Below are 72,089 nucleotides of genomic sequence, written 5' to 3'. Positions count from 1 at the left end.
GGAACATGAGTCAACATGTTACTTGCCAGAAGTCCTGGTAAAAGGCGTAAGAGGCGTTTAAAGGGAAAAGAATGCATAGAAAACAAGAGTTTCAGAAGATTGTGGGGATTTCTAGTCTCCTGTTCCTCTAAACCAGAGATAAATCACAAGTCAAGTCTCAGAGCGGGACCTCTCCTGATGGAAATTTCTAGACGGCGATTAAATTCCCTTTCCTGGAGTGATGGAAAATGCCTACCCTTCATGACTTCTACTCTGAGGTTAAACAACTTGTAGAGTTTTAGTGAAGGAAATACAGTGATTTTAAAAGCTGGCTGCAGAATCCAAATGGGCTAAGAGGAAGGCAGAATTCTTCATTGCTGGAACTGCTTTTGTTCAGAAAAACAATACAAATGGGTATGCTCTGTTATTAAACAGTAGTACTTCCAGTGAAGGCTGATGTGAAGTCTCAACAAAAAGGAATTAAATTGTTTATTTTGCATAGAACAGGACTTTGAAAACGTTTTAGCATTCCTCTCAGGCGAGGAAGATGGGTTTCAGTGGATCCCAGGAAGGGAGAGCGGTGAGGAAATGGGTGGCAGAGGGGAAGAAAGATCCAGCACTATCATGAGCAGGACAGGATGGTCAGAGAAAAACTGCCCACGCCAAGCATGGCGAGGGGATTGTGTGACATCTAGCATCCATTTTCAAAAAAATGATTTATTGGCCTTGGCCAGTTGGCTCAGTGGTAGAACATTGACACCATGTGTGGAAATCCTGGGTTCGATCCCTGGTCAGGGAACATAAGAGAAGTGACCATCTCCTTCTCCACCCCACCTCCTTCTCTCTCTCTCTCTCTCCCTTTTTCCCCTCCCACAGCCATGGCTTGATTGGTTTGAGTGCATAGCTCTGGAAGCTAAGGGTGGCTCTAGGTAACCTCTGCCTAAGGCACTAAAAATAGCTTGGTTGCAAGCATGGCCCCACATGGGCAGAGCATTGGCCCCAGACGGTGGTCCCCAGTGGATTCTGGTGGGGTTGCATGCAGGAGTCTGTCTCTCTATCTCCCCTCCTCTCACTTAGAAAAGAAGAAAAAATATTTTTTAAGGATTTATTATGAAGAATTTCAATTGTATACAAAAGTAAACAGCTAGTATAATGAACCTCCATGTACCGTGTCCAACTTCAATAATTAACTCACAGCCAATCTTGTTTCCTTTAAAATGCAACACCTCTTCCCCCTAAATTATTTTGAAGGAAAATTCCAGACATTGTATTTCATTGGTAAACATTTTAGTATAGCATTCAATTTTAAGTAGTAGCCTATTCTGGGCTGTGCTATTGTTGGACATTAAGTGAAAAGTCACACCAGAAGGCTTTCCGAGACGTGTAGGGCACATCCACTCGAATGGCGACTGCTTGAGTTACAGTCACTGGAACTTCAGCAAGTTCCTCTTTTTAGCTAGCTAATTCTGTATGCATTTCAAATACAAGGAACAGCCAATATTTTGCATTATTCAAACTAGCTTAAAAAAAAAAAAAACAGGAACATTTTACAACTTTTTTTTTTCTCTGTAGAACAAGGCATTGTTAAGAGAAAACAAAAATAGTTTATAGCTGAACTCAATTTAGTGTTTCCAAAATAAAAGGGTCATGGGAACTCAAACCTCCAATTCAATGTTTTAGACTAAGGGGTTAGCCTTGCCCTTTCATGTTTCCTACGTGCTCTCTGCACTGAATTGTCCCACCCTTGTACCGGAGACCTTCTGTCAGAGGTTTTCAAAATAAAAAAAAAGTTTTTAATGTCGTTTCTTTTTCAAATTAAAAGTCTGTAATAAATCCTTTACTCCCCTCCCCACGAGCTTTTCTGACACCCATGAAGAATTTTTCTTTCAAAGCCCTGTCTTCACCTCCTCCCCGTAAAGCTTCACTTGACATCTGCCTTCCAGGTGAGACAACACCCTTTAGAGCTCATAATCTTGCCAGCTTAGACTTTTAAATGTTTTTTTTTAATCACTGATAAAAATCTTTGCTTACTCAGCATTATAAGCCATCCTGTCCTCTGAGAATTGAGTTTGTGTACTTGCTAATGATTCGATAATGCGCCTGTAGCCTCTGAAGTACGACGGCCCCACAAAAAAAAAAAAAAAAAAAAAAAAAAAAAGAAAGAGAAAAGATAATCCTCTTGTCCAGTACTGGTTCTCAGACTTGCGCACGTATCAGAATACCTGGGGCGCTTGTCAGACAGAGTGCTGGAGTCACTGATTCAGCTGGTCTGGGGTGGGCCTGAGAACGTGCATTTATTGCAACAATGCGAATGACCTAGTCCCTGCCTTCCGCAAGAGGGCAGTCTGATGGATAAATCCGTCCTTTCATCTAGGTAGCCCTTTAGAATGTGAAAATGGCTGCCCTCCTTAATAGATTTTTTTTAAAAAACTAAACCTTACCACAATCCTTGGAGGGAGGTAGGCTCCAGATTTAGGGTTAGAGGGCCTGCATTTGTATTCCTACTCACCAAATATTAGCTCTGTGATACCGGACCGGTTACTTAAACTCTCAAAGCCTGAGCTATCTGCCAGAAAAATAAAAACCTCCCAGGGAGATAGTGCCCGTTTGTGAAAACGCTTTCCAAGGGCAAAGTGTTATGTGAATACGTAATATTAGAGAAAAGGCAGCCTGTGGTCAGTGTCAGAAAGGCCACCAGAGTATTACAGGAGCACAGAAGAAAGCGGTGCCCTCAGCGGGCGCGAGGGAGGGCTGGATGGGGAAGGCTTGTGAAAGGGTTTCAAAAGACAGGGAACTGCGTGGAGAAGGAAGGTACTAGGTGGTGAAGGGCACAAGGCACGGAAGTACATGACATATTAGGAGTGGGAGGGTAGAGGAAGATGACTAATTAATGACACAGCTGGCCAAGAAGTTTCAAGTCACATGACAGAAAGCTCTGGATACCGAGGAAAGGAGTGTGACATGATTCAGTAGGCAGTGCGTAGCCAGCTGAAGGTTCAAATCAGCGCTCAGTATGCTCAGGAGATAACTCATACTGTACTGGTCTGTGGACCAGAGAGTTCGGGTTAGAGATGAACCCACTTTCTCTCTTCTTCCTAACATCCCTGGCCGCGCTCCGGTCCTCACTGAGGCTTCTGTTCTTATTGCTAATCATGCCTGAGCGTTTCAGCCGTTTCTCATTTAACCGGTTCCTCTGCTGTTCCGGCCTCCCTTCTCTGGATACAGTTTCCTTTCTCCCCGAGAAAGAAAGGCGCACGCCATTACTAAAGGCACTTGGATCGTTTAAACAAACTCTTGATGGATGAATAAATTTAATTCCCCACAGAAAAAGATGCACATGGCATTACCAAAGGCACTTGGATCATTTAAACAAACACTTGATGGATGGATAAATTTAATTCCACATCCCAGCCTCTTTTCCTTACTGGGTAACTCTATTGGGAGTGTTTGAGAGAAAGCCAAGTGGAAGGTCCAAGTGGGTTCTCACTTGTCTATGGTCACATTTAAATCTTTCATCTCATTCTGACTTGGCTTGCTCTGATTTATAGTTGAACCCAATATGTTGTGTATTTTTCCCCTTAGGGAATTTTACAGACGCCAGCCTAAAATTTACACCCTCTCTGCTGCACTTTAAAATGCGTCACATGATTGCTTGCATTTTATTAAAAGTTTGGGGTTTTTTCTTTTCACAGTAATGATAGTTACCCTCTTGACGATCATTACATTGTTGTTCCCTCATTTCCATTTTCCCGAGCTTGAATGGTTAACCCGTTCGTGTGGCTGATGTGTGCACACCTTGGGGGTCATTTGTGGATTCACTAGGCCTATCTGGTAAGTCTCTTTAGTAGCAACACAACAGAAAAGCACAAATAAAGTCTCGCTTCTCTATATACAGCATCGGTGTGCTTCCAAGTTAAAACCATATTCAACCACATTGAAGGCGCAGATCCTATCACCTAATGTTTAAATGAAAGCTATCAGGAGTTCAAAATAGCTTTAGACGTTGCAATATTATTGGACACAAAACTCAGCAGCTTCTCAGTCCCGAGACCCTGGAAACACTCTCTAATGTGGACCTGCCTCACTTCCTCACACTACAGTACACGCGGCTCTAAGGGGAAATGGGAGCAGACTGGATTTTTCCCTTTGTGTGGAAACACATTTCATTTTGCTTACGAAAGTGAAAGGTCTGTCTGAGCTCAGCTGATGAGGCGAGATGTTTTGATTTGATAAAGTTTCTGTCATGTAGTTCGGCATGGAGGAAGAATCAGATTCATTTGAGAACAATTTTTATTGACTGTGACTCATTATAAAGGACGTCTCATGTTGGTGTCTCATCACCAAGCAGGGAATCTTTCCCTTATAGGGCCGTGGGCTCGGAAATGACTCAGGAAAGAAAAACTGGACTTCTGTGGGAAATCTATTAACTCAACCAGGACCAGATGAATGCAAGTGAGCGTATGACACTCCCTGCCACTGCTTCGTGTCACCTCCTGAGGTGTTCAGGAGATAGCTGAGCGTTCGGCTCTGAAGAGTAGGAACATAAGGAAATGTTGACTTTTCCCTTAGAAGGACTAACATAAACCGAAAGGACTATAGCGTTTATCAATTAAAGCATCAGTAGTTAAAAAAAATAAAAAGTGTTGGGGAATGTATAGAAAGGACCCATCTCTATGTAGGCACTATAAAAATAAAGTATGAAGCTTAGTGAATCATGGTATTTTATAGACAACTATAAATTTTGACATTTTTCACAAAATAAATTATTAAGTGTAAGACCTTAAAACAAAAGTTTTACATGATTGAGATAGTTTTGTCCTGGTCTTTACAATCCAGAGGGCCCACAGCTGAAGTGTGTTTATGCTTATTTAAGAAAAAGGAGGCTTGCCTGACCAGGCAGTGGCGCAGTGGATAAAGCGTCGGACTGAGATGCGGAGGACCCAGGTTTGAGACCCCGAGGTCGCCAGCTTGATGTGGGTTCATCTGGTTTGAGCAAAAGCTCACCAGCTTGGACCCAAGGTCGCTGGCTTGAGCAAGGGGTTACTCGGTCTGCTGAAGGCCCACGGTCAAGACACATATGAGAAAGCAATCAATGAACAACTAAGGTGTCGCAATGAAAAACTAATGATTGCTGCTTCTCATCTCTCTCTGTTCCTGTCTGTCTGTCCCTATCTATTCCTCTCTCTCTGATTCTCGGTCTCTGTAAAAAAAAATAAATAAATAAGAGGCTTTATTTAATACCACAAAATTTTCCAACCAGAAGATAATTATTCAGTGATATTTTATTTTTCAGTGAGAGGAGGGGAGGCAGAGACAGACTCCCACATGTGCCTCAACTAGGATCCACCTGGCAAGTCCCCTAGTGGGCAATGCTCTGCCAATCTGCAACGTTGCTCCATTGCTCAGCAACTGAGCTCTTCTTAGTGCCTGAGGCAGAGGCCATGCAGCCATCCTCAGCACCTTGAGCCAACTTGCTCCAACCAAGCCGTGACTGCAGGAGGAGAAGAGAGAAAGAGAGAGAAGCGAGAGGGGGAGTGATGGAGAAGTCGATGGTCACTTCTCCTGTGTACCCTGATTGGGAATTGAACCCAGGACATCCACAAGCCGGGATGATGTCCTACACTGAGCCAACTGGCAAGGGCTATTCAGTGACATTTTAAGTCTGACAGATCACAACTTAAAAATTAAATATGGAATGGTTAAAAACTTTGTGATTTTTTACATAAAAAATGAACTTGAAAACCAAAAGAATAACCTGACCAGGTGGTACGCAGTGGATAGCGCATCAGACTGAGATGTGGAGAACCCAGGTTTGAGACCCCGAGGTTGCCAGCTTGAGCACGGGCTCATCTGGTTTGAGCAAAGCTCACCAGCTTGGACTCAAGGTTGCTGGCTCGAGCAAGGGGTTACTCGGTCTGCTGAAGGCCCACGGTCAAGGCACATATGAGAAAGCAATCAATGAACAACTAAGGTGTCCCAACGAAAAACTGATGATTGATGCTTCTCATCTCTCTCTGTTCCTGTCTGTCTGTCCCTATCTATTCCTCTCTCTGACTCTGTCTCTGTAAAAACAAAAAACAAACAAACAAAAAGCCCAAAAGAATACCATAAAACTTTTCTAGTTATTGACTATCTTCACTGGTCTCTCCCATACTACTCTGTTTTCTCTCTTCCCCCTCCCTTCTTTTCCAAGTGAGAGGAGGGGAGATAGACAGACTCCTGCATGCGCTCCGACTGGGACCCACCTGGCAACCCCCATCTGGGGCCAATGCTCTGACCATCTGGGGCTGCTTGCAACCGAGCTATATTCAGTGCCTGTGTTGGAGGCTCCATGGAGCCACCCTCAGGATGGGGGTGGGGGGCGATGTGTTTGAACCAGTCAAGTCATGGCTGTGGGAGGAGAAGAGAGTGAGAGAGAAGGGGAAGTAGGAGGGGTGGAGAAGCAGATGGTTGCTTTTCCTGTGTGCCCTGACCGGGAACTGAACCCAAGACATCCACACTCCAGGCTGACGTTCTACCACTGAGACTACTGGCCAAGCCCAATCATCCTCTGTTTTCTAATGTGTCCACCAGAGATGAAAGGGGCCCTCCTCCCTCCTACACATCCCCACATATACCAGCTCTCATGCTGACCCTCCATGGAAGTATTCAGGACCGTAAGTGGAGACACTTTAATAAGAAGAGGAACAATACCATTCAATAGACAAGAAGTCTCTGTTTAGATAATACATAATGCCTTGCATTTTGGGAGGATGATTTGACAGATTAATGGTACTATAAGGTGGTGAAGGTACAGTGTTCAGTGAAGATAAATAATGTTGAGTCACTGTTCTTCCGAAACCAAGGACAAAGCTGTGCTATAGTTTATGGCTGAGAAGATAACCAATATTCAAATAGACTGACAGCCAGAAGAAGGATTCTGTGCTTGTTTTCTGATGAATGTGGCAGGTGAATACAGATGAAAAATCCTAAAGGTGAGCAGCGTAGAAGGCGGTGTGAATGAAAGAATACCACAGACTGAAGGTACAGTAGAAAACTGAACAACAAAGTGTTTCTGCACTCCAGAGGGGGCGAAAAGGTGAACCCTCTAGTTTGACCTCCATAAAAAGCCTTCAGGCCGAGGAGGTTCTCTACATGCTGCAGCAAGATTTTCAGTTTGGCCCTGGCTGGTTGGCTCAGTGGTAGAGCGTCAGCCTGGCGTGTGGAAGTCCTGGGTTTGATTACTGGTCAGGGCACACAGAAGAAGGACCCGTCTGCTTTTCCACCCCTCCTCCTCTCCTTTCTCTCTTTCTCTTCCCCTCCTGTAGCCAAGGCTCCACTGGAGCAAAGTTGACCCAGGCACTGAGGATGGCTGCATAGCCTCCGTCTCAGGCTTTAGAACAGCTCTGGTTGCAATGAAGTTGATGCTTCCAATCTCTCTCCTTTCCTGTTTGTCTGTCCCCTCACCCTCGTCTCTCTCTCTCACCAAAAATAACAACAACAACAAAAAAAAACTACTGTGGATGTGGCTGCACATATCTGTGATTATTGACTTTAAATAAGTGACATATCAACACCTGTAAGAAATTAGAGAGAAGGGTTGATGTGATGTGACAATAAGCTTTAATACAGCATCCTCTCAGGACTAGGGGGTAAAGACTGGCTTTTGCTGACTTTGAAAAAGAAACGTATTATCTCATGCTAAGCACAGAACCACAGGGAACTCAGAATTGGTACATTCCATGTTTCACGCCTCCTTGAGGAATTGTGCCTCTCTCTCATTCTGTAGATAGAACTATTTCCGAAGTTGAATCATCTTGCCCCGTTGGAGCTCACAAACTATGGGTGTGATGAATGTGAAACCATTTGAACACTTGAAAGGAAAGTATAAACCATAGAATGAATCACACGGGAATATTTCCCATGTTTCCCGATTAGTGGAGACAATTATCCTGCTCTATCTCGAGAAAACAGTTCTCAGATGAATGAATATGGAACTGCAAGCTGGAAAAGGTTTTTATTCCTTTACATAATTAGGACATCCCTTACAGGACTTGTACTTCTTGGGTATCCCCCAAAACTTCTCACATAGGGTTGGCATTACCAGAAATTTAACCAATACATTCTGCTTTTAATTAAATTGAATTCTAAAAAGGGAGCTTAAAGGTTAGGCATTTTATGATGGGTGTGCATTGGACTTTCAAATGTAATAGCTAGACCATAAACTGTAGGAAAGGAAAAGTATTTGTTAAACTCCAAAGCTCCTTGGAGAAATGAATGAGTCAAGTTTACTGGTTATCGTTAATTTTATTAAAATGGTTGGGGGAAAACTGACCTAGCAGATGTCTATAACCATGCAATCTTCGGTGTAGAACGATGCCCTGAGTTTTACTGAGCAAACACAAGAACTTACCCTTGTGAGCCCAATAACCTTAGCAACAGCTCCCTCTCCAAACATGCCGAGAAGTATGTTGCTTTGGGTTACCGACACTGGAAGATCAACAGACCAACCAAAACATCCGGAGGAACTGAGGAGGGAGGACGTAGTCCGGTCACCCTGCCGTCACTGAAGAGTTGCGGTGACAGAGCTGACTGCAACACCCTTGCAGGGTGGCCTGCGCACTCCCTGACGGCCACCACAGTGTGCCTGCCAGGCCCTCCGCACACGACCTGCAGAAACGCTGAGGAGGAGAGATTCAAAATGAAGTCAGACCCAAGTTGAAAACATGATTCACAGAACCACAGTTTAAAAGGAAAAATGTAACTTTGCCCTACTTGACCTATACCCGTGAGACTGGAACCAGGTCCTCCCAGCGACCAAGCGCGCTTTTTCTGTGCACATCCGCAAGGGCGAAATGCATTGCTTAAGTGGGTTAATTGGTCCTTATGAGCAGTGAGTTCTCATGGGTGTTCATTATGAATGCTCTGGGGGTGAATAAGTGGTTGGGAAAAAAGCCAATCAATTTCTTCCTTTCTGTCCATACTGGTAGTTCTGAATACCACCGATGCCGCCCCACACATAACTAGGTCAATTTACCCTACTTTACATATGCTATTCGAGCTAAACCATCATTGTCCTCTGCGCTCCGTCTTGAAGACAGCAGGGCATTATGATAACGCCACTCGTCCATACCTCTTCAAATGCTTTCGTACGTGTTTGATCTTCATAACTGAGAGAGGCATTCTCAGGGCAGATTAATCAAAATTTCTTGATGACGAAATGTATCTCTTTATGTTCCCACGACCACCACAACAAAATTTAACTAGTCTTAATAAAAGTCTTTCTAAAACACATCGCAACAGGAAAACAAATTAAAATAAGAATAATTAGAATTAAAAAAAATTGCCTGTCCTATGAACAAGGACTTTTCTTTAAGGTATTATGTGCGGGTTCAGAGAGGTCACAAGGGACAGGGTCCTCAGAGGCACCACTGAGGAGATGAAGAATTTTGACATTTTGGGGAGGTAACTTGATAATATGGACCCAAAGCCTTATAAATGTATAACCCCTGAGCCCTACAATTCCTTTATTCTTTTAATAATATTTGAATATCTACTAAGTGCTGAACCCTCAAGATACAATATGGTAAACAGCACTGGCTAATTCCCTGCTCACAGGAAGCTTACATTTTTATGAAGAGAGAGAAAGAGAATGAAACATTACACAGGGAAATAGAGAAAATAAAGTCAGACAGTGACAAATCCTAGGAAGAAAGTAAAACATAGATACAATGAAGGTAAGGTTGCTTCTCTTGGCATCAAGACAGATCCCTGTGGCCAAGAGGACAATGCCCTCAAAATACCCAGCCTCCACTCACCCTTAATAAGAGATCCCCGACTGCCGCGGACCAGCGCAGCTTCCAAATAACGGTGCGGAATTAAGGAAACACACTTTGTCAGAACAAAACCGATGGGACCGGGAGGACTCCTCAAACTGCCTGGCAGCATCTGAGTGCCTCACAGCCCCAGTTCGCTTTATTATATGGACCTATGCAAATCAAGGACCCTGATACAAAGTTGCACATCAAAGGCTAAGACAGGAACTCTCCCAAGGCAAAAACAGGATACATTAGTGAAATTTACAAACATCTGAAACAAACAGAGTCAGAGGAAGGGTATGTATATTGCTTCCTGCAACCCAAGGAAGGAAGTGGAGTGGGTGTAAACACTCAGCATCAAAGCCAAATATGGAGATGGAGGGGGGAGAACTTAGCCTTTTGCTAAGCCTTGAATCTATAATGGCTTCCTGCCATTAATGGTCCACAACACCTGACAATAAAAGAAAACACGAGACCAAGCGCACTTTTCCTGGCCTTCCCGAAGAGCCGGGCAACGTGTGAGACGAAAAGCAAGTTGTTAGGAGGAGCTTCCAGGAACAGTCCTCAAAAGGTCAGGCAGTGTCAGGTCAACAGCACATAATCAGATTTCAGAGATGACTAGAAGAAACTTGAATTTCAAAAAAGAAATTAATGATAAGGAACGGAGGAATTCTGGTTTAGCTATGGCTCTAAAAGTACACATCCTCTGCTTCCTCTACTTTTTTAGTTCTAAAAGTTTAACTGAATGTGTTCAAGGTTTGGTAGCAGCTTCTTGCTTGGGAGAGGGACGGTTGGGAGAGAATGTTATAGAATATATAGGTGGTACAACACTGTGATGATATGTATAAAAAAATTGTGTGATACATGACAGAAGCCAAATGGGGTGGAAAGAATATTGGACCGGGAGTCCATCGACCTGGTTTCCTGTCCTAGTTCTGCTCGAGCAAGCTTTGTAATCTTGGCAGTCCATCACAGAACACCAAGGGTCACAACCTCCTCACCTTAAAGTGAGGAAATTGGACCAGTTCACCTGGAAGGCCTCACTCACCTCCTGTATGCCCATTTCTTCTTTTTTCCCCCCTCCCTCTCTATTAACACACACACCACACAAATATGTAGGTTGAAGATTAAATCCCACCGACTTTCAATAAATGGGTCCATAGAGAAGAAATATTACAATCATAAAATAATGGACTATTGATGCCCAGAAAAGTTAATAAAGATTTTAAGATGGTCAAAGAATGTGTCTCTAATCTTTGCGTGTAACATGTTTTATATGTATGAATAATATACCTTGAAGCTAAATGAGTAATAAAGGCTTATATTTGTATAATTCTTCAGTGTTTCCAAAGCAATTTTATGTCATATCCTTTTCACTTTTGAAGCCTCCAACAACTTTAAGAAATAAGTAGGGCCATAACAATTATTTCCTTTTTGCAAATAAACTTACAAATGTTAAATGACTTGCCCAAGTTTGCAAAAGCAACTGAGACCTTGTCCAGTTCACCAGCATTCATTCCCACCTGCCACATCGCCCGGCCGCTGGAGCCACTGTGGCCAGGCTGCTCCCCTCACCCACTCACTTCAGCCATCTGTCCCGCCCGTTCTCCTCACTCAGCCCACGTCACTGAGAACACCGGAACAGCGAAGCAATGGGACACCCAAACTCTCATAAAATAGAAGCGATCACAGAGATATATTCTACCAGCTGCTTCCTCATCAACTTGTATAGTGCTCACAGCATAGTGAGTCTTATTTTCCTTTAATTTTAGGTAAAAAAAATAGAATGCATAAAATATGTTAAAACTTGCCTGACTAGGCAGTGGTGCGGTGGATAGAGTGTCGGACTGGGATGCGGAAGGACCCAGGTTCGAGACCCTGAGGTCGCCAGCTTGAGCGCGGGCTCATCTGGCTTGAGCAAAAAGCTCACCAGCTTGGAACCAAGGTCGCTGGCTTGAGCAAGGGGTTACTCAGTCTGCTGAAGGCCTGCGGTTAAGGCACATATGAGAAAGCAATCAATGAACAACTAATGTGTTGCCACGAAAAACTGATGATTGATGCTTCTCATCTCTCTCCGTTCCTGTCTGTCTGTCCCTATCTATCCCTCTCTCTGACTCTCCCTGTCCCTGTAAAAAAAAAAAAATGTTAAAACTCCTCCACTTGAAAATAGTGACTAGCATTCTATATCTACTATTCATAACCAAATTCATCCTGAATAACAAAATGGCCTACATCTACACAAAATAAATTCATTTGATTTCTTTCTGCCCTCTGCGTGTCATTCTCTTTCAACATGCCTAACAACCCAAACACAACGTGAACGTAAGTCAAATCGCTGCAAGCATTGGTGAGTTCAAAAGACATTAAGCATGAATCCTATTTCTGGACCACAATTGGTTGCCTAGATTATATTTATTTTAATCCAATGAATTAAATTTAAGCGGGAATATATGAAGATCGTAAAAGATGAACCAAATGCCACAAGCTTGTTTTCATTTTGTCATCTCATTAAAGTGGATAAAACAACTGCCCCTTCTGAGCTCTTGTGGCTTTAATACCTGGAGCTCTCCCCATGAGCAGATCTGTTTCTAATTTTAACAGAAACATGAATTAAGGGCCCATTGTGCCCAGAGACACCTAAGAGGTCTTAAAAAAGGAGTCCTTCACTCCACCCTTCTTCACACTTCACACTCACTTCATCAGGAAATGCCCTGGGCCCTACCAGACCCCTAGGTCTTCTCAGCACCAAGCACGACCTCCGCGTATCTGCAGCGGCCTCCTGACTGCTCTCCTTGCTTTGCCCTTGACCCCCTGCACTGTGTTTGCAACGCAGCACCCGACAGATGCTGTCATTCCTCTAGTTCAAAACTTCCAGGGTCTCGCATCCAACTCTGAGAAAGGCCCAAATCCTTACCATGGTCCCCCAAATGCTGCAAGGTCTGCCTTTCCTGACCTCAGCTTCTGTTCCTCTACCTGCCCGCACCCCATTTCAGACTCCTGGCTTCCTTGCTGTTCTTAAAACGCAGCAGCCATGTTCCGGCCTCAGAACCGTCACCTGGGCTGACACCTCAGCCTGGAGCAAAGTACTCCCAGGCTGTCCTTGGCACACTCACTGTCTCACATCTTGCAAGCCTTTGCTCCAGTGTCACCTCCTCTAAAAGGTCTACTCTGATCACCCTACTTAAAATTGCTGCACGCCCCCCCCGTCCCGTCCCCAGTGTTTTCACCCCCCTCACCCAGCAAGCCCCTCCGCTCACACTGAGACCTGCTGATCCTCCAAATAGTATCAGATTTACTGTGTTTACTCACTTCCTCTCCTTACTAGAAAGCACTCTCTACAAGGGGATAGATTTTTGTCTGTTATTTTCCAATATATTTGTTGAATATGTGAATAAAAATAAATGTCTAACCCTGTTGTTGTTGTTTTTTAACCACAAAGTAGTTAACAAGTATGATTTCTAAGCATGGATCCCCAAAGTATTGGACTTGTGAGCTGCATACGGGGTCTTCCACACGACAATTGAAGTCTTAGCCAATCCCTGATACAACGCTCAATGGCCTCATTCTGCGATCAGAAGTTATGAGGGGAAGAACGGTCCAGGGCTGGGCAGAGCATGCGGAAAAGAAGAAGTAAGTGGCTCACAAACGCATGAGGAGAGAGTATTCAACTCTGAGAATAATCGAAGAAATATATTCAACATTTTTCAACTCTTATGTTAGCAAAGGTTTTTTGTTTGTTTGTTTGATTTTAAATTACATTCAATGCTGGCAAAGAATATTTGCCAGCGAAGAAAAATGCACTTTTAGACACTGCCCTTTAGAAAATGGAGCCCTTTTGGAAAATTATTTGGTAAATGTGTCAAAAGCCTTAAAATAATCGGAAATTAAGTTGTGCAATTTTACTCTAAATGTGGAAAGAGCTTTATGGCCAAAGATTTTATTATAGTTGTATTTATAAAAGCAAAATCTGAAAGCAACCTAAATGACCCACTATAAGATGATTAAGCAAAACTATACATGGCTCATCGACTTGATTTCATTTTTAATGACTCATTAGTAACTTAACAATGTGGAAAAGTCCTAATGTGATGTTATGTAACCCCCGTCTCGGCAGACAGAGTAGGGAGAAACGATGAGAAAGAGGTTGGTTGAATATAAAGGGAGTTGGCCCAGGGCAGAGCTGTGCTCCCAGATTCTAGGCTGTGTGACCCCATCCGCCTTATCCTAGATCCTCAGACTGACAGTGTCTTCTGCTCTCCTGTGTCTGAGAATAGTAGTTCCAATGCCCAGAAACTTGACCGTTTCCCAGCCCTCAGTCACTATCTCTCCTCGGAGCTTGAGGAGCCCCAAACATGTCGGCACCACTGCCCTGCTCTGAGAGCCCGCTGTCAGCACCAGGGACCTGCCCGACACCCTGCTGTTGCTGAGGGACATGTCTGAATTAGGCCTCAGAGTGACCTCACTCCAAACACCTAAACGATAAATACAAACTAAAATGTAAGACTAGAGGTATGACACAGACAAAATGTATGAAAGTAAAGCCGAATCCTACAAAACTGTGAACCTTGGCCCTGGCCGGTTGGCTCAGCGGTAGAGCGTCGGCCTGGCATGCAGAAGTCCGGGGTTCGATTCCCAGCCAGGGCACACAGGAGAAGCGCCCATCTGCTTCTCCACCCCTCCCCCTCTCCTTCCTCTCTGTCTCTCTCTTCCCCTCCCGCAGCCGAGGCTCCATTGGAGCAAAGATGGCCCAGGCGCTGGGGATGGCTCCTTGGCCTCTGCCCCAGGCGCTAGAGTAGCTCTGGTCGCGACAGAGCGATGCCCCGGAGGGGCAGAGCATTGCCCCCTGGTGGGTAGAGCGTCGCCCCCTGGTGGGCGTGCTGGGTGGATCCCGGTCGGGCGCATGCGGGAGTCTGTCTGACTGTCTCTCCCTGTTTCCAGCTTCGGAAAAATACAACAACAAAAAAAATGTGAACCAGCCCTGGCCGGTTGGCTCAGCGGTAGAGCGTCGGCCTAGCGTGCGGAGGACCCGGGTTCGATTCCCGGCCAGGGCACACAGGAGAAGCGCACATTTGCTTCTCCACCCCTCCGCCGCGCTTTCCTCTCTTTCTCTCTCTTCCCCTCCCGCAGCCAAGGCTCCATTGGAGCAAAGATGGCCCGGGCGCTGGGGATGGCTCTGTGGCCTCCGCCTCAGGCACTAGAGTGGCTCTGGTCGCAACATGGCGACGCCCAGGATGGGCAGAGCATCGCCCCCTGGTGGGCAGAGCATCGCCCCCTGGTGGGCGTGCCGGGTGGATCCCGGTCGGGCGCATGCGGGAGTCTGTCTGACTGTCTCTCCCTGTTTCCAGCTTCAGAAAATAAATAAATAAATTAATTAAAAAAAAAAAAAAATGTGAACCAAAATCAGGACTAAGTCGTGAGCTCATAATGGTATTTTAATGGTTATAATTTGGCTCTCAGCACTGTTTTTTGTTTTGTTTTTTTTTCCATTTTTCTGAAGCTGGAAACAGGGAGAGACAGTCAGACAGACTCCCGCATGCGCCCGACCGGGATCCACCCGGCACGCCCACCAGGGGCGACGCTCTGCCCACCAGCGGGCGATGCTCTGCCCATCCTGGGCGTCACCATGTTGCGACCAGAGCCACTCTAGCGCCTGAGGCGGAGGCCACAGAGCCATCCCCAGCGCCCGGGCCATCTTTGCTCCAATGGAGCCTTGGCTGCGGGAGGGGAGGAGAGAGACACAGAGGAAAGCGCGGCGGAGGGGTGGAGAAGCAAATGGGCACTTCTCCTGTGTGCCCTGGCCGGGAATCGAACCCGGGTCCTCCGCACGCTAGGCCGACGCTCTACCGCTGAGCCAACCGGCCAGGGCAGCACTGTTTTATAATAAGAATCTACCCTAAAGATGAGATCAGTCACAGGTTATTTTAAATACTCTCCAAAATACCATTACTACTACAAATTTACATTACCTTTGCTACATCCGATTCCATGGTGATGCTTTACTCAGCAAAATAATTGGAGCCACTCTGAGGAGCTCTGGCAGAATTAATGACTCATCAGATTAGCTGCAGACAGGATGTGGGGATGGAAGCTCATTACCACCCCAGGTAGCCTGTTGGGCCTTGGAACTTCGCACATTGTTGATTACTCACTGTATGGCCAGTGGCTGCTATGATTGAGGCCATGCAGGTTCTCACTGGATTTGGGAAGAGTAAAGAAACAGTGGAGTCTAAAAAATGGTGGGCCATTACATTTCTTAAAGTCTTGTACTGGCAGACAAGCAAACACACAGGAAAGACAGCTTCCCTCTCATTCAGGGCTCCCAAAGCCCTGACACATTCTCTGGTTCCACAGCCCGGAAAATCTCCGGTTCCTCCTGGAATCAAAGGCCTCCACATTTGCACTTCTTCTCTTCCTACAAAACCCAGGCTGGGGAAAAATCCCTTCTCCGGCAAACATGAGCAATGCAATGGCCCCTCCCAGCAATTTGCCATCTGCCGCCCAGAGGGCAAGCACCACAGCTTTTCACAGACTACACACACATGGTGCTGCCCAGGCCAGTGCAAAATATGAGAGAGCAAACCTAAGGTACACATTTTATAAACTGATTTGCCCAACAATCACCCCAAGTCAAGTTTCTGGTCTTCACCATTTTTCCCCTTGTACCCCTTCTACCTCCTCCCATCCCCTACAGTTTTATTTTAAAGGACACAACTCAAGAACAACCAGATGAAAGAGATGCACAGGGCCGGGTACGGGGGCAGCGGATGGGGTGCAGGGTCAGAGCCCAGGCCCGCTCAGACGCTCCCCCCTTTCAGAGCCTCTGTGAGTTCGCCAACCCGACAGCTCCTCAGGACTTCCTTATCCACATTTCTGTCGAGGTTTCATTAGTTAGACACAGACAATTAAATCACTGGCCCTTAGTGACTGAACTCCATCTCCAGCTCCTCTGCTCTCCCTGGAGGTTGGCCGTGAGGCAGAAAGCTCTACCCCTCAAACCTCCTCTTGGACTTGCTTTCCGTTGTGAGCAGTCTCTCCACTGAAATGATCTAAGGGCTCACCATGTGTTGGGCAGATAAAATGTATTATGCTCACCTTGTTAAAAATGGCGCTGCCCACGTGAGGCCATCGCCCAGGTGATATTAATGTGTGTTGAGAATCCTTGTAGCCTGGGGCTTGGTTTTAGGATTAAGCCTTTCCCACCCTGTTTGATGTGGGGTGGTACAATCCAATCATGCCTCAGAGAAGTGACTTTGTATTAGAGACTTCCCTATTTTGTATATTGGATTAAAAGGTTGTGAAGCTACACTATAAAATGGGGGCAGAACGAGAGCTTGCTCTCTTGGTTCCTGAGATTATCATTAGAGGAGAGAGCAGAGCAGAGCAGCAGAAAGAGGCCATGTGGAGGAGGCCAGGAGAAGCAGCCAAGATGGCCGAGTGTTGAGTGAGAGGCCAGTTTGTGCAGAGTTTGTATCTGGGATAAGGAAGGAGATGGGGAACTGAGGAGAATAAGGCTGGTGAGCTAGAAACCTTTTATTCTAGGAAACTCGGATAAGTCAGTGGCTTTGTGAGCTCTGAATGTGAGTGGGTTTTGGAGCCCAGTGTGTGTTTTTACTTGCCCGCTGGGTGCAAGCTAGAATTAAAGATGACGGCCCATCAGTTCTTGGCTCCGTTGTTTCTTTACTGACTGTCTGAATCCAATGCGAACCTGCATAGGCCAGGCTGCTATGATAGTGGCTGTGGCTGCTGGCATTACACCATGAGTCACCTCTCTTATAAACTCAGATCAAGCCCAAAAGGAGCTCGTCCTGAAGAACAAAAGATACTCCTATCACTCAGACAATTCCAAGGGTTTTTGAAGCTCTGTGCCAGAAACCTGGGACAAAGACCAAAAGTATTTTTTATTATATCACAGTTCTGAAATGTGTTTCCTACATAAATCTCTTTGCTTTAGTTGTCTGAAATGTAACCTGGAGTTAACAGGCTTAACTCCCTTGACAACCATGATCCAGGATTCTACAGATCAGAAAATACCATATGCCAACCCAGTTCTTTGTGCAAAGCATGCACCTCAATATGTGTGCACTTAGTGTGCTTCTCAATTAATCGACCATAGTGCTGTATGCTATGTAGACCAGAATGTGGCTGGAATTAGTGGGAGAGCATTGCCAGGATCCCAGGAGACTGAGGGTGAGACTGAGTTACCAATTAGATTAAGCATAGGGGTTGACAATCCTCAAACTAGAGGTTTTCTTCCACATTCTTTTGATATCAAGAGACAGAAACCTGACTCAAATTTGCTTAAAGAAGATTTATTGAACTATAAGTGACCCAGGCTGGTTGACTCAGTGGTACAGCATTGGTCCGGCATGTGATGTCCCGGGTTTGATTCTCAGTCTGGGCACATAGGAGAAGACAAGAGAAGCAATCATCTTCTTCTCCATCCACCCCCCTCCCCTTCTTTCTCCATCTTCTGCTCCTGCAGCCACAGCTTGATTGGTTTGAGTACATTGGCCCCAGGCGCTGAGGATGGCTCCTTGGAGCCTCCATCTCAGGTGCTAAAAATAGCTCAGTTGTAAGCACAGGCCCCTATTGGGCAGAGCACTGCCCGATAAGGGGCTTGCCAGGTATATTCTGGTTGAGGCACATGCAGGAGTTAGTCTATTTCTCCTCCTCTCACTTGAAAAATATAAATATAAAAGAAATATAAGTATATATATGTATATATAAGTATATATATGTATTATGTATATAAGTGTGTGTGTGTATATATATATGGAGCTCACAGAATATAAAGAAGAGTGCTTTGTTCATCCATAGAAAGACAGGGACTACAGATATGGAAACTGAAAGGCAGAAACCACTGGCTGAACCAAAATCATGAGGCTAGTGTGTTCCAAAAAGAATGTTTATTTTAAAAAACGCCTAGGCACAGGCAGCCCTGAGGGAGGGATGGGCAGGGGTTATGTGGATTCGTCAAAGAGCCTTGGGCAACGGTGGCTGCAAGATAAACTTCTTCTGTTTGTGGTCGGGAGTGGTGGCGCAGTTCCTCAAAGTTGTCTGCACCCTGATCCAATCGTACCTTATCAGCATCCAGCTGCAAGGGAGGTCTGAGATGGATTACTGAGTAAGCAAGTCCTTCGTCCTTCAGGCTGAAAGATGGTGGCTGAGTAGCCATTTTATCAGAAACTATGTTAGCTTTCTTTTCTCTTATTGCCAATTAGTGTATTTCCTGACACAGCAGCACCACCTTTGGGACTACCGGGGAAAAGAATCTTCCCATCTAAGGCTTCAGCTAGAACAGCCAGGGCTTGGGCTAAGCTTCTTACTCTTTGATCAGTGTAAGGCCAAGAGCCACCATCGTGGCCATTCACATGCAGGTTTGCATTGGATTTGGACAGTCAGTAATGAAACAACGGAGCCAAGAACTGGTGGGCCATCATCTTTAATCTTAGCTTGCACCCAGCGGCAAGTAAAAACACACACTGGGCTCCAAAACCCACACATTCAGTGCTCACAAAGCCACTGACTTATCCGAGTTTCCTAGAATCAAAGGTTTCTACCTCAGCACCCTATTCACCTAATGTTGGTCAAATAAGTTTGTAGATATGATATATATGTTTGCTCGCTTGTGACTTATATTGGGTGTGGGGGACAGGCTATAAGCAGGCCAGGTCGTTGTGGCCTGGGGTTTGGTTTTGAGACTGGGCTTTTCCCCACACCCTTGACTGATTGTATGATCTGGGTGGTGCACTCTCATGAGGAATCCAATTATGCCTTGGATAAGTGACTTTGTATCAGCGACTTCCTTGTTTGTATATTGGATTAAGGGATTTTGGTTTTCTACACTATAAAGTGGGACAGACCAGGAGCTTACACACACAGTTCCTGCTATCACAATTGCAGGGGCTTCCCTGATCCCTTGCCCTTCATGGGAAAAGCTGTTTTTCTGCTTTTCCCTTGTCTTCTTTTGTGGTTTGCCTGTCTTGGTGAGACACCAATAAATAGGATGGCCCACCATCCTCCGACTCCGCCATTTCTTTATCATCTGCCCGAATCCAATGGGAACCTGCATGTGAATGGCCACGATGGCGGTTCCTGGCCTTACACCTCTGTTCCCCATCTCCTTCTTTCTGTACAAACTTTGCACAAACTGGCTTCTCCTTCAGCACTCCGCCATCTTGGTTGCTTCTCCTGGCTTCCTCCATGTGGCCTTTCCTGCCCTCATCTCTAATGCAAATCTCAGGATCTGAGAGAGCAAGCTCCCGGTCTACCCCACTTTATAGTGCAGAAATCAAAACCTTTAATCCAATATACAAAATAGGGAAGTCTCTAATACAAAGTCACTTATCTGAAGCATGATGGGATTACACCACCCCACATCCCGCCCCAACACACATTAATATAGTCATGCCCATTCCAAGCAAGAAGGGCAACTAATATCACCTGGGTGATGGGCTTCCACGTGGGCAGCACCATCCCCAACAAAGTGAGCAAAGTGAGATAATATATTTTATCTGCCCAACAAGTGCTCACAAAGCTATTGACTTATCTGTGTTTCTTAGAATCAAAGGTTTCTAGCTCACCAGACTTATTCACCTCTGTTCCCCATCTCCTTCCTTCTCCCTGCACAAACTCTGCACAAACTGGCTTCTCACTCAGCACTCCGCCATCTTGGCTGCTTCTCCTGGCCTCCTCCATGTGGCCTTTCTCTGCTCTCCTCTCTAATATTAATATCAGGAACTGAGAGAGAGCAAGCTCCCAGTCTGCACCACTTTATAGTGTAGAAATCAAAACCTTTAATACTGTAAAGCCAGAAGCCAGGGCTGCCATCGTGGCCATTCACATGCAGGTTCCCATTGGATTCGGACAGTCGGTAAAGAAACAACGGAGCCACAAACTGGTGGGCCTTCATCTTTAATCCTAGCTTGCACCTGGCGGGCAAGTAAAAACACACACTGGGCTCCAGAACCCAATCACATTCAGTGCTCACAAAGCCACTGACTTATCCGAGTGTCCTAGAATCAAAGGTTTCTAGCTCACCAGCCTTATTCTCCTCAGTTCCCCATCTCCTTCCTTATCCCAGATACAAACTCTGCACAAACTGGCATCTCACTCAGCACTCCGCCATCTTGGCTGCTTTTCCTGGCCTCCTCCACGTGGCCTCCTTCCACTGCTGGCTCTACCCTCTCTGATCTCTCATGCTAACCTCAGGAACCAAGAGCCCAAACTCTCGTTCCGCCCCCATTTTATATTGTAGCTTCACAACCTCTAATCCAATATACAAAATAGGGAAGTCTCCAATACAAAGTCACTTCTCCAAGGCATGATTGGATTGTACCACCCCACATCAAAAAGGGTGGGAAAGGCTTAATCCCAAAACCAAGCCCCAGACTACAAGGATTCTCAACACACATTAATATCACCTGGGCGGCGGCCTCCTCGTGTTATCTTTAACAAAGTGAGCATAATACACTTTATCCGCCCAACAAATACAAAATACAAAATAGGGAAGTCTCTAACATAAAGTCACTTATCTGGGGTATGATGGGATTGTACCACCCCACATCAAAAAGAGTGGGAAAGGCTTAGTCCTAAAACCAAGCCCCAGGCTACAAGGATCCTGCCTGCCCACAGCCCGCCCCCAACAAACATTAATATCACCTGGGCGACGGCTTCCACGTGGGCAGCGCCATCTTTAACAAAGTAAGCATAATATATTTTATCTGCCCAACAATCAGTCATTACACGTAGGGAAATGGAGGGATAAGGATCACATAAGCAGAAACTAATTCAAATGTCTAACATTTACTGACACTCACTATATGTCAGGTGACCAATCGTCCTCCTTTAAGGAGGAAAGTCCTTCTTTTGTAAGTTCCATCCTCCTTCGAAAAGTGTCCTCCTCCATGTCCTCCTTTTAGATATTGAAAGACTAATCTGTAAATGTCTATATTCAATCGACACAGAGTCGATTCATTGTGTGTGATGTGATGTATTTGTATTTAAATGAGTACTTTTTCCTTACAATTATTATTAAAAATGAATAGGAAGAAAAATGAATAGGCATGTAAGCATAATTACAATATAAAATATTACAAATGTTTTTATTATGCATTTATCATATTATAGTGTTTTTTTTGTTGCAATGAATAAAATGTTTCTTTTATTTACGATATTGTTTTCTTCAATTTATTTTTGTCCTTTTCATTGTAAAAAAGTTGGTCACCTTACTATATGCCAAACGTCATTCTTCTCTTTAGTTAGTAAACATAAAGCACACCATATGTGCCCTACAACCTTAGGCAGGTGTGTTGGGCAAATAAGTTTGTAAAATGTGTTTTGTAGGTTTGCTCGCTTCTATTTTGCATTGGCCTGGGCAGTGCCATATGTATGTAGTTTGTGAAAGGCTGTGGTGCTTGCCCTCAGGGTGGCAGATTGCAAATGGCCTTCGATTCCAGGAGGAATTGAAGAAGATTCTCCTGGTTGTGGAACCAGAGAATGCATCAGGGCTTTGGGAGCTCTGAATGAGAGGGAAGCAGTCTTCTCTGCCTATTTGCTCATCTGCTGGTATGAGACTTTAATAAATGGAATGGCCCACCATTTTTTTGGCTCCACTGTTTCTTTACCGTCTGCCTAAATCCAATGAGAACCTGCATGGCCGTGACGGCGGCCCCCAATGGCCGTACAAGGTGCTATATTATTCCCACGTTTCAGGTGAGCCAACTGAAGCATGAAGAGCTCATATGGCTAGTAAGTGGTAAAGGTGGGACGTGAACCCAGGCAGTCTTGTTCCTGAGTTTCTTTTCAACCACAGCACTAATACAGCCTCCCTACTTGACATGTTTTAACCTGCATGTGAAGTAAGTAGTATAATTATCTGCTTTTTACAGAGAGAGAAATGAGACACAAATTATGTCTGTTAAGTGGTCAGGATTCAAACCCAAAGCTCATATTTTGTTTTGCTTTTTATTCAGTGAGAGAAAGTGAGGTAGAGACAGATTCCTGTATGTGCACCAACCAGGATCCACCTGGCAAGCCTACTAGGGGGCAATGCTCTGCCAATCTGAGGCGTTGCTCTGTTGCTCAGCAACTGAGATCATCTTAATGCCTGAGGCGGAGGTCATGAAGCCATCCTCAGCGCCCAGGGCCAACTTGCTCCAATCGAGCCATGACTGCAGAAGGAGAAGAGAGAGAGATAGAGAGAGAGAAAGAGAGAGAAGTGAGAGGGGGAGGGAGGAGAGGTGGAGAAGCAGATGGGTGCTTCTTCTATGTGCCCTGACCAGTAATCAAACCCGGGACATCCACACACCAGGCTGATGCTCTACCACTAAGCCAATCAGCCAGGAACAAAGCCCATGTTTTCAACCATTTTGCTGTGTTGCAGAGTTGGTGAACAAGGGATACAGTGCCTTGCAGAAGAAAGAGAGGCATAAGAAGACATTACATCCATTGCATTTGTTGCAGTATGCAAAGTCAGCCACTCAGGAATACTTAGTAGCCCCAACCCCAAACTGGGTAGTCAGGCATGCTCAGCAGTAGGAGAAGAATTGTGGCTGAGGACAAGCAGAGGTCAAGGTCAAAGAAGAAAGAGCCAACAGAGACATAATTGAAACCCAAGATAACAGTCCAAGGAAACTCTCCAAAAGAGTGAGTCAGCCTGGGACACTGATGGACATACACGTGAGGATACATACAACCGAAGTTTGAATTCAAAAAACAGCTGGAATTGTTTTAGCATTCCTACTGTGAAAGCCACGGGGCTGTGTCCACTTAAGATTCAGAAATGCCTTCGCTGAGCTGTGATTTAATGTCATGCTCTCAGCTTTTATCAAGAATTCAGTTAAAAAATGGCATTTTAAAGGAACATTTTGTGGTCTTCCGAAAATCTGCAACTAAATACATTATTCTTACCTCCTTATGTAATGAGCACAATCTTCTACCCACCATTTCGAGCCAGAGAAATATTTATCTCTCCGGGCAAACTGTCTGCTTACTTTTATCAGACAATATGAATTATACAGCATGCTTCCCTTTTTGCATTGGCCCCTGCAAACCATAAGTTAAATTTAATGCTTAATTGCTCCAATATCATTCTAGGTTCTTGGATGCCTTCTAATGAGTTCTGATTTTCCTTTTTATCTTGAACCATCTTGGTCGTGTTTTTCAAACTTTTTAGTTGTGAAGTAGAGCACACATACAAAGGAGTGTACAAAACAAAAACATACAGCTCAGTGATTATCTCAGGGTAAATATCCGCCACCCAGGTCAATAAACAAAAATTGCCAGCATCCCAAAAGCCCTTCCATCTTCCTCCCAAACACCATGCATCCCTTCTCTCCACTACCCCACCCTTATTACTCTGACCGCTTTGCTTCTCTATATAGTCCTACTACCTAAGAGTCTATCCCTAAATGCTACAGTCTCTTTTTTATTTTAACTTCACATAATTAGAATCACCCACTATGTAGTCTTTTGTGACTGGCTAATTCCACACAATGTGACATTGAGTATATATACAACCCATTGTTTATATTTTTTGTTCATTTTTCTCATATCTGTATAATATGCCTAAATCACATGACCTGTGGTGGCTCAATGGATAAAGCATTTACCTGGAATGCTGAAGTCTCTGATTTGAAACCCTGGGCTTGCCTGGTCAAAGCACTTACAAAAGTTGATGCTTCCTGTTCCTTCTCCTCCCCGCTCCTCCTTAAAATGATTAAATAAAATCTTAAAAAGTGTGTGTGTGTGTGTGTGTGTGTGTGTGTGTGTGTATGTCTAAGTCAAAACTCTATTTTGCTGTTGGTTGACATTATGTTTTTTAAATTTCATTTTCCTAGATTATTAATAGGCTGAGCATCTCTATGTTTATGGGTCGTTTGGAAATCCTCTCGAGCCATCTTTTTGCATTCACCTTTTTGAACCAAGGAGATGGATTCTCACCCAGAGCCTCCAGAAAGAGCGCAGCCACACGTGAGCTTTCCAGAAGCTAGGTTTCCATTTAGAATATAGACTGCCCATTTCGGAGTTTCTGTGACAATCAGAGATCATACAATAAAACACCCTGTCATTTCCTTAAATGGTATATACTTACAAACACATATTTCCAACTCAAACAAATATTAGATGCCTGTTAGCATCTAATATTGGCCAGTTGGATCAGTGGTAAAGTGTCGGCCCAGCATGTTAAGTCCAAGATTTGATTTCAGGTCAGGGCACACAGAAGTGACCATCTGCTTCTCCACCCCTTTCCCCATCTACTCTCTCTCTCTTCCCCTCCTACATAAAATGCTTGATTGGTTTAAGTAAGCTGACCCCAGGCCCTGAAGATAACTCCACAGCCTCGCCTCAGGTGCTAAAATAGCTCAGTTGCTGAACAACACAGCAGCAGCCCCAGATGGGCAGAGCATCACCCGATAGGGGGCTTGCCAGGTGGATCCTGGTTGGGCCATATGTGAAAGTCTCTCTGCCTCCCTGCTTCTTACTTAACAATTAAAAAAAAAGTTAGATGCTAACAACCTTTGGGTAATGGTATAACAAGTGTTTTCTTAAAAAAATAAAATAAAAAATATAATATATATAAAGGTTGTATATTACCACCTAATCATTTTAATATAAGAAAAGTCTTTTTTTTTATTTTTCATGAAAGAGAGACAGACAGGCTGGTGAGCCCACACTCAATCTGGTGAGCCTGCATGTAAACCCAATAAGCCCATGCTCAAGCCAGATGAGCCCATGCTCAAGCTGGTGACCTTGGGGTTTCAAACCTGGGTCCTCAGCATCTCAGGCCAATGTTCTATTGAATGAGCCACTTCCTGGTTGGGCAAAAAAGTCATTTCAATATAAATCAGCACAAGAATGTTAATTGACTCCTATTTTATATCACAACTTCTTTATTCAATTTTTATTTTAATATTCTGTCTCAATTAATAATTGTAATCCTCAAATATGTACTTGTGCAAATCATGGAAGGAGTTTTACTCACCACTACATGAAAAACAGCAGAAAATAAGATATAAGGATCCTAGATTATTATTCTCCAATTTTATAAATCTAAGGAATACCCAGCAGCATGGAGTATGTTGCTGTGATACTGTACTTAACAAGGCACATCACTGCATATAGCATGTCTAACTGTTCAGATGCAATATCCAGATAAAGCCCACAACCATTTCTTCTTTGTATGCTCAAGAACCTCCATCAGTAAGTAGCACATAGCAGGTGCTCAATGCTTGTGGATAAATCTTTTTTTTTGTGTCAACTAGCCCAGAATGTCCCTGTTCTGAGAGAACTTGACAGGACCTTTATCCCTTTACTTACCAATTGCAACTTAGAACGGTTTTTAGACATGGATACTAATCATTTCATTTTTACAAAAATGATTTAGCTCCAATAAACTGCACAAATAACTGAATGTTAATAATGCCAATCAAGTGTCAACTATTTTATTAGAACTTTATATAAATAAAAATGTAAATGTTCGTTTGTTCAAAATCTTAAATCTCTGAAAGTTCTTCACCAATTGCTTTGAAATTTTGATACAATGTTGCATTCGGATACATGCTCTTTTTTATATATCCACTATATAGATATAGATGTCACACCTGTGACAGGTAAAAACATGCCTTTTTGAAAAACAGTGCCATCTGTTGAATGTAAAAGCAACACACGCTATACTAAATATTTTACAATTCCATTTCAATGTTTCCAATTTATGACCCATTTACGTGCAGCCAGACTTGAGGATGCACGATTCGAGCACTGCAATTGTGTTCTGCAGCTTCAGATCTGCTTCGTTCTCAACAGAATGAATGCAACAGACTGAGAGTGGCTGAAAGACATCAATGAGAAACAACAGATCAGTGTCAAACACGACTTTGTGCTCAGCAATCACATGATTACAATCGCCTTGCATTCTGGTACAACCCATCTGATGATTATAGTTCGAGCCGGCATCTTTTCATCAGCACTATGACTGAAGGCTCTGAAATTTAATGGAGAAACAAAAGGAATGTGTTGCACCACCAGAAAATTAAACTGCCTCAACTTGGAGAACTGCCAGAGCCATTAAAACTTTGCTTGCCGGATATATCACCAAATCAAAGCATTTCCTATCTAACATCAGGAAATAGAACTCATGCTTCCAAATGACGTCATTCAGTGCAGAAATCGTAACAGCTTAATTCATGCCAACTTTCAAAGTGAAAGGACAAATTTATCATTAAGCCAGCTCCCTGCTTCCATTCCCAGATGGTCAACATAAATTTCTACAAGTGTATTTCATCGGTGATGGCAATGATGAATTGAATGCATGCTGCAGAATTTCTACCAGCATAAAAAGGTCCATCATTTCCCAAATGCAAGAGCTTCTTCATGAAAAAAACAATTTAGTGCATTTGTTCAAAACAGCAATTGACATGATGCCATCTGATACACACAAGATTGTTATTCATGCTGACAAAACGGCTGCTGGAGAACATGTGTGAAGATTCAATGCTCCAACTATAGACGAAGTGGCAATTGTTATAGTCGGAGATCAATTCCAACCTAGAGATATTGTTCTCCATCGGGGAAACAATCAATTGACAAAACTTGCAGAAACTCATCGATGCTACGATGCCCTGCAATATCCAATCGTTTTTGGGATGGTGCCGATGGATATCACTTCAACGTTAAGATGATAAATCCAGTCAGTGGCGAAAGAACAAATATGAAATGCAGCGCAATGAACTATTATTCATACCGATTAGTGATTTGAGAGAATGAAGACAATCACATTTTGAAATGCTGTCAATTGTTTCACCAATACATCATAGATATGTATGCAAAAATCAAAATAGAACGTTTGATATTCATCCGTTTGAATCAGACTAAGCTTTGCTCTGAAGAATACGTTCATTTGTGGGATGCAGTTGTAAATGATGGTAATACAACTAACATTGGAAGACTAATGATTTTGCCATCTTCACATACAGGCAGTCCATGTCATATGCATGAGTATGCTCAAGATGCAATTGCGTATGTTCGTCACTACGGGCGTCCAGACTTATTCATTACATTCACATGTAATACAGCTTGGGACAATATATAAATACAACAGCTCTTACTTCCTGGCCAAATGCCGGTGGATAGGCATGACATCACAGCACATGTTTTCAGACAGAAGCTGACATCACTGATGGATTTCATGGTAAAACATGAAGTGTTTGGGTCTGTGCACTGTAAAAAATTAATGAGCAACGTCGTAGAAGCAACAATCTTGACAGGACCTTTCAAAGGTGAAGATGTGTAGGTAGAGCGCATTCATAGCAGCTGTGGCTGATGCAATGCTGTGAGAACACTCCAGCACCGGAAACCCTCTTAGGCACACCAAGGAGGGACCTCACCCGCTGTAAGGAAGTGACTCAGCGCCAACCAGGCATCTCTCTGATCTTTTTAGCCATTGGCTTTGAAGAACACGCTGTAACACCCTATAGGCTGAACCTGTGTATATAAGCTAGCTTACTTCCTGAATAAAGCGGATCTGCATCACTGTACCTGGTCTCTGGAGTCGAGACTCTGTCGAGGCTCCATCATCCTCACTCCCAGTGGGCCTTATCCACAGCTGGCGCCCGAACAGGGACCCAACCGGCATCCAAGGGACGGGTGAGTGACCATCTGCAATGGGAAACCTTCTCCCCCACTCTCTAGCCCTGCAGGCTCGAGCCCTGCATGCCCTATTGCAGAGTAGGCAAGTTAAAGTTAGTGAAAAGGATCTTTGTACTTACTAGGAGATCCTCTCTGGTCTCAATCTCTGGCTTGGAGACACGCCTCTCTGGGACCCGGACACTTGGGCCCAAGCTCTCCAATGCGTTCGTTCAGCCAAAGTACATGAAGAACAAACCTTCCCTCTTGGCCTCACTCCTGCCCTATTAGCAATACACGCCTGCCTGACCGGTGCTCCTGCTGAGGACCCTCTGCGGGTTCCTAAGGTCCTACAAGCTACTCCTCTTTCAGAGGAGCCCCTACCCCCATATTTGCCTCCCTCTGCAGAGGAGGAAGGTAATCTGGCCTCTGAGTTTGATAAACTTGTGGCCGAGCACGCAGAAACAAAACCAACTGAATTAATAACTGTGCCATAGCCTGACCTGTGGTGGCGCAGTGGATAAAGCGTCGACCTGGAATGCTGAGGTCGCCGGTTCAAAACCCTGGGCTTGCCTGGTCAAGGCACATATGGGAGTTGATGCTTCCTGCTCCACCTCTGTTCTCTCTATATATATCTCTCTCTCTCCCCTCTCTCTCTCTAATAAAAATGAATAAATAAAATCTAAAAAAAAAAAGTAAATAAATAAAAAATTAAAATAAATAAATGAAAATAACTGCGCCATCAGCTCCGCTGCCCAAAGAAGCAGAAGTCGCCTCTTCTGCAGTCCCTGCCGGGGCTCAGCGCCCCACCCCAGTTCCTCAGACTCCATTTTCTACCCCAGCTGTAAATCCAACCTGGGTCCCCACTGTAGACCCACGGGCCAGCCTATACGCCCCTTTGTGTCAGCAAAGAGATATTTCTTGTGCGGTATTAGGATTAGAGCCCCCCCCCCCCTTTTTCCAGTCAACATTAACCCTACCTCTGCGTGGCCATAGGCTTGGTATCCTCATGACCAAAAAACAATCATTACTCTCAGAAAAGCCATCCAGGAAGATGCCCTTCACTCTCCCTATGTTCAGCAATTACTTGAGAGTATCAGTATTGATTTAAATTGTCCCCATGATAGGAAAACGTTAGCCCAAGCAGTCCTCACCAGGGGAGACTTAATTCAATGGAAAGCTTTGTACAATGAGCAACGTGAGATAATAGGTGAAAGGAATCACAGGGCTGGTATTAACCTCCCCCCTGAAGCCCTCAAAGGAGAAGGGCAATGTGCCTCCCCCGCCATACAGGCTACTGGACCCCGTCAGTATTTTGATCAAGTACACCCATGTGCTACTAGAGCATTTACCCAAACTAATGCTTACGGAAGCTCCTTAAAGCTTTCCAAATTGCTTCAAGGTCCCAATGAACCTTTTTCAGACTTCCTGGGAAGGGTCCAAGAAGCCATAAAGCGTAAAGTAACGCACTCCAATGCGGCAGATGCTTTAACTAAAGAATTAGTGTGGGAAGACGGCAATGGAGAGTGTAGACAGGCAATAGGACCTATCAGAGCTGCGCCCCTAGGTGATTGGGTCCTTGCCTGCCGAGATGCGGGCAGCAACTCAGCAGCTGCCCTAGCTACCGCTCTGGCAGCCCGGTTAAGTCTCTCCCACGAGGGAAACCAGCAAACACTAGGAGCCTGCTTTGAATGTAAAGGCATGGGACATTTTGCGCAGCTGTGCCCTACTAGGAAAAGGAAAAACGACAAAAAAAACCCACCTTCTGTGTGCCCCGTTGCAAAACAGGGTTTCACTGGAAACGAGACTGGAGACTGCTGCTCAACAACTACTGCAGATGGAAAGCCTCTGGAGCCTTGAAACGGGAAGCGGGCAGCTCTCAGCCCCGCCCACCCGTAAGAGAGCACCTCCACACGGGAGTCCTTATTGGACCTTACCCTCAACCCAGAATAAGGCCTTTCTGACCCAGCGAGTAGAAGGCCACCCCATTCTTGGGCTCATAGACTCAGGTGCTGATGTTTCTGTAGCTAGGGAAGAGGATAAAAAGGAAGGCTGGGTGGTCCACACGGCCCAGGCATCTTGTACAGGGGGTTAGCGGAGTGAGACCAGCCCAACAGCCGTGTGGCCACTCCATTGGACAGATCCTGGTGGGGCGACTGGAGCTTTCAGTCCCTTATTTATAACTGAATTACCACATACACTTTGGGGACGAGACGTGCTATCTTTACTCCGTGTCTCTATTACCAGCCAGCCCCCCCCCCCAATTCTAAAAGCCACTGCTCAACTAAAACCCCCAGAACCCATCAAAATTGCACAGCATACCGACCAACCAATTTGGGTCGAGCAGTGGCCACTAACAAAGACGGAACTAAAAGAGTTACAGAAGCTAGTCCAGCAACAGTTAGAAGCCAAACATATTGAACCCTCCACCAGTCCTCATAATTCGCCTGTTTTTGTGATACAGAGGAAGGCATCCGGAAAATGGAGATTCCTCCACGATTTAAGGGCAATTAATAAGCATATGGCAAAAATGGGCACTTTACAGCCAGGCCTGCCACATCCCTCTGTGGTACCGAGGGCAGCCCATATGAAAATTCTAGACACCAAAGACTGTTTTTTCTCAATCCCCCTCCACCCAGAGGACAAACCTTATTTTGCTTTTACTGTGCCCTCCACTAATCCTGCCCTTCCTGCTCAAAGGTATCAGTGGACAGTCCTACCGCAAGGCATGAAAAACAGCCCCGCCATCTGCCAGCAGTATGTAGGCACCGCAATGCAACCTTTGTGAAAGCAATGCCTCGTATACCATTAATTCTTTTATTTCTCACCACAGCCCTATGAGACCAGGGTTGGGTGCCCCATGTGACACCGGAAGGCCACTCACCTGGCGGCACCGCCTGGCATCAGAACCCTGCTCTCATTCTGCTGCACACTCCCCGATAGTGGCTGGGAAATGACGCCACATTTCAAGTTTGAATTACAAGCAATTACAGTCAGAAAGACTGAACATCCTCACGATGCCATGTGTGAGCTTGGTGAAAAAGAACTGATTATTCCAATACATCCTTGTGGAGAATGTGTAATTACATGGGACATTCAAGATCAAAATATGCAAATAGGGACAACATAAGAAGCAGTTGTAGGCAGGATGAAGAGACAGTCATTCTTCTTAAAAGTGACCCAGTTCCCTATGGGAGAGTAGTATAGTCAATACCAGAAGTAACGTCTAGTCTCTCTACTTTAATTAAGAATTTAGCAAATAAGCCTGACCAGGCAGTGGTGCAGTGGAGAGATTGTTGGCCTGGGATGCTGAAGACCCAGGTTCGAAACCCTGAGGTTGCGGCTGGCTTGAGAATGGGCTCATCTGGCTTGAGCACCATCTCACCAGATTCAGCACGGGACCCCCAGTTTGAGCGTGTGATCAGAGACAGGACCCATGATCGCTGGCTTGAGCCCAAATGTTGCTGCCTTAACCAAACGTTCACTGGCTCAGCTGGAGCCCCCCGGTCAAGGCACATATGAGAAAGCAATCTATGAACAACTTAGATGCCACAATGAAGAATTGATGCTTCTCATCTCTCTCCCTTCCTGTCTGTCCCTGTCTGTCCCTCTCTCTGTCTCTCCCTAAAAAATATAAGGACTCCAAGGCTGCCCTCAGCAGCGTGGGCCCCTAGCCCTGCACTCAGCGTCCCTCTCTACACGGTTTTCCGCCCGCCCCTCTGTTCACCTGTTGGCTCTGAACCAGAAGGCTGTTCGTTCAAGGGTTCACTTTGAAGCAGGAAGTCCCTTCAGGCCCCGGGAGGGTCGTGTTCTGATGCTTTTGTGATATTCCACCCTTTCGATTCAGAGTGATCTGAATAAGCCAAAGTTTGTTCCCTTGTGGGACTGTTCACTGGAACGCACAATGGGGCACAAAATTTAAAGAAAATAATGCTTTAGTGTGTACTATCTTAAAAAAATCAAAATAACCGTTTTAAACAAAGATGGGGAATCCAAGCCCCCACCTGCTCCACCCGCCCCACTCCCTCTCCTAGCCCGTGCTGCACAGCCCGGCTGTTTACACTGTGGACATTTTGTTCACTGTGGATGTTTTCTGCACTGACATTGTCTTAATTACGGCACTAAAACATTATTTATATTTAGGACACATTTTTTTTTTTTGAGTCCCCTTAAATGTGCCCAAGACCTCACTCGCCTCCCACTATCCTCATCCAGGACTGAGGACGTCTGAGACAGACTTGTACACCATGGGCCTCGGTTCCGTTTTCCCGCATCCTCCCTTCTGCTCTCCACGCAGGCTGTCCCCCGGGTCAGCCCCGCCCAGTAAGTGACCGCCAGGTGCACTCAAGTTCATGGCCGAGCGGTGCGGGGGGTGGGGGGTGGTTTCACAGCACCCCAGAGCCAGAGGGGGTGGGGGGGTCTCACAGCGCCCCAGAGCCAGAGGGAGTGGGGGGTGGTCTCACAGCACCCCAGAGCCAGAGGGGGGTGGGGGGTGGTCTCACAGCACTCCAGAGCCAGAGGGGGGTGGGGGGTGGTCTCACAGCACTCCAGAGCCAGAGGGGGTGGGGGGTGGTCTCACAGCACTCCAGAGCCAGAGGGGGTGGGGGGTGGTCTCACAGCACTCCAGAGCCAGAGGGGGTGGGGGGTGGTCTCACAGCACCCCAGAGCCAGAGGGGGTGGGGGGTGGTCTCACAGCACCCCAGAGCCAGAGGGGGGTGGGGGTGGTCTCACAGCACCCCAGAGCCAGAGGGGGTGGGGGTGGTCTCACAGCGCCCCAGAGCCAGAGGGGGTGGGGGGGTCTCACAGCGCCCCAGAGCCAGAGGGGGGTGGGGGTCTCACAGCGCCCCAGAGCCAGAAGGGGGTAGGGGGGTCTCACAGCACCCCAGAGCCAGAGGGGTTGGGGGGTTGTCTCACAGCGCCCCAGAGCCAGAGGGGGGTGGGGGGTTGTCTCACAGCACCCCAGAGCCAGAGGGGGTGGGGGGGGTCTCACAGTGCCCCAGAGCCAGAGGGGGTGGGGGGGGTCTCACAGCACCCCAGAGCCAGAGGGGGTGGGGGGGTCTCACAGTGCCCCAGAGCCAGAGGGGGGTGGGGGGTCTCACAGAGCCCCAGAGCCAGAGGGGGGTGGGGGGTTGTCTCACAGCACCCCAGAGCCAGAAGGGGGTAGGGGGGTCTCACAGCACCCCAGAGCCAGAGGGGGTGGGGGGTTGTCTCACAGCGCCCCAGAGCCAGAAGGGGGTAGGGGGGTCTCACAGCACCCCAGAGCCAGAGGGGGTGGGGGGGGGTCTCACAGCACCCCAGAGCCAGAGGGGGGTGGGGGGTTGTCTCACAGTGCCCCAGAGCCAGAGGGGGGTAGGGGGGTCTCACAGCACCCCAGAGCCAGAGGGGGGTGGGGGGTTGTCTCACAGCGCCCCAGAGCCAGAGGGGGGTGGGGGGTTGTCTCACAGCGCCCCAGAGCCAGAGGGGGGTGGGGGGGTCTCACAGCACCCCAGAGCCAGAGGAGGGTGGGGGGTCTCACAGCGCCCCAGAGCTAGACGGGGGGGTTCTCGCAGCACCCCAGAGCCAGAGGGGGGTCTCACAGCGCCCCAGAGCCAGAGGAGGGTTTTGCCATGTTCCTTCCTTTCTCTTCCTCATAGGACGCTTTTTATACCATCAGCTGAGTAATCTGCCATGACGGAAATTCCTATCTTTGACACCCTCAAGTCAGTGTTGACATGTAATTTTAATTATTGAATTCCTATCACTGTTTCTCTAATGCTATGGTTTTCAAACTTTTGTTAAAAATGAACCCCTGTATAGTTATGAATCCACTCTGCCCACAAAATGGCGAGAAGCCCAGTGACTAGATGGAGACAGTGGGACTGCTCTGCTGGGAGCCAGCGGTGGGGACGACTCAGGTCCCGCGCTCCTTTTCCAGGGCGCCCTGCAGAACCCACGGGGGTGCAGGAAGTAGTGTGCAGACCACTAGTATGGGACATGATGACATGCACCCAATTTTACTGCTTGGAGTAAACAAACTGTTTGGAGGCTATTTCTGCCTTGGCACTGCTGTGGCCCGACTCTGATCTCTCCTATTGGCAGGTATCCGGGTGGCCAGGTTCAGGGCCACTGTGTGGCCACAGGACTCAGTAGAGCAGCGATGGTTGGCCCCAGTGGCCTCAGGCTTATTAGTGCAGTAAGTAGCCACGGAGTTCACTGACCCACCTGAGAGATGCTGCTCTAAATTCCCCGTCCCCTGGCTGGACGGCCGTTTGTTTGGTTTTTAGGTGTGTGGTGGCGGCTGGGAGGCTTGAATGTGTTTCCTGTTCAAAAGTAGAAGGGTGTGTAGGAGCCTTGTGCAGGAAGACCCTGAGGGCGTCTTGGCTTGGCAGGGACTGTTCCCTTTGGGAGAGACTAGCTGCCTGTGTGCCCATCTGAGAATAGCAGTGCGCGCTCTTTGTTTCACGGGTACTGTTCATCGCTCCAATCCAACAAGGCAGAAATCTCAGCCCAGCTCAGAGACCTCAGCGCGCTGTAGGCTGATTCAGAAGGCGGGCAGGAGGTGCAGGCGGGGATCAGTGTAGCAGGCTGGCTCTGCCCCAGAATTGGCTGTTGTGGTTCCTCCTCCCTCAGGGAGGCCCATCGGGGTCTTGTGGTTCACACCTTACTTCCATTGCTTCCTTTCTTCCCATCAACAGTGTCTTTTTCTCCTTTTTCAGAAAGGTGTACTCCTTGTACCAAGCTAATAGCTGAATAAACTACTCAACAGTAGGAGTGTTTTGTTTTCTCCTCCCCTAAGCCCATTTCCAGACTCGCTTGGGAAGAACGTTGATCTTTCACACCGTCCTGAATCTGAAGTGGATGCCTTGATTAGGGAAGCTATTTTAGTTAGACACGCAGTACTTGGGCTCCTTAATTGCAGGTAACAGAAGCCAACTTGTGCTGGCTTTAGCCACAGAGAGGAATTTATTATAAGGATAAAGAAACATCTCATGGAAGCAAAGACAGGAGTGTGGCCAGGCTTCAGGAAGGAACCAGGACGGCTCAGCGGCCAGGACGCCTCCGCCGTGGCTCATCCCCGACGCTCTGCCTGCATCCTGCTGCTCTGTCTCTCTCCTAACCGGTTCACACCGCCTCTGTCCACAAGGAGAAACACTGCTGCCACTCAGAGGGCAGCACCCATCACTTCCACTCGAGAGCCAGGCTCAGAATGACTAGCGTCCTTCAGTATCCATTCACGGGGAAAAGAACCTCACTGGTCAGCTTCCGCCAGTGAGGTCTGTGGGCAGCGAGCACAGTGGCCGCCTTCTCCACCAAGGTTTCCAGATCTGGCCAATGATTAGAGCCACTGGTGGGAGATTTTTGTTTTTATTTTTAAATACAGACCCAGGCTCCACCTTAGAATTCATAGCAGCAGGAGCTGGGACTCCACACTAAAAATTCCTCTGGAGATTCTGATGATAAATGAGATTTGAGAGCCAACGAAGCACAAGTCTTGGGTATCCATTAATCTTTCTACTAAGGTCTGATGAGAGACTGCCGTTTAAGCTGTCTGTTTGTGGAGGCTATTACTATGGGGCTGGAGCAAGCAATTCATTTTAGTGTAAATATACGTGAGTGGAATGGGGAACTCCCCGCCCCGCAGAGCACTCGCCGTAGAACCATTCTAGTGGAAATCTGAGAGGCCATTCGGAGTCGGATCTAATATCATTATTCTTAAAGGCTTCATGTTCAGACTTTTAGGCAAGATTTCAAGAACAGTTCTTACCAGGTGAAATTTGGCTCAGTCTTAGCCCAGCAGATGATGTAGTATTGTGGGTCAGTGTGAGTCAAGAACAGGTTTAGACCTAGGTCTTCATACTCAGGAAAAATAGAACTCTGTTGCGAAAATACCGTCTTAGAAAACTAAGTTATGTTTTATGTTTCCACGCTTTTATTTCTTACACATGCTGTTTCTGTTGTCCGATAAACGATTACCTCTTCTAACACCTTCTGGCTTGTTCTTTAAGACTTAAATTGTGTTTCCACTGAGAGGAAGCCTTCTGTGACTCCTTAGTCCACTAATCCTTGCTCCTGCTTCTACAGTTACCTTCACGTTGCCTTGGCCACATCACAGACGGTAATGGTTTTCCTTCTTCATCACTTCTACTTGATGACGGGGAGCTGGCACTTTGGGAACTAAATCTACATGAGGGTTGGTGTGAACTGTCCTCTACTAACTGATGGAGTGTTGTGTCTGCTAATCTGGCTCCTGGCAGCCCTTCTGTCCCTCATACACTCCTTATTCCCACAGCCAAAGCCATTTTGTTTTTTTCCAACAACCTCAATACCATTCCAGGCAATGGGATCACGCATCCCTGAATAATGGAAAATTTAAGGAGCTCTAGACCTGCTGTCTCGCATCTAGTATGCTATGCTATTTACGATACTCTTAAACACTATGATGAATTTTGAAGATGTTTTGTGTTTTAGTCTATGCTATTCTAGCTAAACCAGCTATAATTTACTATGCACGATTTGGATATTATCTCATTTAATTTCTACAATGAACCTTCAAAGAAGGCAACTGATTAGATCAGCAATGATTGATCAGCAGCAGATTAGATTATACTGATTAGCTCAGCAAGCAAACAGGACAGCGATTGATTAGATCGGCAACAAATGGGGATCTGATTAGATTAGCATCTGATGAGATAAGTGGTTTAATTAGATCAGCTGCTAATTAGAACAAGTGGTCAATTAGATTAAGTTGACTACCATTGGGTTTTAGATCATCAAATGATTAATTTAAGCAACCATTCGGATTAGTGAGTGATTGGATTAATGCCAGGCTTTATATAGAGTCTTCTGATTAGATTAAGCAGTTGGTTTAAGACAGTGGTAGTAAGCCTGGTCCCTACCGCCCACTAGGGGGCGTTCCAGCTTTCATGGTGGGCAGTAGCAGACCAACCAAAGTATAAATAAATAGATTTAACTATAATAAGTTGTTTTATAAAGATTTATTCTGCCAAACAGCCAAAATTTGACATAAAGTACTTGGTAAATAATTATTATTATATGCTTTAACTTGCTGTAACTCTGCTTTATAAACTTTATAAAGTAAAATTACTTCCCTACTTTATAAATCACCATAACTGTGGAACTGGTGGGTGGATAGAAAATTTTACTACTAACAGAGATACAAAAGTGGGTGGTAGATATAAAAAGGTTGACTACCCCTGGTTTAAGTGATCAATTAGCAGATGGGTGATTATATTAGCCAGCCAATTAGATCAGTTAGTCTGATCTGATTAGGTGGTGGTTAGATTGGTGGGTGATAAGATTTAGGTGGATTAGTTATAGGATGTCAAGTAACAGTATCTAAATGGTGCACCAGGCTTGCTAGGTATTTTCCATGACACACGTTAAGACACTCATCTCTGCCAGTGAAAATCGAGATACTTCCACTCTAAAATGAACCTGATTTTTTTTTTTTCATCTTTCCGAAGCTGGAAACCAGGAGGCAGTCAGACTCCCGCATGTGCCCGACCAGGATCCACCCGGCATGCCCACCAGAGGGCGATGCTCTGCCCATCTGGGGCGTCGCTCTGTTGCATCCAGAGCCACTCTAGCGCCTGAGGCAGAGGCCACAGAGCCATCCCCAGTGCCCAGGCCATCTTTGCTCCAATGGAGCCTCGGCTGCAGGAGGGGAAGAGAGAGACAGAGAGGAAGGAGAGGGGGAGGGGTGGAGAAGCAGATGGGCGCCTCTCCTGTGTGCCCTGGCCGGGAATCAAACCTGGGACTCCTGCACGTCAGGCCGACACTCTACTGCTGAGCCAACCGGCCAGGGCCCTGATTTTTTTTTTAAGCCATAACTTTTGTTTATAAATGCTTAGCAAATGATTCAAAAGTAAGTCATGAACATCTAAACTGTGATCATCATTAATGGGCATAAAGGGATGAGGAAGAAGGGGCAGGCCCCGTCTTCCCTGAGAAGGAAGAAACCAAAAGAATACAAGGGAAAGGAGCCAGCAGGGGTAACCAGGTCAGCCAGTAATAAATGAACTATAATGCATAGTTACAATACAAAGCAAGAACAGCAGGATCTGTATGTAACTATGTCAGTGATCGGGAAACTCCTTCCCCCTTGCTGACCTCACTGAAACTTTCCCTCCTCTCTCCTTGAGTCCTGGGAAACCTTAAACAAAGAAACCACATGCCCATTTTCTAGATACTGTAAAGGTATATAACCTGTAAGAAAATCAACTTTGGGGGACTCGTGTTTTGGAGCTACAAGTCTCACATGCTCCGCCGGCTTTAATAAACCCTGCCTCCTTCATCAAGTTGTCTGGGCATTTTTGTCCTCCTTTGATTCCTGCAATAGGAGTTGGATGAAAGAGGCATAGAAGGGGTTTCTGAGGTGTTAGCATGTTATATGTGTTGGCCCACATGCTGGCTGTGTGGGTATGCACGTAATAACAATAATTCATTAAAATGCTCAATTATTTGATGGACTTTTTAAAAACATCACGTCATAATCCTGTTGTGTTTCCTCTCAAGGAAGTCCCGGTGAAGAATTGCACACTTCCATTTTTCACTTATTCTTTGTTAATTGTGGCTGGGCCCACGCCATTGAGAAGTCCTGTCTCATCTGGAGTGTTAGACTTGAGGAGAGAGCAGGTAAATAGGATAAACCAAAAGAGACAACTTGGTAGACAGCAGTGTGTCTGCGTGCTGGAAATGGGAATACATAAATTCTCTGTGCTTTTAAAACGTGTTGATTTTTGTTTCGATTTCTCCTCTGACACAGAATCCTGCCATTGTCTCACACCTAAAGCTTCAAAACCAACCCGACAGACTCCGGCCAATAAGATCTCCTTGTCAACATCTCTAATTCACAGGCGAGAAATGCTTATCTGGGTTTTTTCCTTAGCACAATTCTTCCATATGATTATTCCCATGGAGGAAAGCAAGATTGTGGATATTTTTAGCAACAGTTCACACATCCTCCATGAGGACCAAAGAGACTTTTTCCCAGGAACAACACCCGCTCTGAGGAATCTACAATCTTGTTGGAAAAACAAAACAAAAAAAAATATCGAGATAAATACAAATCTCTGTTGTACAAATTAAGGATCCAACGAGTATTATAGAAATGTAATGAACAATTGAGTTATTCCAAAGGACAGGGTGAGTAGGTCTGGAAAGGAGAAGGCTGGAATCAAAGTAGGTCTTCTAAGAAAGCAGAATGAAGACAAGATTGATGGACTAATTTGCTGGGGGCGGAAGTAGGACGGTGTAGGTGTGATGCAGGTATGATGGTGACAGGAATAGTGATGAGTCCAGAGCAGACAGTGGCTACAAAACTGGGAAGATAGATAGAAACCAGACTGTGGAGGGCCTGAAATGTCACAGGAGGGCTGTGTTTAATCCTGGCAGAAATGGGAAGGTTTCTGAGATCAATACACAACATTTGAGGAAAACTTTTTTATGACAGTCATATATATAGGAAGAGGCAGCAAGAGAGAGAAATGAGTCAGTTCCGTTTCAGCAGTAGTCTGGCTAGCTGAGATGGAAGAAGCCTGTTGCAAGGACGCTGTGAATGAAAAATCATCAAAGGGCATTATGCTGAATGGGGAGGTGGAGCCAGAGGCCATTTCCAGGTTTCTAGCCTATGTGGCTATCAATCATAGTCCCACTGACAATAGATCCAAAGGGAAAGCAGGCTTATTTTTGAAACAGCAGGGTCAGCAAGCAAGAACGGACACGTGAAGGGGAAGGTTCAATCTCCAACTCCTCAGCCATTACAAACTAGACAGAAAATCGTGTTTCCTCCTATTTTGTCCTCTCGTTCAATACAGGGGGGAAAAAGAACTGGTAGTATTCTAAGCTTATCACTGATCATACTATAGCCACAATGATTTATTAGTATTCACTCTATAAATAGAGGCATTTTCCCTGAGAATAATCATCTATAGGTACAAAAGCAGATCTAGCTACCACCTCAGACTCATCAGCCTCTTTCTTACTTCAATCTTTATTATTATTATTACTATTGATTGATTTTAGACAGAGAAGGGAGACAGAAACATTGTTCTATTTCTCTATGTGCCCTGACTGAAGAATCGAACTGGCAACCTTTGCATATTGAGACAAGGCTCTAACTGACCGAACTATCCCACCAGAGCTAATTAATTTCTTGCTGTGCAATCCATAAAGACAATTAACCTGCACTCCTCAGCCCCTCATTAGCCAAGTGTAAGTCCTTTGACCTCTGTCTCATTACAGACTCATTACAGTCTTAGCCTCCAGCATGCTGAGAAAGATTTAAAACATAAATCCCTTTCCTTTCCCACTGACCCCTGTCCCATCAAGCCTTGCAAGCTTGTTATCTTTGAAGTAAACAGAATTTGTGTGTTTGCTCCATCCAAAGAATAAACATCACATTATCTTCTGATATGCAACATTCAGTACTATCGGACATTGAAAATGTCTAAAGTGCAACAGGAAGATATTCACTGTGTAGGACCACCTGTCTGTTACTGAAATATCAAATGAGCAGGAGTCTATCAGGGGGAGTGTCACAGCAAAAGGAAAAGTGCTAATGCTCAAGTCAGACTGCCTAAGTTTGAAACTCCCACTACTTAAAACTTTAGCAAGTTAACCTCTCTGTACCTCAATTTTTCCATCTGTAAAATGGAGAGGAAAATTCTGTAGGATTCAATGTCAGGTGAACTTATTGTACCTTGGCATCCTTATGACAGTTGATTTCTTATTTATTGGTAGGGCCTTTATACTGTTCTAGATCAAAGACGCGAGGGTAGGCCAAGCTTTTCAGCAAAGGGTGACACATGATTCTCAGCCTTGCTGGCCAGATGGTCTCTGTTGCAACTACTACTCATCTCTGCTCCTGTAGCACAAAGCAGCAGAGATAACCTGCAAGCAAATGAGCACGGTAGCTACGTTCCAGTAAGACTTTATTTATAAAAACAAATTTAATTTCATATAATTTCATGTTACAAAGTACAGGTGTCCCTGCTATCCTAAAGCACAACACTCCTGTCATACCTGTCGTAAACTGAGCAAAGAGTATACCTACTTCCCCAAAATTCACATTACGCCACTTCACTTTTACAAAAACTGGCTTTCACACGGTAATGGCTTTTCTCATAACAGAAAACTGGGTTTCTTTCAGTTTAGAGAAAACAGGTACTAACATAGGTCTTCTATAAAAGTGAATTGGGGTAATGTGGCCTTTCAGAAAGCCAACAATACCTATATTATCATTTCTTAATTATTTCAACCATTTGAAAATGTAAAAACATCCTTAGTTCATTGGCCATAGAAAAACAGAGCTGGCCCATGGGAGGTAGTTTGCCAATCCTTGATCTTGATTAATAAATTTATGGGCTTTGGAAGCTTTGTAGAGGCAGAGAAATTAAAATATAGGTTCATGAGAAGAGGGAACTTCCACATATACTCTTTAAAAAGGACATTTAAAGTGTCATTCATTTATTAACACTAAACTATGTGCAAGGCACTTTTTGAATCACACATGTTGGAATCAAAGATGGAGAAGTCATAGTCCCTGCTCTCAAGGAATTTATACTTCTCCACAGTAGTTTAGACACTGAAAGTCTTCCTTTGAAATAGAGTATGTCCAATCAGGCTTTCGCAGCATACAAAGCATCCTCAGACAAGAGGCAGGTACTTGCCCTGTGACCCCACCCACAGCCTAAGCCAAATAGTAACATAGAGCACCCTGCTTCCTCCTCTCAACTTACCACCAGCTCTTCTCCTCCCCTCTAAATTATTCTGCTTTGCATAATCATCAGGGATAATATTCATGATGATATACTAAAGAAAGCAAGGCAACTGGTTCCGTCTCTAAAAGATGACCATCAGCCAGTCTTGAACAAGACCATATCCCTTTTAATAGATAACATGCTAGTGATTCCTGTGGTTTTTCATTTCAACCTAGGTAGAAACTTAGCTCTAAGAGGCAGGCTACACCGGCCTATTTTAGGAAAAAAATAATAGAGAAAAAGAAAATAGACACTGTAGAAAATGATTTTTTTTTTCCAGCAGATGTTTTGAAGTATTTTACCAAAAAAACACAAAACACAGACAACATACAGTGCTCTGGCTCATACCTCAGTTGGCCCTAAAGACTGTGTATCTGAAAAAATACAGCAGAAGCCCAGTATGTCAGTGTAAGAACAAGTGAAAAGTAGAAGGCAGAGAAATTACCATAGCTAATGGTTAAGAACAAGGTTTTTTATAAATAATAAACAATAAATATTAATATCATAGTATATTAATACATAATATTAATAACTTACAAGAATTATTAACATTGTTGATTTTCTGAAATAGTAACTGGCATTTGTCTCTTAAGCATAAAGACAATGGAACACAACAAAAGCCAAAAAGTAGAAGCAGTGTTTTCTGATGTTTAATCTCATCTCAAGACAGGCATGATTAACAGTCTCAGCAAAACCCAATAAAACATCCATCTGATACTAGGTACACCCAGTTAGAGGGAAGGGCAGACACCCAACATAGTAAAGGGCGAGGAAGTCCTAAGGTCCATCGCCCCCACAAAAATAACTGACAGATGGAACAGAAGCCCTGGACCACAGGAGGATGTACCACTGCATGGGGAAAAGGCGAGAACTCCAGCACACCCACTGCTACAGGTGGGCGGTTGCAGCCTTTGCTACTGAGGACCCTGTCTTCACCAGCGCTGACAGAACCGCCAGAACCCCTGCCATCGCATCTCCTCCTCGGGCTGGCCGTCGCTCAGGGAACTTCGCTTGCTGGCTCGCTGCTCCGCCCACTCGGATCGGGACCCCACAGCACCCTGCCATACACAGGACCAGCGCTGCTGCAGCTCTGCAACCTTCCTCCTGGGCCCCGATCTATATCTTTGTTCTTCTGTTTCATTAAATTAAGGTGACACTGGTTAATAAAATTGTATAGGCTTCAAGTATACAATTCTGGAACACATCATCTGTATCTTGCATTGTCTGCCACCCAAGTGGATCACAATGGGTCAAGGGGGTCAATATACGGTGATGGATCATGAGGCTTTATTGGGGGTCCCCCAGGGTGGAATGTGCTACTGTGACTTTGAGACTGTTCCCAAGCTGTGCTGCTAGTGCACTGTGCCCTCTCTAGGCCACGTCACCACTGCATGCTGTCCCTCCCGGACCCGTGCTGCTGCCGCTGCTGTATCTCCCTCCGCCAAACCCCACCCATGGCACTGTGATGGGCTCCGGAGACCCAGATCCTGGTTCCAAAGCTGCACATGACCACACCTTCGACACCAGTGCCAATGATGCTGCAAGTGTCCCTGTCCTCAGGGACCCAGGCACTGTGGTAGCTCCACATGCAGCTGACCCCACGACGCCGTTCCCTACGGCTCTAAGAGGCAGCATGCCAGACCAAGTGCCAAGGATACTCTTGGCTATGACTTTCTTCCATGGACCAAAACAAAACAAAAGAACAAGAGGCCCCAGCAGCCTTCACCTCTGAGGATCCCATAAGCCCAAGCTACCACCTGCCCCGCCGGACCCTGCAGCCGTGGCCCTGGTCTGCCCTAATGTTGACCTCAGCCAGGAGCTGCACAAGACCAGACCACCATTTCTTTGCCATTCTTAGGTTTTCCACTGGCTGTTTCAGCTGATGAGCTGCTGTGGAAGCTGGTGAGAGATAATTAGCTTTGCCATGGTATGAACTGGAGTTTGACAGCAATGTGGCCATGTGGAAAAGTCACCGGGAGAGTATGCCAAGTGCACCTCCTGGCATCCATGTTTCAATAGTGATTTGTCATTCTCTACTCCTCTGCCCAGGCACAGTAGCTCAGTAAGAATTTAAAGGAACTTCTTTAAAATTTTCAGTAATATTTGCTATATTATATGGTGATATTTGGGATTCACAAAACCTACGCATAACCTGACCTGTGGTGTCGCAGTGGATAAACCATCAACCTGGAACACTGAGGTCGCGGGTTCAAAACCCTGGGCTGCCTGGTCAAGGCACATATGGGAGTTGATGCTTGTGCTCCTCTCTCCTTCTCTCTCTCTCGTCTCTAAAAGTGAATAAATAAAATCTTTAAAAAACCTCAGCATATATTCACCCTGTGCCTTCTGTTACCCACTTGTTATTCTTTTATGTTGATTCAACAACTATTGCCCTTGGGGCAATAGTTGAAATTCATTCTTTCAGTGAAGAAGCCTACACTGTGTACTATATTCTCATTCCAAAAAAAATCCCTCCTTTTATCCTGTGTATCAGGGTTGGGAAAACGCTATAAAATGCATTTGATTTTAACACATAAATCATTAAAATAAAATGGCATCACAATTATTATTAGAAAGTAAAAGAAAAAAAGCAAACAATGCCAATGAAATGTTCATGAAAGCTACAGGGGAAAATTCAATTCTGAAAATATGTACTTTTAGCTTCTAAATAAAAAGAATTTTACTTTTTCAACTCTGAACACATATTTGTTTTTAGAACTAGTTTAGAATTAACTATTCAATATTTAGTGGCTATTTACTATGTAAAATCAGTTTTTAATAAAAACAAAATATGGTAGAAAGCATTATTTGACTTTATTAACCTCACTCACAATGCTGAATACAAATGCAAAATTAAGTATTGATCCTTAATTTTAAGTCAACTTCAAAGCATGGTCTCTTAGATTTAAGAATTAGGGAAGTGTGTCACAAGGAGGAGGGGTTTCAAAAAGCCCCGCCCCAAAACCCCACTGATTAATCTGTGTTATAAAATCTGAGATACAGCCCTTACAGTCCTGTAAATGATATTCTGACTTTCTGTTAATGCCACTGGTATTAATTTTTAATTAGACCCTATAATCTATTACAAGTCTGCCAATTATGAATTGAAGGAAAACACAGATATGCCAATTATGAATTGAAGGAAAACACAGTACTTTATGAAATTCACCAAATACAGCTGAACTTCACATACATGTTTACTTTAAAAATCAAGAGAACTATAATATTCTCAAAACTCAAAGGCCAGGTAAGGTCCACCTTACAATCTTTTCTCCATTTTAAGAAATAATCAGATCTAATGAATTTAATACTAAAGTACATCATATATTTTAACATCAATAAAAGATGACATTAAAAGGGATAACCAAAACAGCCAATACAGCTCTGCATTTAAAAACAAAAAGGAACATATCTAGGACACCTTAGCTTATAAAACTCAGTTTTAAGCAGAACTGTTACTATATAACAAATACTGCTTGTATAAAAGTGCTGATGACAAATAATTCAATATGCTCTCTCCAAAGATCTGTTCACATATACATATCTATAACTGTAATAAGATTTCCTGTTTAAGGTGTTTAAATATGCACGGCAAGACTAATTCAGTAAGTATTGATCTACTGTCTTTTTGTAGCAACTCCAGTTAGAGTGAATGATCCATGGGCAAAAAAAGCAAAAATACTGTTATTTTCTAGGATGTGGCATTTGTGGAGATGGAGCGCCCTCTATTGGTAATGAGGAGGACACGCTCATTAGCTGTCCTGCATGCATTTTCTCATTGATTCGGAGTTCACACCCATCCTGAAGCATGCGAACTGCTATTCGAGCAATGTTCTTAGAGTCATCAAGACCACTGTGAGGCCGCCCATCATAATCCATTCCTAGTTTTTCAAGCATTATTGTCAATTTTGTTTGGCTTCTAGGAACCTAAAAAATAAACAGAAAATAATTCTTTAGTGTTCTGTAAGTCACTCTGAAGTAGAAAAAATAAGAAACTGAAAATTAACAGTAATAGACGAAGGGTAAATACTCCTGGTTAATGAAAGCAAATAAATAATTCAAATCTCCAGGGCTTCAGTGTTTTGGATGAAAATATGTATCAACAAATAGAATCAAGACATCTAAAATGTTTGTAGTTTTGTAATTTAAATCATTTATGAAAGATGTTCTTCTAAATGGAAGCTCTACTTCAATTTTGCATGGTATTTTTCTGTAATGTGTTATTTTATTTGACCACTCCTTAGAGACGGAGACATCAAAACATATTCAGCATTTCTAGATGATAAAAGACAATGAAGATGAAGAATGAAAGACAGTATCATGTGGTATTTTTCAACCTATTTAAATACCTGCTCCACTTAGATAAATATAAAAATGTCACACACTCCCCAAATTTCCCTTTTGAGAACCACTATTCTATCTTCAGTATATCCTTATCAGAAAAATATGTTGTTTCACACTATGTAGTTTGTATAGTTGTATCACCTACACATCTTAGAACCTCCACTTCCTCCTCTTTACAGTGAAAATACTTGTACTGCTTACTCCCTGGGTTACTGGGAGATCACAAAGCAAAGGTAACAAAGCACTACACTAACATCAGCAATTACCCTAAGCTACAATACCACAATGCATTCTGGACCTTCCACTAACTAACACCGTCACGAATGTGCTTCTTGAAAAGAACTTTACCAGGAGCCTTTGAGAACTTGCTCTCCGACACTGTCATCAGTTTGCCTGAAATAAACATAAAAATTCAAAAAGAAATCAAAACAAAAACAGCTTGTCCAACACAATGAAGAGAGTAGGTGAAAGAAACTACTAGAAACACACAATCCACCAAGACTGAATAATGAAGAAAACATAAAATCTAAACAGACCTATATATAACAAGTAAGGACACTGCATCAGGAATCAAAAACATCCTGGCCTGACCGGTGGTGGCGCAGTGGGTAGTGTTAAACTGGGATGCTGAGGTCCCAGGTTCAAAACCCTGAGGACACCAGATTGAGCATGGGCTCATCCAGCATGAGCACGGGGTCGCTGGCTTGAACATGGGCTCAATGACCCCATGGTCATTGGCTTGAAGCCCAAGGTCACTGGTTCGAGCAAGGGATCACTGGCTCAGCTGGAGCCCCCTTACCCCCAGTAAAGGCATGTATGAGAAGCAATCAATGAACAACTAAAGTGCCACAACTACAAGTTGATGCTTCTCATCTCTCTCCCTTCCTGTCTGTCTCTCCTTAAAAAAAAAAAAAAAAAAAAAAAATCCTAACAAAGAAAGCCTTGAACCAGTTAGCTTCACTGATACATTCTATAAAACATTTAAAGAAAAATTGACATCAGTCCTTCTCAAACTCTTGAAGAACTGAACAGAAAGAAAGACCTCACTCATTCAATGTGGTTAGCATTCCCCTGACACCAAAGTCAGACAAAGACACTACAAGAAAGTTAGACTAACAACGCTTATAAATACTGATGTACAAATCCTCAATAATACTAGCAAACCAAACTGAGCAGCACATTAAATGATTCATCCCACCATGACCAAGTGGGATTTCTTTCTGGAAAGCAAGCATAGCTCAACACATATAAAAAATAATCAATATAAGCACACCATATTAACATAATGCAGGAAAAAACCACATGATCATCTGAATTGATGCAGAGAAAGCAATGAACCAAACTGAATGCCCTCTCATGAAAAAACACCCAACAAAACAGGAACAGAAGGAAACTACCTATAAAATAATAAAGGCCATACATGAAAATGTGTCAAAATTTAGACAAAGAACACATCAACCTCATGTTTCCTCTGGTCTAGCATGACAAAGTTCTCAGCAAGGTGTCTGTCCTGAAAGGTAAATAGTAGGAAAACAGTAGACCAGATTTTGCTGAGTGGCTTGGATAAGAGCTGTACAAACCAACCTACTTAGCAGACATTTCATCATATAAACCAAGTAAAAGAGTCCTTTTAAGACCCTGAAAACATCTGACTTCAAGTGACAAGATCCTTGAATTTTCTAAGGAAACTGAATCTTTGGAAAAATCAAATTGCAAAAGAAAATCTCAAACATTCATGATTTGCTTGGGGTTGATGAGGAAAGCTATTAGCAAGTCTCAAGATAGAGAAATCAACTAGCTTCAAAAGGAAAAGCTACCCAATTTTTTAAAAATGAAGTGTTTTTAACAGGGACCGCAAAAAAGGAGAAATCCAAATGGCTAAAAATCGCATGAAAGGAGCTCAACCCAGGAGTTATTAGGCAAATGCAAATGAAGACCTCAACAAGATGGCATCATAGACCCAACAAATTTACAAATATTTTAAATGTCTGGTAATACCAGATGCTGGCAAAGATGCGGAACAATCGTCAACTCATACATTCTTCAGGTAAGAGTGCAAACCGATACCACCCCTTCGGAAAACTCCTACCTAGCAATGCCACTGGTACACCTATCCTGCAACCCCGCAAGCCCACTCCCAGGTCTATATCCTGGAGATATGAGTGCACAAAGGCACCAGAGGACACACACAGAATGTTTACAGCACCGTCGCTCATAACAGCCTCAAACTGAAAACCACCCAAATGGCCAGCCCAAACAGACCAGATAAACTCTGCTATATTCACACAATAGAATTCTACAGAGCAATAAAATAAATGAGCTACAGCTAGATACAACATGGATAAACCTCAAGTATAATGTTGAGTAAGAAAAGCAATAAAGAAAACAACCAGTATGATGCTAATTATATCATGTTCAAAAACAGGCAAGACCTAACTATAAGATATAAGGATAGACATAAATTTTAAAGCAATACGGAAAAACAAGAAAATGACTCCATTTAAAGTACAGATTATGGGAGCTCTGGGAGGAAGGAAGGGAGTTGAGTGAGTGGAAGTTGCAAGAGATTTCACTTTAAAATAATCTGTCAAACTCCACTTTGCTGTATTCACAGCTCTCAGTTTTAAGAAACGCTGCCCTGGCTGGAGCACTCGGACGGTTAGCACTGTCCTGAAGAGCGAGGCTGTCGGTTCGATCCCCAGTCAGGGCACAGACAGGAACATATGTCCCCGTTTCTTTCCTGTTCTCGTCCTTTCTCTCTCTAAAATCAATGAAATAAACATTTAAAAAAAGAAGAAATGTTAAAATCACACACACAAGTGCGGAGGACCTGGGTTCGATTCCCGGCCAGGGCACACAGGAGAAGCGCCCATTTGCTTCTCCACCCCTCCCCTGCGCTTTCCTCTCTGTCTCTCTCTTCCCCTCCCGCAGCCAACGCTCCACTGGAGCAAAGATGGCCCGGGCGCTGGGGATGGCTCTGTGGCCTCTGCCTCAGGCGCTAGAGTGGCTCTGGTCGCAACATGGCGACGCCCAGGATGGGCAGAGCATCGCCCCCTGGTGGGCAGAGCATCACCCCTGGTGGGCGTGCCGGGTGGATCCCGGTCGGGCGCATGCGGGAGTCTGTCTGACTGTCTCTCCCTGTTTCCAGCTTCAGAAAAATGAAAAAAAAAAAAAAAAAAAAAAAAAAAACATAAAAAAAAAAAAAATCACACACACAAAAACATTAAAACAAAACACTTTTCTCCTGAACCTACTTTAGGATGTGCTTCACCAACATGAAGCAGCAGAGGAAGGAAGAGGACACAGATCTGACAGGTGGAAGAGAAGAAACGGGCTCTCCTAGGGGATTTTAGCAGCCGGAACCACCACCCGATCGGATCAGAACAGGATTAACGGCTCCAGGGAAGTATCCCCCCTCCCAAAAGAGAAACTGACCGACTGCCTCAATGTTCTGAGGACAGACACTGAGAAGCCAGTCCTATCTGAAAGGAAAGGAAGAGGGTAAGAAAACTAACTGCGAGCGCCCTCCGTCATCCCAGGAGTGCACACACTGAAAAGTGACTTGACTCTGCAGGTGATGTAACTACATGAGGAAGGTGCAGGGAGGGGAAGGACAGGCAGGACTGGTGGCTCTTCAATAGAGCTAAACCTTCATCTTGCACTGCAGAACTTAACAGACACCTCAAACTGAAATGAAACAAATAGCATAAACATATAACTTAGAAATACTGAATAGCTTTAACATATCGGAAGTGTTTGCCTCAGAGCACAGAAATCATTACTGGAGAGGGCCATGGTGGAAGACTGCCGATTATTATAAGCTTTGCTTATATATTTACTATTTTTAAAATTTATACTACAGGCATGTATTAAATTTGATAGGGTTAAAATCCAGTGAGGAGTAATTGTTCCACAAAAAAATCCACATATTGAATACCGCTACAGTTTCAAACTTGTTACTGAAGATATTAACCTAGTTAAGTAAGAAAAATAGCTTATTTTTCTAAACTCAGATGAACATAATTTGGAATCTGGCCCTTTTCTGTGCAAAACAGCTAGTAAATCCCTGCTTAATGTGCATGCAAAATATAATAAACTTATCAAGAGCATAAGACTATAATCAATAAAATATCAAGTTTTACCTTGTAGAAGTTTCCATATGACTTCCGAATATTGATCCACTTTTTAGCAAACGGAGGATATTTGAGCCTGCTAAGTTGGCACTGAATGTTCAGGAACTTACTCATGTCCCACGAACTTGTAAGTCAAAGACAGGAAAAAAAAAAAATGAATAAAATAAATGCTAACCTATTCTTAGAAATGCGTGTTTTATATCATTCTACTTGATTTTTATTTACACATCACCTTACTTATACACAACACCAAGTTTAGAAAATTAATGTCTTCCTCCAAAACAAATTCAAAAATAAACTTTAAATAACAAAAAATAAGAAACTGAGCACACTAAATTTTTCTCACAAACTCTTTTTTTTTTTTTTTTTTTAAATTTTTAATTTTATTTATTCATTTTTAGAAAGGAGATAGAGACAGAGAAGAGAGAGAGACAGAGAGAGAGAGAAGGGGGAGGAGCTGGAAGCATCAACTCCCATATGTGCCCTGACCAGGCAAGCCCAGGGTTTCGAACTGGCGACCTCAGCATTTCCAGGTTGATGCTTTATCCACTGTGCCACCGCAGGTCAGGCACACAAACTAATTCTAATTAGGCTCATCTTGGTTATTTTTATGGTCTGATTATCTGGGAAAACTTTATCTTGAGCATTTTTTTCATAATTCTAAAATAACCGCTAAGCTTACTTTTAAAAAAATTTTATTTAGACAAATTTAAAGGGATGACATTGATCAGTAAGAGTACATAGGTTCCAGGTAAACATTTCTATATTATTTGAACTGTTGATTACACTATGTGTCCGTCACCCAAAGTCAAATTATTTTCCATCACCGAATATTTGTCCCTCTCTACTCCCTTCTCCCCACCCCCTACCGTTCGGCTTACTTTTAATGCCAAGTATTATTAGGAAGTTTTTTGAGGGTATATTTTAAAATAAAACAAATGAATAAACTACTTGGAAGAGAAAAAAGAAGCTGGTATCAAGTAGAATACAATTTGTTCCACTACAATATAGGTTTCTATAACACTAATCAACTTATGTAGTGAAACAGAAGATGGACTGGATTATGCAGAAATTGTGTTGGTTCCATACCTGAGTTTTCCCAGCCAAAGAGAGTCAGAATAATAGCATACTGAACACCTTCAGCAGGAATGAAAAAAGCTCTCAACTCAGCTACTATCCTGGCAAAGGAGTACTTTCTAGCGTATTTTAAGACCAGCAGAAACAAGTGCCTGTCCCCAGGACCCCACTGCTTCCACGCATCCGTAATGTCCTCTGGGCAACCTCCATCTACCCTGGGAGGGCTGCCCCGGCTGTCCAAACCATGTCTGGAGGTCTCAATCACTGTTTCTGTCAGTGCTCTGGTTACAAAATTGCACAGGTTTTGAATGGCTGTCCCAGAATGTGAGATTTTCACAGAACCACACACAATGTGTTAGGACAGAAACACCAGTACACTGTTTTTTTGTTTGTTTGTTTGTTCCTTTTTTTTGTATTTTTCTGAAGCTGGAAACAGGGAGAGACAGTCAGACAGACTCCCGCATGCGCCCGACCGGGATCCACCCGGCACGCCCACCAGGGGCGACGCTCTGCCCACCAGGGGGCGATGCTCTGCCCCTCCGGGGCGTCGCTGTGCTGCGACCAGAGCCACTCTAGCGCCTGGGGCAGAGGCCAAGGAGCCATCCCCAGCGCCCGGGCCATCTTTTGCTCCAATGGAGCCTTGGCTGCGGGAGGGGAAGAGAGAGACAGAGGGGAAGGGGGGGGGGTGGAGAAGCAAATGGGCGCATCTCCTGTGTGCCCTGGCCGGGAATCGAACCCGGGTCCCCCACACGCCAGGCCGACGCTCTACCGCTGAGCCAACCGGCCAGGGACCAGTACACTGTTTTTAGCAAGAATACTGTTCATTCGTGTTTGAAGTCAGTAAGAGATTTCTAAAAAGGTCCATCAACATCTTCCCAAACGTCCATTTTTAAACACAATTATTCTGTGATTAAACTCAATGCTCTTTCCCTGATGTATGTAGGTGACATTGTAGCTGCAGTGGACAATCTGTCCAGTCTAAAACAGAAGTTGACTGGGACTTTCTTCCTGAACCCCAACAGCATCATGGGAAAGGAGTTGCCTTGGCACAATGCTTGTTCACGTTTCTCATCTTCCCACTCAGTCTTTCATTTCAGATGCTTGTTGAGCACATGTGCTGAACTCAGCGATACAGAGAGTATTATGTCAAAGACGAGCAAGTAGCAAAAGTCTCTGCTCTGAAAGGACTTTTATTTTCTTCTTTTCAAAGTGAGAGGAGGGGAGATAGAGAGACAGATTTCCGCATGCAACCCTACCGGGATCCACCTGGCAACCCCCACCTGGGGCCATGCTTGCAACCAAGCTGTTTTTATCACCTGAGGTGGAGGCTCCATGGAGCCATCCTCAGCACCCGGGGCAGCTGTGCTTGAACCGATGGAGCCATGGCTGCGGGAAAGGAAGAGAGAGAGGAGAAAGAGAGAGAAGAGAAGAGAGAGAGACAGAGAGAAACAGAGACAGAGAGAGAGAGAAAAGGGAGAGAGGGAAGAGTGGAGAAGCAGATGGGCAATTCTCCTACATGACCAGAAATTGAACCCGGGACAGCCACACACCGGGCTGATGCTCTACCACTGAGCCAACTGGCCAGGGCCCTGAAAGGATTTTTAATCTCCTTGCAAACGTAAGTCTTAGGTACATAACGTTTAGATAACAGAACGTTTAGTCAGATGCCAATGTGAACGGTACACATCAGAGAGGCTATTATATGACTTCAAGAAAAAATATATCCATGTGAATCATACTGTCTGGTGTAAACATGAGGTGGGCTTTGAGTAATAACAAAGTGGTCAGGGAAGACAGCCTTCCAGAAGGAAGAAAGCATGAATAAGTACATGGAAAAAAATAAATAAACCATGCGATTCGTGGGCCAGCCTGACTCGAGTGGAAACGAGGACCGGCAGGTGCTCGGGCTGCACAGCAGGTCAGACTGGCTGAGAACCCTGAAAGCAAGACGGAAGAGTCTGGACTCTTCTGAGCAAGCACGGGTCCTGCTGAAAACAGTTTTAGTTCTGCACATTAATGTCTGTCTTTCTCTAGTCTTCTAGTCCTGGATTAGACTGTTACCCCTGTTTCCTTTCCTCTCCTTGATCCCTAGAATTCAAATTTACCTAGGAACAAGAATACAAAAGGAAAAACATTGTCTCCTTAAGCAAATAACATTTTTTGTGGTTGTTCTAATAGGTAAATAAGGACATCTTTAACCTTAAAAAAGAGAAAAAATAATCTTCCTACTTACCCATCTGTTAATAAGCAATACTTATATTTTGTTCCTAACTCCTTCAATTTCATCCAGTCAATTACCTTTTTCAGTACCTGAGGGAAGGTATCAGCTCTGTCTACCTGATCCTGAGGATATAAAAGGAAAAATATATAAAAATCAAGAGTAGCTACATGTAATCCTACAAAATACCCAGACACAAACACGGGAGAGAAAGGAACAGAAAGAGAAAATCTCATCTAAGATGTTTTAAAGTCTTCATGATTTCCTTGGCTGAGATACCTCATATTTCATTTTTTAATGCCAAATATTATGGACATTTTTCAAGTGAAGCACAAAATACTCTAAAAATTAAGATTTAAAATCATCCTCAATGCTTCTCTTTTCATGGGCCTCAACCTAGTGGCCCACCATTCTCTAGAGTGGAGAAAAGGGCAAACTCTTCCCGCTGAAAGTCACAGCCCTCTAAAATAACATCTCTATCACGAAGCTCACATCTTCCTACCACTTACTACATACCACCGTCAAACTGATCTTCCTAAAATGTAAATCTGACCTGTCACTCGCTTTCCTACTCCAAGTCCTCCAGACACTCCCCAAGGAGTGCGAGCTCACCGGGCTTGCCTCAGCTGACCACTTCCGCTTTCCTCGCAGCCATGTGCTGCTGAACCGCCCCAGACCCCTTACAGTTCTGCTGCACACGCTGAAATGCCTGGCCATTCTTTTCTACCTACTGACCTGTCATGACTCAGCCAAGTTCACCAACACCCAAGTTTTTCCCAGGACAGCTCTTTCTCATAGGAAGTCATTTTTTTCTTTCTTTTATTAGACGCCTATGGTATCGTTAACTGAACTGAGAAGAGAGCCTGATTTGACCATCTTTGTAGCCCTAGTATCTTGGCAAATATTATCGCTGGCACTCAAATATTTGTTGAGTGAGTGAACCAATGAATGAAGGAAGGAAGGAACTAAATAAATAAATAAAGGACATGACACATCAGAATACCACCAAAAATCAGAGGCCTAAAAAATTTAAACTATATTGTACACAGTCAGGTTAAATGAATAAACAGCCACATTTAAAACTTTAGCTCCAAGTTCAGCACAATTAACATTTATTTTACTGACATTTCAAACAACTAAATCTTTAGATTCATCATTAAAACTACTTAAAAAGAAAAGCTGAAAAAAATTATACCAGATGTAAAATTTGCTTTTCTATTTCTTAAACATTACAATATGAAAGATCTTGACCAAGCAAGCAAAGTACTGTATTAATTTAAATTGTTTACAACACTAATTGTTAAAAGTATGAAACAAATCACTAATTTCAAAACTTCTTTCAAACTCCTGAAAAAGGAGCACAGAATTATAACCTGAGTAATTCCAGTTAGGTTCACGCAGAAATCAGAGAGCTGGCTGTTCATCTCTGGTCTCACATACTGCTGAAACGTGTCTTCCTACAAGGGAAGGACAGCAAGTAATGTATCTTCTATGACTTCAGATTCGTAACGTGTGATACATGACAAATTCAGACACATAAGATTATGATTTTATAGGTGCTTATGGCATATAACTTCATAATTTAAGGGTAATTCCCTACTCCCAAAGTACTCTTTTTCTCCTTATAATCCATTTTAATTAAGGCAGCTCTGATAAATTCTCCAAAAGTACTTTGATATTTTTAATTAAAAAATTATTTCACTGTTCAACAAATTTTATAATAAAGCAAGTGTTGCAGTCTGCAAGCAAGCTAGCACACTCAATTTTGAATAAACACGTGTTGATAATTTTGTTTGTAATGTTTTGAAACTACAAAGCCTATTAAATGCAACCTCTTTTCAAACAATAAATTCTTTTAAATACCAGCATAACTTAGCTCCATTTTACTGCTTTCTCATTTACTCCTGAATAATTATTCTTATTAAGATTCCATTAAGCTGAATTCTGAATAGTCAAAATTTGACTCTGATATCTAGAAGTCTAAGGGTGATAATGCTTTTTTACCTGTTTTTTTTTTTCAAGCAATTTTAACCTCTTCAAAAAGCTTCTATGCTGGCCGATCCCTGCCCCCAGCGACCCCATGAAGGCAGTGAGGCCAGTGCTATTACCATCCATCAGGCCCGGGTCCCTAAGAGCTCTGCCCTTGGGCCCGCTGCCTCCCTCACCCAGAGCACAGTCTTGTTTAAAATTTAAAAAAATTTCAAAGCCTGAAGATTTTGAGACAGAAACTGTTAATACTAGGTAGATATGGAGAAATAGAGACTATTCTTTGTGGTAGAAGATTGAAAAATTAAAAAAAAAGGATTAAAAAATTGAGAAATAAAAGTAAAAAATAATTATATTTCCTAAGAATAATTCCCTTTACAGATTAGCGTATTAAGTAGATGAATTATAGTTACTAACAATTATAAAAGAGCAAAGAACATTGGAATTTTAAAACTTAGATGCTCTTCTTACAAGACATACTGCAAAAGAAAAAAAATCTACTTAACTGAATTTCATAAATGAAGTCTGTATTCTTCCAATTATCAATACTGTTTTATAATTTTAAATGAAAATCTTCAAAAAATATGCTGCAACTTCCTTTACCACTACAAGCAGATGATTCTAAGTATAACACTGATAAAATTTTATTCACTTTTTAATACCTTAATAGAATATTAAGAAGTATGCGTTCATTGATCAAATAATTAACATTTAAGTAACTTACACAGTAAGTTAAAATGTGGTGACGGTTATTAGAAACAGAGTAGGTAAGAGATCGGAAACATCGGTGGGGGGGTGTTTAAGCTACACTGTTAAATAGGGAACCCAGTCAGGCTTTATTTAGAAGGTGAGAGAGTTAAGGAAGGACAGGGAGAGGAAGAGGGAGGGAATCCACAACAAGGCCTCCAGAGGAAAGAAATGATTAGAGATAAAGCCTGGGAGGTGAGGGGCGGAGCATGTTGGCATTTTTGAGAAATAGCAAGCTTGTCAATGCAGCACAATCAGAAGCAGCAAGAAGCCAGATCACATAAGGAAAGACTTTGAGATAAATGGGGAGCCACCGAAGGGTTCTGAGCAGAGAAGTGGAATGATCTGACTTGTATCTTGTAAGAATCGCTCTGCAAACTCTGTTGGTAATTGTTGAAAGATAGAAACACAGAAATAGGTTAGCTGGCGAGTGCAGTGAATTCAACAGTAAAAGATTGGGCTCTGTTTTGGAGGGATTTTGAAGGCAGAGAGTAGTCACTGTTGGTTTGGATGTGTGATATGAAAGAGACAGGTGTCAAGGATGACTCCACAGTATCTGAACTGAGCAATTAGAAAGACAGTTGCCATCACTCAAGCTTGGGCAGGCTGAAGATAAAATGGTAACTCAGGGTGAATTCAGTTCGGGACTTGCTTAGCCGTCGAAGTAGAAATATTATGGAGTCTGGATATGGGTCAGAGATCCAGGATGGACATATGTATTTAGAAGACATCAGCATATAGTTTTTGAAAGCAAAGGAACAAGATGCTTCCTGAGATCATTAAAGAAGAGGACCTGGGATTGAACCTGGGGTATCTGATATTAGGAAACTGGGGAGAATAGAATCAGAGAGGGAAATTACAAAAGGCGACCTAGTGAAGGAGAAAAATCATGAGAATGAGGTGTCCTGACAGCCACTCGAGGAAAGTGTTTCAAGGAGGAAGAGGTCAATCAACCAGGATTTAGGTGAAGGTCAAGGACGACAATGATTACTGGCTTTGGTGGAGTGGTGGAACGGACTATGAAACTTAAACCTACAGTGGTGTGGGTTTAAAAGAGAATGGGAGGAAACAGAGACAGGATACATAACTTTTCCAAAGAAATCTGCCATAGAGAAACAAAGAAACAGGGTAGCTGGCAGGGAAGTGAGACCAACTGACGGCTTCCTATGGTGGAAAAAGAGCACCTGCTTGTATGTGACGGGAACGATCAGGAGAAAGCAATGAACCTCTAGTGTCTAAGGGAAGGAGACCGCCAAAGCAATGTCCCTAAGACAGCCTGGAATCTAGGAAGACATGCTCGATTATCTGCCTTCATGGCTCATTTTTCCTTTTGATTTACTGGCCTTTAACATGCTTTGGACACGGAAATTAAATAATTAAGTTGATTAAAAATATTACTAAATGAGACTCTGAAAATCACTAAGAAAAAAGTCTCTGCATTTGAATGCATATACAGCTTTTTCTATTTTCTGCCAATGTGTTGGGAGTAACTTCTGGTATATGTTATGATGTGTCCTCACTCAGATGTTATGATGTATCCTCACTCAGATTTTACAAGGCAAACAGTATTATTTTGGAGAATTCCTGGTGACTTCCTGAACTAGTAGCACTGACGTTAGTTTCTAAAGCATATATGTGATATTATACGGCTTAGAAGCCTGGATTATAAGTCTCGTTTCCCCCATCAACTTTTCACAAGATGGCCAGTTCTAAGCTGAGAGGTGGTTTCTGTAAATTATCATTTTCAGAGCTCAGAGCATACATTAGTGATAGCAGTGGCTCTCAACCCTGACTGCATCACCTGAGAAGCTTTAAGAAAAATGTTGATGTCAGGGGCCCCAGAGAAGAACTAAACCAGAACCTCTGGGATGAGGACCAGCCATCAGATTTTTTTCACAGCCCCGGAGATTCTGATGTGCAGCCAGAGATACGTTCTAAGCAAGCAGAAAATAAACACTATAATTTTAGCTACTGGAAAAGACGAAAAGCAAACCCTGAAATTATTCTATTATAGCTTTCCTATTAAGCTGATACAAAGCACACAGCAAGAACAAAAAGCCCACTTTAGAATTCTAATTCCAGCTGAAACAGCAACTGAGACCCTCCGCCTTCCTAACCAACCCCAGAATAGTTGCTGCTAAAAATAAAATTAAAATGTAACTTCACTTACTATTGCTAAAGTATGAGTATTCAGTAAAACAACAGGAAATTCAATTATTTCATGTAGGAATTCGGGTGGATTACCCTCTTCACAAGTGGCTTCAAAGTCAATAATACAAATGTAGTCATAATAACTGTCAGCACAATTGTCCTCTTTCAACATCAGCTTCTGCTTCTTATAATAGTTTTTCAGCCTCTTCTTTAGTACATCCTTTACTCCTCTAAGGAAAATAATAAAATGAACTCTTAGGTAAATTTCATACTCACGAATCTAAATTCTGATGTGCTGTCACTGGGTTGAACAGTGACAGTCACAGCATAATTTAGCAAATGTTAGCTAAAATAAATGTAAAGAAAGCAAAACTCAAAGTTAATTTAGCAAAGAATTAATTAAAATACAATGTTTACTACAGCATTAATAGTGTCCTTGGCAGGTGGCTTTTCACTTAGTAGTACGTTTATGAGAGCACGCTCAACAGATACTGGTACTCAACCTGACGTCTGTCAGCACACACACCTGCACAGCCAGACTGACACAGCTAATACTGAATTCTTCTACTGGCCAAATACACACGGCAGAGGATGAAAATTCAGGTGAACTGAACATCTTGTGTCCTTTCCTTCCTTTAGGCTTTTGCAGGTTGACAACTAAAAATGTCCATATGAACCTAGTATATATATTCTGCTTGCAAAAATTAGGGGATATTTTATCGCTTCATAATCATTTTGAAATATCCCCTAATTTTTGGGAGCAGTATAGTTGAATGTCTGCTATTAAACTAGAAAAGCTAATTTAGAAGATACCCTAGAGTGACCTGTGTCCAGAAGAACACCTGATACTAAGTTCTTAACTGGATGTAGCTTTCTTACTTTACCATAGGTAGAATGATTCAAGTTTCACTATTACAGTATTTCAGTACTACAGGTATTTTCAAAATACATGTTCCACAAATGGGAAGTAGGGAAGCACTTGTTTTAAACAGATAACAATGGCTGGTAATGGCGGTCCCATTCTTCAAACAGTATGTACTTCTTCAAAAACTTAAGAGCAACCCCAGTGCTGAGAGTTCCCGCAGGACTTATTTGGCTGTCTCCTATAATGGCTTGCAAATATGTAAAAATAAGACCCTATTAATTAACATGTAGTGACAAGTAAGGCATTTTGGTCACATCACAGATTAGTGACTACTTAAAAAAAAAGTGTTTAACCTTGTTTTCCTTTCTAAACTACCACTGAAAAGGAATCCTGTCCATGAAAATACAGACAATTAATCAGTGAATTGTTTTAAGACAAAACGTCTTAGCATATTTATTTGCTTCAGATCTTCCCAATTACCAAAACCTGGCACGGAAACCCTGAACTCCTTTCGTATTAAGTGACCTCTGTGTCATGTGACAACTCTGAATTGCTTTGGTCTTAATTTCTTTTCGGAGAAACTGTATTTTACTAAAGGGCTGCTTGTAAACCCAATGGCAACACAAACAGAACCAGTTGCTCCAGAGAACACGCATCTTTTACATCTCCCTTGCCCCTCCACATTCAAATCATCACCTTCTGCCAATTCCAACTCAGAGAACATTCAGACTCTGGTCCTCCCTCCTTCTCTTCGGTATGGCTCCCATTAGCTTCCACGGCGAATGCCTCCACTAACCGACCCCTGTTGACTTCTTACGTTACTTGAGAACTAAGCACTGGTGCCAACTTCCTGCTGAAGTGGCTCCCTTCTGCTTACAGAGGAAACGCTGACACTAGCACAGAGTTCCCTCACAGCTCGGCCATGACCTACCACCTCAGTATCATCTTCAGATGCTCCTACTCCTCATGGTACATTATATACTGCACACAAAACACACCACGAGTCACTGCCTGAACGTGTGGCCTGCTTTCATGTTCTCTAACTTTGGTTGCACACTAGCTAAGAAAAAGAAGGATCACGTAGCAGAAAACATACGAATAGAACTTAGGAGTTTTAAGTTCTTTCTGCCTGAAATACAACTGTCTGGCACATCAATTCAAATGTCACCCCTGAACTCCTAAGACAGACTGCCTTGTGTATTCTCCTGCTGTGCTTGGCCAGACCTCCAATATGGCACTGGTCACGCTGCATTGTGATTATTTGTATGTTTTCCCAAAGACCATGAGTTTTCCAAAGTAGTGAATACATTCTGTTTTACCTTTAAAACTTTAATGCCTAGACTAGTACTTAAAGTTCAGTAAGTGCTTGCTGATCAAATGCATATGCATACATCTAGATCTCTAGTTCTCGTGCAAGTCGGTAGTAAGCAACTGGTCTTCACATCAAGGAAGGACCAAAATTCTGCTCAGAAAATCCATAGGCTACAGCAGGGGTCCCCAAACTACAGCCTCATGGGCCACATGCGGCCCCCTGCGGCCATTTATCCGGCCCCCGCTGCACTTCCAGAAGGGGCACCTCTTTCATTGGTAGTCAGTGAGAGGAGCATAGTTCCCATTGAAATACTGGTCAGTTGGTTGATTTAAATTTACTTGTTCTTTATTTTAAATATTGTATTTGTTCCCGTTTTGTTTTTACTTTAAAATAAGATCTGTGTAGTGTGCATAGGGATTTGTTCATAGTTTTTTTTATAGTCCGGCCCTCCAATGGTCTGAGGGACAGTGAACTGGCCCCCTGTGTAAAAAGTTTGGGGACCCCTGGGCTACAGGTTGTACCTTCATAATAGAAAGAGTTAGGGGGAAATGAAGTAAAAATTTTCTTCATAAATTAGTGTAGACAATCTAGGGAAAAATATGTCTATGCTCTTTTGAAAAGTAGTAGGGGGTCTATTTTAAAGGAAAGAGGAGCAATATTCCTTAGAAAAAAGAATTCAAGGATACCCAGAAACAATAACAGTTTTCATTTATTGTATAGTCAATTTTTTTTTCTTGATGCCTACAAGTTCTACTGTCTATCAAAAATCTTCATGTTTTTCCTATTCCAAAGGTCATTCTTGCCCTGTGCCCCTTCAAAATAATGTTTTTCAAAAAACTAATACAACCCTAAGTATATATATACACATCTCACTGAAGGCAACATACTGAGAGATGGCTAAGCGGCAATGAATTCTGATTCAATATGCAGTTAAACATACTGCATCCTATTCTGCATAGTTTTAGAAATCAAAACAGGAAAAAAATACTTTCTGGTAAGTGAATGAGTTTTAAAAATAACTTGGTTTCAAAGAAACCCCTGTTATAAAAGAATACAAATGGACCCCCCCAAAAAATTCAATCCCATTAACAAAATATTATCCAACAACCAAATGAGCACCTAAAAACTAAAAAGTTTAAAACATATTTAAATATAATAAGATATATATTCCTATATGTTGCTGGTAGACCACCAAATATTCAGAGACTTTGACTCCTCAGTCCTAATCTATAACCTAAAGGGCAGACAGAAAAAAGAGTTGCACACAAAGATTCAAATACAAAAATATAAGTTACAGTTATTATTTGAATTGTTTATAACGGTTATTTCTCTATGGTAAGAATACAGATCATTCTTAATTTTTTCAGTATTTTCAAGATTTTCTAGGATGAGCATGTACTACACATTTATAATTTTAAAAAGTTATTTTTATTTACCTGGTTTCAAGCTTGAATTCTGAAAGTTTAGCTCTGAGTTCTTCCTTACTCATTCTATTAATGCAACCATTCGTAATAGCAATCTCTTTGTAAACTGGGTCACTGAAATCACTTGGATTAGAGGTAATGAACTTGGATCCTTTTGTTTCTTGGCCATCAAATCTACATCGTTGCTTTTTCTACAAAATAAAAAAAGAGAGAAACGAAAATGTCAGTTCTTTTTTATTGTGTTTACATAGATTTTAGTGTCTCCCCAAATGCATCCCTCCTCCTCCATATTCCCCTCAATTTCTCCCTTGCCCCCTTCCAACAGCTCCCTCCCCCCTTTACTTCAGGTTTAATTCTGTTCCTCAGTTCACACTGTTCCTTGGATTCCTCAAATGAGTGAGGTCATATGATATTTTTCTTTCTCTGCCTGGCTTATTGCACTGCTGGTGGGAATGCAGACTGGTGCAACCACTGTGGAAAACAGTGCGGAGATTCCTCAGAAATTTAAAAATGGAACTGCCTTTTGACCCAGCCATCCCACTTTTAGGAATATAACCCAAGGACACCATATCACTGATTCAAAAAAAGTAATGCACCCCCATGTTTATGGCAGCATTGTTTACAATAGTGAAGATCTGGAAACATGGATGAACTTGGAAACTATTATGAAAATGTCATAGTTTAAAATTAGTACAAACATCTTAAAGATTCAAATGCCTGAGGCAGTGGTGGGGAGTCTCTTTGTGCTCCATGTTCAATGAAAAATGCCTGTTGCAGCTAATGGAGGGAAGGTATAGATGTGTTTCCAATATAATTAACCCTGTTCTATTCTGAGTCAAGAAGTTCCTTATAACCAACGACGCTACGTAAAGAGCACTGATGGAGTCACAGCCACCTCAGTACAGAGCCCTAGCTGACCATTTAAAAGCAACATGGCCTTAGCTAGTTACTTATTAACCTCTGATTTCCCATTTCCTTATCTATAAAACAAAACATAATAATAATTGTCTCAAATGGCATTTTGTATTTGGTAATGGTAAGCAGTATTTAGGCAAAATTATTATAAGGATTAAATGAGGTTATATATCAGGCTGGTTAATACCATACCCACTGTGGCTATTAATAAATGGTAATTTACTTATTACCACCACAGATTATAGAACAAATCTTTTCACCAACAATATTCTAAAATTTAAAAACTAATTTTTAACTTAATTTTTTACAACATTATGAAAGTATGTCAGTGACTTCCTGAGAATTTTTTCACCTGACTTCATTGCACAAAGCTAACAAATTGCCGTTATAAAAACAAAATACTCTAGAAATCTCATTCAAAGTTTCCTAGTACCCAAGGCAAAGAAGAAAATTTATTCAATTTCAAACACAATTTCCAAAAGTTACATATAACAGTTAGTCAGGATAATTATATTACTATGCTACAAATCTTTTTTCTTAAAGTCTGTGTTAAAAAAACAACAAAAAAACACTTCATTTTAATCATTCCAGAGGTAGTCCCCAAATACTATGCTGTTTCAAATATTCATTTATAAGTTAACTATTTTCCACATGCAATGTTACAAACATTAGAGATGTTCCAGAATTTTCAAAAATACTCTGGTACTTACTATTAATCCACATTAAAACTTATGGACTCAGTCATAACTTACCATATCGTCCCCATGTGAACTTTAACTACAGAGTAAGGGGGGATAAACAGAAAAAGGTCAGTCTTTGACTAGAACTGATGATGCTTACGTTGCAGGAACTATTTCACACAATTTTAAGTTCTCCATTTAATGCAACACACATCTACTGGAAGTGTAATGCTAGGTACTGCACGACAGTACTCAACAATTGCTCACTCCCATCTCCTCTGAAAAAGAGGTCAGCAATTCTAACATGTGCATTGTTCATAAAATGAAAAATAACTACACTGAAGCTCCTTGTTGACAAGTGTTTAAAAGCTTTATTATACTGATCTTTGATTAAAACAAAATAATTACCTTTTGATAATGTATTTATAACTTTTAACTGGTTACTTTATCATTAGAATTTAATCAAAGAAGGCCCTGGCCGGTTGGCTCAGTGGTAGAGCGTCGGCCTGGCGTGCAGAAGTCCCGGGTTCAATTCCTGACCAGGGCACACAGGAGAAGCGCCCATCTGCTTCTCCACCCCTCCCCCTCTCCTTCCTCTCTGTCTCTCTCTTCCTCTCCCGCAGCGGAGGCTCCATTGGAGCAACGATGGCCCGGGCGCTGGGGATGGCTCCTTGGCCTCTGCCCCATGCACTAGAGTGGCTCTGGTCGCAATAGAGCGACGCCCCGGAGGGGCAGAGCGTCGCCCCCTGGTGGGCGTGCCGGGTGGATCCTGGTCGGGCGCATGCGGGAGTCTGTCTGTCTCTTGCCTTTTCCAGCTTCAGAAAAATACAAAAAAAAAAAAAAAAAAAGAATTTAATCAAAGTAGCCCTGGCCAGGTAACTCAGGTGGTTAGAGCATCATCCCAGTAAGACAGGGTTGCAGTTCGATCCCCAGTCAGGGAATATATGGGAACTGATGAATTTAGAAATAAGTGAAATGAACAAATCAATGTTTCTCTCTCTCTCTCCTTCGCTCTCTAAAATTAACTACAAAAAATAAAATAAATTGAAAAAGAATAATTCAATCAAGATAATTGATCCTGTCTTTAAATTTACATTGAATTTTAAACTTCATCTTCAGTCAAGTTCAAATTTAGGTCAACACTGAGTAACAGTCTGTCTTTAAAACAGATGTCTCAGTTAATTGAAGCAAATTTTCTCTTTGGCTGAATCCTCTCTGATTTACTTCCTTAATTCTCACCTGAAACTGAAGCTAACAAATCACCCATAAGTAACACTTAGGTCCAGATGTGCTATGAAGCATTATTTCTATAAATATCTGCTTCCTCTCCTAGGTCCAAGTTGAGCCTTCTTCCTTCAGTGACGTTTAGGGCACAGTCAAGATTCAGTCCACAGTGATCAGTGTCTCCTCCCCAAATTTCAAATTTACACTAATGGTTTCCAAAAAAAGGATACTTAAGTCAATTCACTAAGCAGAAAACAAATATTGAAAGTCCTACACAGTAATGAATCTACAAAAACACAAAATTAGGTCCTGGCTGGTTGCTCAGTGGTAGAGTATTAACCCAGTGTGTGGAAGTCCAGGTTCGATTCCCAGTCAGGGCACACAGGAGAGGCTCCACCCTCCCCACTCTCTATTCTCCTCCCACAGCCATGGCTCAATTGATTCAAGCCCATTGGCCTGGGACAGGGATCTGGAACCTATGGCTCACGAGCCAGATATGGCTCTTTTGATGGCTGCATCTGGCTCGCAGACAAATCTTTAATAAAAAAAATAATGTTAAAAATATAAAACATTCTCATGTATTACAATCCATTCATTTCCTACCACTCATGTTCATGGTTGCAGATAGCTGGAGCCAATCACAGCTGTCCTCCGGGACACCACCAAATTTTTATTGGATAATGTGTAATGTACACGGGTCATTATATGGCTCTCACGGAATTACATTTTAAAATATGTGGTGTTCATGGCTCTCTCAGCCAAAACGGTTCCCGACCCCTGGCCTGGGAGCTGATGGCAGCTCTGTGGAGCCTCCACCTAGGTGCTAAAAACAGCTCAGTTGTGAGCATGGCCCAGACACTCAGAGCATCAACCCCAGATGCCGGGTAGATCCTGATCTGGGTCAGGGTGCATGCAGGAGTCTGTCTCTCCTACTCTCACTTAAAAAACAAACAAAACCCCCCACAAAATTAGTTTACTAAATATGTAGATTGACAACTGGACCCTCCTCAATGTCTGTCCACCTGCCACATGTCATACACCTGGCTACATAATGAGGATGTAGGACAGATTCCACAGTATGGAGGAATATTCACCCTCAGTACTATGACATTTTGTAATTTCCATGCATTCAAGTGGTTTTATGGTTTATATGATCCCAAATAAGAGACTCTTCATATCATGGTGAGTGACCATAAAAACCTTTTATCAATATTCTTGTGGCAAAGTACTTAAATGTTGTTGGACCTAAAGATAACTTACATATTTTCTTTTACAAAAAGATAGGTATTCCAAAATTGATATTCTTTTCCGTGATGAGAAAGGAATTGATAGCTTGAGCCTTAGAAGTTTTTTTTTCAATGAACACAAAACTTTTGAGTGGCAAGAACATTTGAAATAGATGTTTTAGAAATGTTTCCAGTATTTTATTGCCAAAAATATATATAAAGTGTTTAAATCTGTAGTATCTTTAAAAAAAAAAACCCTCTGCATTTGCACACTAAAAAAAAAAAATTTTATAAGCAGAATTTACCTTAACATTCTTCCAAAAAAAGTGTTCTGATGAAATTTAAACCTACTTGTTAAAAATATAAAAATGTGCCTGACCAGGCGGTGGCACAGTGGATAGAGCGTCCGACTGGGATGCGGAGGACCCAGGTTTGAGACCGTGAGGTTGTGAGCTTGAGTGCGGGCTCATCTGGTTTGAGCAAAGCTCACCAGTTTGGACCCAAGGTCGCTGGCTCAAGTAAGGGTTATTCGGTCTGCTGAAGGCCTGTGGTCAAGGCACATATGAGAAAGCAATCAATGAACAACTAAGGTGTCACAACAAAAAACTGATGATTGATGCTTCTCATCTCTCTCTGTTCCTGTCTGTCTGTCCCTATCTATCCCTCTCTGTCTCTGTAAAAAAAATAAATAAATAAAATAAAAAAATATATAATGGAAATTTCTTTAGCTAAGTTCCAACAACAAAAATTTTATTAATTAAGAATGAATAAAAAATACATGACCATTTATTAACAGTATCCAACAATAGATTTTTCACAAATGTGGCAGTCATTAAAACCAATCTGGTACACAGACCCTGCCTTACGTCCTCTTATCTCAAAGTTTTAAGACTCAAATATCATGAAGTATGTCCAATCACACTTCTTTAAAAAATAAAACTGCAAAAGTTATTCCTAAACAGACTCACATGATGATGTTACTGACAATACCGCAGAGTGAAGAGGGAAACGAGGTGGAAGAACTGTTCTTTAGAGGAAAGGGAGAAGGAAGACCTCTTTAAAATACCTAAAGGAGCATGAGGTGACTATACAAAACCCTACAAGAAGAGCAGGCAGGGTGGAGGGAGCACACCAAGACCCTAGAGAAGGCAAGGCAGCCAGCGCACCCAAGCAAAAGGCCAGAACAGAATGCAAGTAGTCAGCTTGTGGGCACAGCAAGCCCAAGACTAAGGAGGGGAACACTCCAGTCAGGTCCGTGTTATTCAGAGACCATTCCAGCTGCTGTTCGGAGAACGAGCTGTAGACGGAAGCAGTAGCTAGGAAGCCTCCTGCAAGTGTCCGTTCCATCAGATGCTCAACAGTAGTTTGTTAGTGATAGAAAATGACCAGTTTTAGTATTAGATTATTTACAATCAGCAGCGCTGGTCAAAATAACTACGTATATTCGTTAAATAAGATAACAAATTAGCTCTTACGTCCGTTTTTTACAATTTTGCCACTGTAACTATGTAGGATCTACCAATCACCAGTCGAAATCATTAAAATGAACGACATATCCATAGGAAAGCGGGGTAAACGGGCAAAAAACAGGGACGGAACTGCAACTAACAGTCACCTTCTGTTAAGGCTGGAAGGAGATGGGCTTAAACGTCTTAAATGACACATATACTGAGGTGTATTTTTTTTAAGTAGCCTACCAATCACCGATCAGCGCTAGACAGAATGGCACGGATTGTGCAGATCAGAATTCCCGCTGAGAACTTACAAAACCCCATTGCCGTCCTTCCCCTGCGCGACCCACTCTCACCCAGAGGTCACTCGGACCAGAGAGAGCTCTGTGACAACCACCCGGAGTGAAGGCTCCGGGGCTGGAGACAGGAACACCGAGGGGCTGGGGTCAAAGGGCGCGCAGGCTGCGGTGGCCGCCGTACACCCTGGAAGAAAGAGGCGCCCGGACTCCTCACCTCCCGGCGCGGATGCGGCGGCTCCTCCCCGGACTCGAGCCGCGCGGGAGCCACGGCCTCGCCGCCAGGCTGTTGGCTCTGCTCGTCTTCCATGCCGGGTGTCATGGAAGAAGAGAGCCGCTGGAGCCCGATCCTCGCACACTCTCACACGGCCAATCTCAAAAACCTCGCCTTTCTCTGTCGAAAAATTACCGGCTCGCGTTCCCGCGGCGGCCGCCACACAAACTCGAAAGGACACCTCCTACTTCCGGGAGCGTGTGGCGTCTACACGCCGCGCAGGCGCAGTGAGCTGGCGCGCACGGACCGCGAGCGCCTGCGCCGACGGAGGCGGAAGGAAGCGGAGAGAGAGGTGCGTGCGCGGAAGTGGCGTGGGTTCATGTTGAAGTTACTCATGGGGCTAGGCTTTGCACCGGAGTAAGTGATCCCGTCAAGGTTGTCTGAGAAGGGAAACGAAGAATACCATATTGAGAGGTGAATTTTAACCATACCAAATAACAAAATAATTAAGACGTCCTTTTTGGGGGGATAAGAAGAAGAAATGGGCCTGGACTTATTAAAAAACTGAACATAGTGTATGAAACACCTATTTTCAGACAGTAGGAAAAAGGCAGTTCTGGACTGTTGTACTTTGCAGAAAAGAAACAAGATGACCCCTCTGCCACCCTGGCTTTCCGCCTAGAGGTAGTTTCCCTTTTGAGAGAGGTAGGGTGGGGGGCAGGGATGAGGAACTCAAGCAGAGACTGAGGCGGAGACAGATCTTACTGAGGTGAGAAGACTGGGATTGAAGTTTAGGAAGTTTGTGGAGGCTAAGTTGTTTAGAATTTATGAGGTGGAATTAGTGGAGAAAGAACTTCAGAAATCTACATTGGAGTACCCTCGAATCTTTAGCAGAAAAAAATCATTGACTATATCATGGGAAACTCCACAAGACCTGGAAAGAACGTTTACTGGGGAGCGGTAAGCCAGACAATTCTCGGAGCTCACACAGAACTAGGAAGCATGAGTCCCCCACAGCCAAAGTAGAGGGACTATTCAATATGTCTAATTCCCTCTAAAAGGCTACGAAAAAATCCACTACTCAATAGTATTAAATTCAACATATCAGGCTCCAGTCAAAAATTAAGAGAGATGCCAAGGAACGGCAAAATACACAGACAATAGAAACACCTAGAAAGGACAAAAATGATGGTATTAATAGGCAAGCGCTTCAAACGCCTATTATAAATGTGCTCAAGAATTTAAGGGGAAAAAATGACAAAAGAGAATCTGAAGAGATTTTTCTTTTTTAAAAAAGTAGAATTTCTGGAGATGAAAAATATCTGAAATTTTAAGACTCTCTGCATGGAGTTGATAACATATCAGATAAATAATAGCACTGCAGAAAAAAAAATGATGAATTTACAAACATGGCAACAGAAACCATCTGAAATATAACACCCAGAAAGAAAATAGACTGAGAAAAAGACAGAGTCCCAGTGACATGTGGGACAATATAAAAAAGGCTAACTGCAGCACCATAAAGGGGTTGAAGGTGTAGGAAAAAAAAATAGAAGAATGGACAGAAGTGTTCCAAATTTAATGAACCCTATAAACTACAGACCCAAGAAGGTCAAAGAAGCCCAAGTAGGATAAATATAAAGGATAATGATAAAGGATACAACAGGCCAAATCATAATCACACTGGTGAAGAACAGTGATAAATAGAAAATCTTAAAAGCATCCGAGAAAAAAAGCTACATTATATACAGAGAACCAATAATAAGACATTTCATAGACTTATTAGAAACTATGCAAGCCAAAGGAAAATAAATGAGAACTTTAAAGTGCAAAAAACAAAACTGTCCACTTGAAATTCTGTACTCAGCAAGTGAGACTGACTTTTTCAGACAAGTCCAGGAAAGTCACATCCTGAGGTAGAGCCATCACAGTAGACTTGCAGATCTATGAGGAATAAAAGTAGATGCTTGCCGTAGCCTCTGGGATGGTTTGTTATGCAGAATTATTATAAAAATAACAGAGGATCACTTCAAGCCACATGGTAATGGATGAGGACATATAATTCCCTAATACAGAATAAGACATAATTGGAAATCTATTCCAATAGATGTTTTATTTGTGGTACACCTGTTTCTTCCTAAGTGCACTGTATTTTTTCCTTATAACTACAGACTTTGTATTTATAAACTTATGTTTATAGGCTCAGAAATTATAAAGACTTCTAAAGTACAACTCCTGAACTAATAATCTTTTTTTCCCAAGATTTATTCATTTTCTTTTAGATAACAACTTTGAGTCCTGATGCATAACTGAGTAGAGATTAATGAGAATTGTTCATCTTACCTCTCTTTACCTTAGAAGATATCTTTTCTCTCACAGAAGGAAAAATGACCCAATGAACATTATCAGGATCCACATTACATGAACATTAATAAGCACTAGTTACAAACTGTTTCATTTGAACTTCTTGATTTGATACATGGGACTTAACTGTTTATTGAAGAAAATTCACTATCAAGGACTAATAATTTATCTACACTGCAAATGATTGGTTCATACTTTAGTACTGTGTCTATGGGAATGCTAAGATACAATAACCATTCATTCATTCAACAAATGTTTTATTGAGTACCTTCTTGTGTTCAATGAGCATTGAATAAAATGACAAAAACTTGGCCCTAGTAGATTTTATGTTCAAGAAGTAGTATACAGACAATAAACAAAAGAAACAGTGTTTACAATATAAAAATATATTAAAAAGATAAGGGTGCTGGCGGGACGTCCATTTGAGAACAGGGGTTGCAATTTTAAATAGAGTGACTACGGGAGGCCTCCCAGATGATGTATTATTTGAGCAAAGACCTGAAGGAGGTGAAGGGGCAAACTGTGAGGCTCTCTGGGGGAAGAGAATTGCAGGCAAGGCAAGCAACAAGTGGAAGAGGCCGAGGTGAGAACACGCCTGGAATGTCCAGGAAATACCACACTATCGCATACAGATGCTCCTTGACTTAAGATGGGGTTAGGTCCCAATAAACTAAGTGCAAAATATCACAAGTTAAAATGCATTTAATGGCATGCTGTAGTGTACCGGTTCTTTGCCCTCGTGATCATGTGTGGCCGAGAGGGAGCTGTAGCTCATTGTCACTACCCAGTCAAGGGACAGTATCCTGCCACTTATTACTAGTGTGGGGGGAAAATCAAATTCAAAGTACAGCTTTTACTGAATGTGGATTGCTTCCACACCATTGTAAAGTTAGAAACCATCCTAAGTCACACTGTGTTTCCCTTTGTGTGATATCAGCATTCAGGGGACCCAAATGTTTTTATACGTTGACTATGCTGTTACTCTCCATTTACATCCAAAGAAGAAAGCCCAATGTTGCTAGTGCCTTTTGCCTAAGAAAATATGTGCCCTCAGTAAACAGCTGTTTCAGGCATGGCACAAATGTAGAAGAGAGGAGTTTACAATTGGCTATTCTCTTTAACTGCAATTGAATTTTGTGTTATCTACTCTCTCTTCTGTATGTTCAATCTTTTCCTTGCAAATGGACCTTTTCCATCTGGACGTAAACAGGCTCAATTAAAAAAATTCCAACTTAAAAAGATTAACCAAACAAAACACCTCCCTCAACACCAGAAATGCTATAGCTACTATGGTCTCTCTCT

General features: G+C 43.1%; 1 protein-coding gene across 1 annotated transcript; it reads right to left on the bottom strand.

The window, feature by feature from the left end:
* Window positions 1-44,967: 44,967 nt before the first annotated feature.
* ERI1 (exoribonuclease 1) lies at window positions 44,968-68,671 on the bottom strand. Its single transcript, XM_066234825.1, has 7 exons — window positions 68,427-68,671; window positions 62,430-62,608; window positions 58,836-59,046; window positions 55,306-55,389; window positions 53,948-54,057; window positions 50,647-50,761; window positions 44,968-46,087 (listed from the first exon to the last, which is right to left on the bottom strand). Exons 1-7 carry the CDS (start codon window positions 68,529-68,531, stop codon window positions 45,845-45,847), a joined length of 1,047 nt encoding a protein of 348 aa, XP_066090922.1. The 5' UTR covers window positions 68,532-68,671; the 3' UTR covers window positions 44,968-45,844.
* Window positions 68,672-72,089: the final 3,418 nt, after the last annotated feature.

The sequence above is a fragment of the Saccopteryx bilineata genome, chromosome 6 (assembly GCF_036850765.1).
Source record: "Saccopteryx bilineata isolate mSacBil1 chromosome 6, mSacBil1_pri_phased_curated, whole genome shotgun sequence".
NCBI classification, from domain to species: domain Eukaryota; kingdom Metazoa; phylum Chordata; class Mammalia; order Chiroptera; family Emballonuridae; genus Saccopteryx; species Saccopteryx bilineata.
Note: the sequence above shows the minus strand (reverse complement) of the source record. Positions and strands in the feature narration are given on the sequence as shown.

Coding starts and splice junctions, on each gene's coding strand:
- ERI1 (XM_066234825.1), bottom strand. CDS start 68,531: ATGACACCCGGCATGGAAGACGAGCAGAGCCAACAGCCTGGCGGCGAG. Junction 62,609..68,426: donor CGCCGCATCCGCGCCGGGAG/GTGAGGAGTCCG, acceptor TTTATTTTGTAG/AAAAAGCAACGATGTAGATT. Junction 54,058..55,305: donor ACCTAACTGGAATTACTCAG/GTTATAATTCTG, acceptor TTATATCCTCAG/GATCAGGTAGACAGAGCTGA.